Here is a 60,870-nt window from a genome sequence, read left to right as displayed (position 1 = left end):
CATTATTACCAGTTTTCAATGACAAAAATACCTCCATTAATTTTGAAAGTATTTTACAACCTGTACATTTTAAGATTGGCGCTCTTTAAGAACCACTTGCTTTTTTATTCAATTTAAACCTAAATAACGTGTCAATTTTATGCATTTAAAAACCTACATTTTCTTACTGAAAAAAAGTATTTATTCCACGCGGAAATGTTACGTTCATGTTAAGTTGTTTAGTAATTTTACCACTTAGAATGATGTTTGAGATTATCTTTTTAATATTGATTCTAAATGGAACATGATGTTTTACGTTCTGTGACGTCACAAAGGCAAACTACGAACAGAACAGAAGGGGAATTTCCGTTTAACTCTAGAATATCCGAGGGTCCGTGCAGCGACCGTCACGTGACCACTTTCGCTTTATAGTCCACACAAACGCACGTGAGTTTACGCTCGTCCCTTTTTTTGTTGCTAATATCGACCATTCCCAGCAGGACAGTAACGCCGAGCCACTGGCAGCACCAGCACCACTGGACTCCTTCACCTCCACCGTGGAAACCTCTCAGTGTAAACTTCTGTTCCTGTGGATTTTAGTCTGATCTGGAGTCAGGTGTCCCGGGAGAGAAGGCGCGTCAGTGGGTCAGTGATACTGACGGATCGTTGGCTGTTCAACGACTTTGAATGTAAGTGTTTTCATGTCGTCGCCGCTCGACCAGAACCGGATTAGTGTCGCTAATAATAGAAGGTTTAGTTCCAGACGAGGTGTTGTGTTTGTGTTGAACAGAGAGTTACCTCGGGGTCATGGAACTGTTCATCTGGTCAAGGTTGAACTGTTCGGTGTGTCACGTGTTTAACTTTGTAGTGGATCGACTGTGTTTATGTCCCAAAAAAAATAATATATATATATATATATTTAATTTTTCGTTATATGGCGTTCAATAACTAAAGGTAGTATTACACAGCAGTGCAGCGGCTTCTTGAGCTCCTGTGTTGACAGGAAATCCTTATGACTTTAATCTAAATATATATATAAATTGTATGCACGTTTTAAACATGACTTCATCATTTTTAAGTCATTCTGAAGATAAAAAACGTCTGAGCTCAGAACTAAACTTGGCCTCGTGAAGTTCAACGTGGAGATCAAAGATCAAAGACACTATAAAGGGAAAAAAAAGGAATGCACAAAGGACTTGCTAGGGATGCTAAAAGCTAGCTATTTCTTTAATGTTCTGAGGTGTGTTTTCAGAATCAGAAACTTACATTAGATAGTAAGTAAGAAAGTAAGTAAGTCATTTTTATTTATATAGCGCTTTAGATACATTAGATAGTAAGTAAGTAAGTCATTTTTATTTATATAGACCAGGGTCACAAAGCGCTTAAACAATCAAAACAATATTCAATAAAGTATATACTTTAAAGATCAAGATAAAACTGATAACACAACAGGAGTTCAAGAAAATCAAGGAAAAGCCTGAACAAATAAAAACTTCTTTCGATGTTTCTTGAAAGAGTCCGTAGACTCCATTAACCGCAAAGAGATTATTTTTTTGTTTTTACACGACAGGAAATGGTAGTAATTCTGAAACAGTCATTGGCCAGATTTTTACTCGGTGCGCTATTACAATTAATGTACTAAACAAATAATAATAATAATCTTCTCCTCCACAGTGTAAACGTTGACATGGCCTCCAGCCACCTGCACAGGTCCGAATTCCTGCAGGGTGAGCTCACCTGCCCGGTGTGCCTCGAGATGTACCGTGACCCCTGCATCCTCACGTGTGGTCACACCCTCTGCAAGCAGTGCCTCGACCGTCTGAAGGAGCAGACCGATGGAAGACGCTTCTATTGCCCCGAGTGCCGCCAGAGTCACGACGTTAAGACGAAGTCTGTGAGGGTTTTAAAACTGGCCAACATTGCTGAAGAACTGCGGCATCAACGCAAGCTCTCCGCCAAAGTTGGGAAGATTTTAAAAGTCAGAGGATGTTGCGAATCTCCGGATCTAGCCCCGCAATCCATGGCTGGTACCGCTATTCTGTGTGACTACTGCCCATCTGCAGACGGCGTGGGCTCCAGGGCCTCCAGCTACAGGTCCTTTATGTCGGACGGGGAAGACAAAGCGAGAGATCCACCAAGTCTTGCCTTCCTGACCTGCTTGAAGTGCAAAGTGTCCATGTGCCTGGAGCACCTGAGGCCACACCAAGAATTGCCAGCATTTCGCAATCACCCGCTGGTGGATCCACTGATCGACTTCTGGAAGAGGAAGTGCCCCACTCATGACGTCACCTATAGGTACGAGACATTTGGATTCTCTCCATGGACTGTGATGTTTGTGGATTTTAAAGTGAGTGTAGAGTGACTAGCTGGGGATGAGAGACAAAGGGATGAGTTCTAGTGTCAGGGATCAGCCGTACAGTGTGACGGACAGAAGCAAGAGCACCTATAGAGATTGTTTTAGAGACGGTGGCTCCAAGGAAAGATGGAAGGCAAAGTTACAAGATTCAAGAGTTCACAATACTCGGGTTTCTTTGAGCTTCATCTCTAAAAAGAACAGGGTTAGAGAAGAGTTCATCTGAGGTTTGGTGAGAGGGGGGCACAAAAGGGAGGTGGATGTGATGATGGGGACTATCAGAATCATAAAAAAACTATTGTTTTATTTATTTAAACCCAACCACAATTAATACAATATTTTTGTTTTCAGTCACTACTGCCTGAACCATAAGGCGTATGTGTGCGACATCTGCTGCAGAGATGAACACACCGTCAAGACCATGGACAACGTGACGGAGGAGATTAAGGTAAACTCTTCACTCGTGTGTGTGATTCTCGAAACTCAACAGAGCAGTTGGGAAGTGAGCTAACACGACCACTGGACAACATCTGCGCTGTGTCTCCAATCGCATACTTCTCTTAGTATACTAGAAGTTAGTATGCATCAGGATAGTGTACATACTAACTGGTACGCAAATTCTCGACAGATAGTATGTCTGCCGCTACGCACTAACAGGAAATGACATGACTGCTGCTTCTTCTTCTACTACTATTTAACGATGTTTCAACCAGCTGTAGGAACACAAGAAACACCTGCTGGCAGCACGTTTTGCAAGTTTTGAAGAAGAAATAAAGAAAAAATATGAGAAACTAAATATTTGCGAGACATTTAGGCTGGTATTAGCATCGAAGACGTGTCATCCTGCTGAAAATGCACTTGTAAGTACATGCATATATATATATATATATATATATATATATATATATATGCATGTACGTAACTTCCGTCACTAAGATGAAGCCATTTAGGGTTAATAATGTCCATCGAACCATACTCAGTTTTGTGGGTGTTTTAGTACGCCAATTTAGTGTGCATGGCGCACTAAATTTCGCATACTAAGAATTGAGACGCACTTACGCACTAAAAATACTAACTTTGACTAAGTATGCGATTTGAGACACAGCACTGGATCTGAAAAGCTAAATGAAACGAGACAAAAGAAAAGACTTTAAGAAAACAATTTATAGTTAAATATTTTCTATATCACATTGATTACAGAGCTTAAGTGAAATAATAACTACAGAATACGCTCTGTGATGAGAAGCTTTAACTATGAAAGAAAACTTTCATTAGATAACTTTAAAAAGTTAATGAATGATTTACGATCCTTTAACCTGGAGAAACTACGTCATGATTTCATGTTCTTTACTGATCAGAGGCTCCTAAGTAAACAATGTTCAGAGTGATCACGCTGAATATTACACCGTGGATAAGGTTAATATAATCATATCAGGTTGTAAAGGAGGTATTAAAAAATTATATGGACATTCTTGTGAATATCTGCAAAATGAATATGTCTCATGTCATCTTGTTAGGAGAGCAGAACTCTCAAAGTTGAGCTCAGTTGTTGAACAACATAAAGTCGGACGAGGGTTGTTTTATTTTCTGTGAGCCTTGGCCAGGAGAGAGGTGTCGGGGAAACGGTGACCCACTTGTTCTCGTAATAAATAGAGGATCACAAATATAACACACTGACCTCTCAGTGGTCGGTCCTGGCCAGGTCAACGTTTGTATTCTTTGAACAATAGACCATAATGATGACTCTGGAATCCAGATGAAAGCACGTTGTCAGCTGACACACTCTGAGCCTCAGTCACATGACTAGAGAACTTCCTCTAGTTCCACTCAGTGGAAATGGTTTTTGATTTTGTTAGGAACGGGTCAAAGTTCAGTGGATAAATCCAAGCTATTACAGTTTTCATAATATCACACAATCCGTACATTTGTTTCGTGATAATTACCATCTGAGTCAGGGGGCGGTACAATAAGAGTTAGAGCTGTCAAGACAAAAGAAAGAAAGGACAAGTAAAGGGCTTTTAATTTGTTGGGAAAACTTAGAATATGTACAGAAAGGACATTCTGGAATAAGCTTGAGTTTTCATCTAATTTTATATAATTAATTTTTTGTTCCTTTTTATTTGAATAGTCCTAAAAATAATTCTCATTTCGTTTGTTTTATTTTTTTATATTGATATATATCATTTTATATACACTACATATGATAATATAATGTAATAAAAACGAACTTTATTTTCAAGCAATGTGAACAAAATAAGGACAAATAAAAGGAGAGAAAAGGTCTTCAAACAAAGATCTCAATTTATTTGTGACAGGAACTGAAATTGCTAGATTCTATATGGTGGGTTTTATAGTATGAGCTCATGCGGGCCACATAGATCGAGTCAGATGGCCACGTGTGGCCCCCGGGACGCACTTTAACCAGGTCTGATCTGATTTAGAATTTTGAACAAATATGAGCAAAATTCAATGTATAATTGCAGTTTCGTCAGGCAGTGAGAGCAATGTAATATTTACTCGTATATAGTGGAACTGCTGATTATGTGACCTTGAAAAACTGTTGTTTATATCCCAAAAATAAATAACTGCCAGCAAAATACAAAGTGAGACGTAAGGTTTTTGATCCAAGAACAAGCTCAACACATGTTGTCTCACCCCACTAGGTGATGCTGGTCGATGACCTTTGCTCTCTTGATTGGATATACCTCTGCTCACAGAAAAAGCTTAAAGAGCAGGAGAAGAAGGAGAGGCAGACTCGGGTAAGACCTTCACACTCTTTAAGTGAAATGTTGCAACATCATCTTCCTTTTTGTCACCTTTTTTCCGACCAGAATGTCACTTTCTCTGAAGAACTTTTTAACACTAAACATCTGATGTTGCTCACTTAAATAATGACATTTAGAAGAAAATGAAGCAGTCGACTCCGTGAATGACGGAGGGAAAAAGATGCTGGGATTTAAAGGAAATTGGAAGCTGTTTGCTCTGTTGAGTCTCTTTACCTATGACTTTATTTTCTTAACCAAAATATGTAGTTACCAAACCTACAATTAGAAGGCTGTAATTCTTTATATGCACAAGTTCAACAACACTCTGTCGGCTGCTGCTCACATTTATTATGTTATGTTTCAAGTCAGAATGAAGGTTGCAATAAACAAGTAGCTCTATTGCTTTCACTAAAGCGGGTGACAAGGTTTCTCAACTCATCTTTTGTCTAGATTTTCCTGGCTGAAAGTTTGACAGAGCTCATGGTGAAGCTCCAGGACATGATTGTTGCTTTCGTCCGCCAACTACATGAAAGTATTGTCTTGCATCATCAAGCCAATGCTGCAAAAATACAGGAAAATATCTCCAAGATCCACCAGGACCAAGCCCGTCTCGAGGATGTCCGGTGTGTTCTAGAGAGCTTCCTCCTAGAAAACGATCCCTTCCGCCTAATTGAGGTATGTTTGATGAACATGTTTTCTGTATTTCCAAACGTTCTTTTTTACTACCTGAAGATCACTAGTCGAGTTAAGATGACTCTAAAAAGTGTAGTCACAACATTGTGTTCATTTCGTTATTTAAAATAACACATTTACTAATGTTTTTTTTTAAAAAAATTTAACGCTTGTTGCCAAAAGACCAAACAAAAACCCTAACCTGATTTTTGATTATTCATTTCAGGGCTATAGGACCAAAGGGAAAGAGTAAGAGCTTTTAGATTCTGTCAAGTTTCTAAAAAACATGTGCATTTTAAATGCTAATAAACTCTTCATGGCGTGTCATCTCAGGTACCTTAAGAAGCTGCAACAAAACCTGTCTGAATTGGAGGATACAGACACTCCCCCAGAAGACGCCATGACCTTGATCAAAAACCAAACCAATGCTTTCCTTCGTGAGAAACTGCTGAGCATGTTGGAGGAGAATACTGCTTCTTTCAATACATTGTGTAAGTTTTTCAGTCAAAATGAATTGTTGTAACATTACCTGTCCACGAGTGCCGCTGTTAATAGTTGCAAATAATTATTATCCAGGATTAAAGTTTAAATCTGTTGTACCCGTCAGGTCCCATAGTTGAGGAACAAGATGCAGTGGATGAGTCCTGCAGCTCTGGGGAAGACATCAGGGTTGTCAGAGTTCTGGCCAACCATCATGTACACGACCCTTACATATCAGATGACACAGAGGATGATGTCAGGAGTGATGGGGATGAAGTGATAGGGTTAGTGGAGACCGATGACGATGGCCGGTTGACTGACCCTTTGAGCCTGGTAGAAGAAGTAGAGGAGGAGGAGGAGGAGGAGGAGGAGGAGGAGGAGGAGGAGGAGGATGAAGAAGAGGAAGAAGAGGAAGAAGAGGAAGAAGAGGAAGAAGAAGATGATGATGTGGAAGATTTTGAGGAAGAAGAAGAAGTTGCAGAAGATGAGGAGAGCGAGGATGATGATGTTGTTGTTGATGATGATGAAGAGGAAGGGGGAACCGAAGAGGAGGAGATAGAATATGTGAGTTCTGAAGGTGAAGATGGATAGAAAAATGGTTATTTGTCAATCACTGGAGCTGGTAATAGTTTCTTCAGTATTAAGGGTTAATTTGGCAACACGTTGGTGTTGTTGTTGAAATATCTACTTCAGCGATTTTACTACCAGAAAAAAGACTTCTTAATGAAATGTTCACTGAATTAATATACAATAAAATGATTGTTCTCCCTTTCTCTGCTTTATCTTTGTTTTATGTCTTAATAAAAACATAAGGTTGGAAACCTTTTTCAGAAGATTTACAATGCATTCATGTATGCGTTTGACAAGATGAATATATTTTCCAGATCACGGTCGATGGAGCTAAGTTGAGATGAGAAACATGAGAGGAGAAAAGACTTTGTAATTTGATGTCCGTTTTAAAATGCATGTTGATGATATTTTTATTCTTTCATCATGTAATATATATATTATATTATATTATAACTTTCACTGAGTTTGCCATCGATTTATTTGACTCAACACTGACGTCAACAGGAAGAAAAGCGCAACTACTGATCCGTCTACTTTCACGAATGGTGTCATGTTTTAGGTTTACAAACTGATATGCAAGTGAGTGAACATTGATGAATGACTAAGATAAACAATACTAGATTCAATGTAGACTTGTTATTTTCACTAATCCATCATGTTAAGAAAAATGATGATTAAAATCTTATACAAATTTAAATATTTTAAATTGCTTTCTTGGTAATTTAACAACATATTTTGTAGTTATATTTGCCAACTTTATCTGTCCATAACTAACTAATCTTGCATCCTCTTTGAACGTCTCACATGCTTGTGCGGTTTTCTTCTGGGATCTGTCCACAGTCTTGACCAGGGTTAGAAAATAGAAAATAAACCTTTGGCTCTTTATCTTCCATGTGCATCTCCGTATTGTCCGAGACAATAGTCAGCTTTTGTAACCGATAAAAGACACGCCACACAATAATACAGGTTAGCAAATATATTTTAATATATATATATGTTCATGTTTTAGCACAATGACAAATGGCAAAATGACAGTTCAGTCTCATTGAATTCATGACAAAAAAAGCAACATCTGTAAAGTTAAACGTCCCGCAGTCTTGGAATGATCCTCCCATGAGAGTCTCTAACAGCACGGAGCCCGCGGCGTCTGACAGGGTCATGTTGGGATGTTGCTGCTTTTTTATTGTCGCCAAGCGCAGTGTCGCTCTCAGGGATACATGGCACACGTTTCAGCTCCCAACAGTCAAACCAAAACAAACAGCATTGTTTATCGAAGCAACACTGACCGACGCCATGATTGATACACATGTCAATACGTTCACGAGAAAACACTGAACTCAACGGACTTCAATAACGGTTTCTATTTATAATCCTCACCTTGTTAATCTCGCGTGTCTGCTGAAGCCTCAAAAATGTGTCGGAAAAACAAATTAGCACCTCTTCTCGTCCTCTTTTCCCCAAAACTTAATCTTGCCGAGGTTTCAGTTTTACGCTAATCACAAAGGGTCATGAGGTGTTTATTACAATCTTAAGTTGCACTGCTGTTCTGTCACTTCCTGTTAGCACGTCAACGTCTCCCAAATCACACGGATGCTTGTGTAGTCATCAATGTACACCATGTGACTTAAGGAATTACATTTATGATGATACCTTTGCCTCAAGGGATGTTGTTGAATGAATTGAAAGTAGAAATGGATCCTTATATTAGCACTGGTTCGGATAGAAAATGTAGCATTCAGAAAAGCAACACAGGTTTCATTCCCTTACTTTAGTTTGACATTATTTTTCCTAGATTTTTTAAAATTATATAGTAGATGATGCTTTTTACCATCGTAAATCATTTAAAAGGTCTCAACGTAAATGCCTGTTTTAATGGGCAAACATGTGACCAGCGTATACAGGAATATAACTGTGAGACAAAAGTGACTCAGTTGGCATCAGGGAGCGCTCAGAAGATACTGGAACAGCGTTTTCTCGACCTGGTTATTTCGTGGAGTTTAGGATGCGAGCTTGTGTAACTGTTACACATAAGTACTACAGAAGCTCTGAACGCTCATTTGCCGTGGAAGTCACGTGGTGTACATTTCAGCAACGCATTGACTCGTCTCCATCAGCCACGACAACCACACGCACACTCGAAGCTAGAAAATATCTCAAACCAAACGGATTGTTGAACACACACACACACTTGAAGCTTTCTTACAATCTTGACCTTATCTTGTGCATTACTTGTAAACATTTGAGCTCAGATGTGAGGCGGGTCGTTGGGACACACCTGGGTCTCATCATCGTACAGCATTCTTTTGCAACATTCAGTCATCGATACTTCACGCTCTGATCACTTTCCGCTCGCCTCTTTTATCTATTCCTCTAATCCCTGCATCGACCGCCTCCCTCTTGCGTATCAAACTGCATCACACACTCCTCCCTCTCAAACCAGGTAAAACTGAAATTTAAAATCAACAAGACAAGATTTTTCTTTTGTCATGATGTGGAACTCTCACAAGCAACGGCCCACGACACGTCTGATCAACTACAACACAACAAAGTAAAATGTTACACTAAAGTAAATACAATGAAATGAGCATCTACGTTTTTTTTTTTGTTTTTTTTTCACCGAGAAAGTTACACGACAGAAAGGTGTCGACGTGTCAGTGAGTTTCTTAACAAGGAAAATGAATTATGCATCCCCTTAGTGTTTTATACAAAAACTGGAGCGACTTTCACTACCTACCAGCGTTTGTTGACGTACCCCAACCCTGGGTCATGTTTGTTTGAGGGGTGGGTGGGAGGCAGAGAAACATTTTCTGATCAAACCATCTTTTATTTTTCTTTTTTCTTTTTAACGGGGTTTGTACAAACGGATGCACACAGACACACACTCACACACAGTCTCCCTCGCACTTGTCCTCCTTGTTCATCTTTCTGTTTGTCTCAGTAGATGTAATGTTGATTCTAAAAAGCTGTTTTTGTTTTTGTAAGGAAATAAAAAGAATCTGTAATTTCACCTTGGCTTATGTTTTGAATCCGTCTAATCTAATTATTGGCTCAAAGTTTTACCACAAAACACTAGAAACTTAATTTCAAAGGGAAAACAATGGCATCTTGAGTGAAAACTTCAAAAAGTCAGTCTCGTGGGGGTTGTTTTTTTTCCTCAACTTCTACCACTAAATGACATGACATGGTGACTGGTTGGACTATCAAACTCCTGTGATTTTTGTCTGCAATTTTAAGTGGTTTAAAACCAGACTTGAGTGAGTGACATCACTTATCCTATTATAGAGTATTTCAAATATCTAGATTGACTTCCTTCTGCAGCACAAACCTGTTCCTCTGCTCTCAGTGACACAAACGGTGACCACTGTCCACTCTTGCAGTCCTGCCGGAGGAGAGATCCACACAGGTAGGTGGTTTAGTCACTTTAAGGTCCTCAAGAAACTAACATTTTAAAACTTCTGTGGCATCACATTCGTTTGGGGGTTTAATTGTACTTGACTACGATATTACTAGTTGGACTTTCCTACCCTGTCTCGTATTTTATCTAGATTTTATTTTACGGAGCAGCTCGCGGTCAAAGAACGATTTCCAGCTTTCGATTTTCAAAAATAAAAATTGATTGTACAGTTTGCTTAAACGTCACAGACTACAGTGTTGTCTTGCACTTCAAGACATCATAGGCAAGATGGACAACAGATGAGAAATTTGTGCCAATATTTTCATCAAACATTCTTTCTCATACAAAATTTAGAAATCTAACGGATACAATTTGTAGATCAAAACTAATGAAATGTAATGCATATTGGATGATTGACCATATATAAAATGTAGACAAAACTGCTTCTAATAGATGTTTAAGGCTTTCTATTAATCATCACAGTGATCTTTTTCAGTTGAGTTATCAGTTTATTTTGTTTCAGGGAGAATCATGAACTGGAAACCGTCCGTCTTGTTGATCCTCTCTGGTGAGCTGTTGTGGAAACGTCATATTTAGCATGATGGTCTCACAGTTAATGAACAGAACTCTCTGCAGGCCTGTGTGTTCTCACCTCTGGTCATCCTCATCGGTACAACTTCGTCAGTAACACCCTCACGTGGTCCGAGGCCCAGTCGTACTGCAGGCATCACTTCAGCGATCTGGCCACTGTGGCCGACGGCGACGAGATGAAGCTCCTGGTGAACACGGCTGCTCACGCTAACCTAGATTCTGTTGGCGAGGTCTGGATAGGACTGTACGACAACCTGACCAGCTGGAGGTGGTCACTGTCAGATACAGGCTTCTACAGAGACCGAGAGAGAGGGTTCAGGAACTGGGCTGCAACCGGACAACTTAAGGGGAGACCAGCTGTGTGTGGTGATGTCCAGCGGAGGGAAGTGGAAGGACGCGGAGTGCTTCTTCAAGAAACGCTTCGTCTGCTACGACGGTCTGACATTTGTGAATCCTGTCTCTCTTCATGTCGATCTCTGAAGTAAAACGTTTCGTCAACAGAGACCAAAGGAGCAGACCAGCATTTCATTTTTGTCCGCAAGTTCATGAACTGGACCGAAGGAACCGGACGGAGAACCGGGACCTGCAACGACTGGTTGGGAACAAGGGCAGCTGGATCGGTCTCTTCAGGTCAGGAAAAGTCTTGACGCAACACAAGAGAGTCGTCATGTGTTACCTGTCCTTCACGACCGGCCCGTCACTGACGCGTATGTGCCGTCGAGGGTCCTACCCCAAGTATATGTCCTGACACAGCCTCATGTCTTAAAAGAAAGTTTATTAACTCTCAATGGTGCGGTTCTTGTTGAAATTGGAAATTGATCTCCCAAGGTGTTATTGAGCTTGTTCGAAGCTCAGAAAGTCAGACTGGGTTCTATCTTTTGCCCAAGAGAAGGAAGACCCATTCTGGATCTGAGTTTGTTTTCAAACTGTGCACTCTGGCCTTCAGGATGTTGTTGATCAGACGTCTGCTTCAGTGCGGAATCCTAGTCATCGTCCGCCACAGGAAGTTCCTTTGCATAAGACGCCATGATCTTCCTGAACCATTTTGCCATTTGGGTTACCCTGGCCCTTTGCCTTTCGTAAAACGGTTGGAGTCCGCCTTGAGCCTGGTGAGAGCAAATGGAATGAGGATCCTTACTTTCCTGGAAAACTGGCCGATCCTGTGTCAGTCGCATCTACAGCTCACAGAAGGCTGGTTCTGACGGAACCGCATCAGACGGACTGTCTGCTCCGGTACAGCTTAGCATCTTTCAGGGGCTGGGGCGGGACAGTTTGACCACAGTCGACTGATTACACTCCTTAAAAGGTGTCCTCTTTATTGGATGAAACAAAAACCCTGCACCTACTGCGGCTCTTTGTGGGACACTTTGGCCACCCCTGGTTTATGTGAACATGTACACCAAGATTATTCAATTCAGTCCTCAAAGGTCTGGACCAGGTTTGGTGAATCATATTTTTATTGATTTTCAGATATTAAGACATACATTTTGAAACACACACACAAAATAAGTAAAATAAAAGGTAGAATACAAAAACAAAGAAAGATCCCACCCTCCACCCCCGTAGAAAACCACCCCGTGGTCTCAGAAATCCAGACCCCCACCCACCTGGACCGGGTTTTTGATCCAACCAGTCAAGCAAATACGTTAGCGGGCCGAATTAAATAATTAAGTAATAAGTAAGTAAGTAATATTTATTTATATAGCGCTTTTCGAGACCAGGGTCACAAAGCGCTTAAACAATCAAAACAATACTCAAAAAAGTACATACTTTAAAAATCAAGATAATACTGAGAACAACACAGGAGTTCGAGAAATTCAAGGAAAAGCCTGAACAAATAGAAACGTCTTAAGATGTTTCTTAAAGGAGTCAGTAGACTCCATCAAGCACAAAGAGAGAGGAAGATCGTTCCAAAGCTTAGGAGCAACAGCCTGAAAAGATTTCTCTCCTCTGGTCCTGAACCGTGTGCGAGGAAACACCAGTAGATTCTGATCCACAGACCTCAGAGCCCGAGCTGGGGTGTAAGGCTGGATCAGATCTGTGATGTAAGGAGGAGCCTGACCATGAATAGCTCTGAGGTAAGAACCAGAATTTTAAAGTTGATCCTGAAAGAAACTGGAAGCCAGTGAAGAGTTTTAAGGATCGGAGAAATGTGAGTTCTTCTACTTGAGCGGGTCAGAATTCTCGCTGCAGAGTTCTGAATCAACTGCAGGCGAGACAGATCCTTCTTGTTAAGACATGAAAACAAACTGTTGCAATAGTCCAGACGAGAAGAAACAAACGCATGGATTACAAGCTCCAGATCATGTTCCGACAACATTTTCCTAAATTTAGAGATTTTTCTCAGTTGAAGGAAACAGTTTCTGGTCAGTTTTCTGCAGTGTCGAACAAGAGACATGTCTTTATCAAATACAACACCCAGGTTTCTCAGGCTCATGTAGACTCTGGTTTGTTTTCAGTCACACTGCGCCTAAACCCTGCCTTCTGTCTGGAGGTCTGTCCTCCTCCTTTAGATCCATAATTCAATAGTTTTTACCCACAACCCACCTGTTATCTGAGGAGGGCGAAGGAGTTTCAGACACAAGGATATATAGCTGGTGTGGCTGACCCACAGTGTTGCCGCTTCTTAAGAGCCCCTGAGGGTAGTTTCAGCCGAGGAGTCATTCTCACTGACTATTACAAACTATCTCCTTGACATGACACCATGATCTCTGGATCATGCTGGGTGCAGAGACTACTGGAAGAGTAGTACTCTGAGTATATTTATCCCACTGCTTTAGTATGATGTAGACTACCCTAAATACATGAGTAATGATCATTTCTACTCCGTTTCAAGGACGAGAGATTGGTCGGATCACACTGAGTCTTCCTACAGAAACTGGAATCTCGGTCAACCTGATAACCACGAACGTCAGCAACAGTGCACGACCTCCGACCTCATGAACAGAGGGTTATGGTCGGATGAAGACTGCAACATCAAGCTGCCGTTTATCTGCCACGGAGTCGAAGGTTCGTGTGTTCCTCTCTCAAACACTTGATGTTTCAAAGGTGTCGCTCAAGCTTTGAGCGATTCGAGTCACTGGGAGTCTGACCCCATGTATGTTGACGAGCAGGTGAAGGTCAGAACCTGACAGTGGTGTCCACCACTATGGTCTCACTGACCACCACTGTAGGATCAGCGACCAGAGCAGAGAGGACCTCTCCTGTGTTGTCCTCGACTCCCAAACCCCACCAGACGACATCCATGCCTGGTGAGTCAGCACAGGTTCTCCATCTCTATTATACACAAGACAGCGTCTTTAAACGTCTTGAAACTCACTCTTGAAGGATCCACAGCTGACCGTCCTCCTGCACTGACCACATCAAAAAATCTAATTTTGCTAAATGACAGACGAACACTATAGATAAACCTATAGGCAAAAACATAACCACCTCTGCAGGAGTAAAAATGTAAACATGAAAGTACTTGAAGAAAAATAAACAGCTTGTTTTGAATTAAATAAAGTAAAATGTACAAAAACATACATTATATTCTTGATTTTTCACTTCCACAGTGACCTGCATCTCAAAATCTAGCAGGATGTTGTCAACTGTTGTAAAGTAAATACTTTGTTCCTCACATGAGTTCTCTGCAGATACACTGTCCACTCCTTCAGTACAGTGGACCACGATGAGCACCTACTGAGAGCATGTCTTTAAACCTTGATATTTTCTCACACCTCTTTTGCACCTTCAGTGAAACACTATCCTGTCTAGACATTTCAGTCACAGTTAAAGGTCATGAATGTCTGCAAATGTCACCATGAAGCTTCTTTTTTTTTTAAACAGAACCATCGAGTGTGTCGTCGAGAGGATCCACTTCTGCTGCTCAGATGTCCCTGTCATTGGGTCACACTTACTTTAAAGGTGAATGAATGTCCGTCTTCATCTACCTTCCACTTCTGGTCTCTAGCACTTCCTTTGATGAATGAATGAGATTTATTATATATATATTTTTTTATTTTTCTCATAAGCATTGACTTCAGATCAGAGAAGTGAAAAAGAAGAAGTCAAAGAAACATCTACAGACCCTCAGACCAGCTCAGTGTTGGTGTCGACCCAAACAACCCTTCCAGGGAGAAGATTTACTGATCCAAACACCAACGAACCCTCCTCAAATTAAATGTGTTTTAATAAAAAAATTGCACAAAAGTTTCTAACCCCCCTGCTAAGCTAGCCAGTGAAACAATGCACTGTGATGGCTTTCTTCCACAGAAAAGCAACGTTTATTATCAATATCATAAACCCTGCAATCATTGGGTTGAAGAAATGTATTTACTAGAAGTGATGAGATATGGTTTCCATGACAACCAACATGAATTCAGTCGGAATTTCCTGTCATTTTTAGATTCGAAAACTCTTGCGAGCATCGGGACTTCCTGACGACCTTGAGATTGTTGTGCGGAGACACTGACACGGCATCATATCACACAGGTGGTCATAATGTTATTGTTTTCATTTGCATTACAGTGAGTTGGAAACCTGTGGACCGATTTGACTTGTAAATCTCTTGTCAGGGTCTTGTGTTAATAAAGAAACAACTAATGATTTAAGATGAGCGGTCGACGAACTCTTGTTTCTCGTCCTGACGTTCTTTGATTGACACGTTTCTGTCATTCGTCGATTCAGTGAAACAACTTATGGATACTGCAGTTTTTGGGAAGAAGTGAAGGACTTGACTCACACAAACATGCAGTAAACAAATCCTCAGTCCAGACACCGTGTCTACGTCACGGCCCGTGGAAAAAACAAAATATGTCTGAAAACATCTTATTTTTATTTTGTCAAAAAAGGTTTTTAAGATACTACTTCACAACAGCCGTGCGAATGAAATGTCATGTTGTTTGATTGTTAAATTCATGTTAGGATTCTAAACATAGTATCAAAAATAATAACAAGATAAACAAATAAACAAGGAAATAAAACCCCTTTTTTTTACACAAACACAACTGTTCATAAAGTATCTTGAATGTTTCACTCTCAAACTAACTGCAAACACAAATGTGATACTTTACACTTTCACGGACCATCAAGTACTCAAACCAGCATCAAATGAAGGTGGAGGAACTTGAGTAAACTGTTTGAGCGAAGACGCTGAAGACGCTTCACAGTCTCTCTTTCTTTCCTGTATCTCTGTTGCCTCACATCATGGAGGGATATTTCAGAATGATGCTGGCCTGCCGTTTGTATTTTACTTTATATTCTTTTATTTTATTCTCTATTAATGCAATAGAAATTTTCATTTTTTTTACATTTACATTTTATTCAATTTGCAGCAACAATTTGTGTTTTCTTGAGAGTTTCGCAACAAACAGGTACGGAAATGTTTTTACAGTGAAAGAAAGTTCTATTTTATGGTCTAGTTTTTCAATCAGAAATACTGTAAAATAATCTGTATTTTCTGTTATCGTAAAAATGGTTGGAATTGTTTCATTATTAAAAATGACATTTCAAATACACACCCTACATTAAAACCACTTTAATATAACACATCCGTGTTCAATTCCATCTGTATTATTAAAATAATGTTCATAGTCCAGGTCAACTTAAGAGACATCAAGTCATACACCTGTTCTGTAAAATCCTTCAGGGGTCACGTACTACAGCTGCAGCTACATCTTTGTTTACGATCTGAAGTTGGACTGGATCGGAGCACAGAAGTTCTGCAGAACTCAGTACAGGGACCTGGCCACCATCGATGACGATGAGGTGATGGACCAGATCAGTCACACACTCGAGAACTGGACTACGGCCTTCTGGATCGGTCTGTACGACCATGTTCACAGCTGGAGGTGGTCTCTGGACAGCAGGGGAGTCGGGGACAGCTACAGGAACTGGCAGGAGGGACAGCCCAACAACACAGGGGCCGTCGAGTACTGTGTCTCCATGACGACCACCGGGGTTCGGAGGGACGATGACTGTCTGAAAAACAAGTCTGCCATTTGTTGTTCAGGTGAGCTTAAAAAAAAGAAAGTAATATCAATAACAATACTTGCTGAGGAAATTGTTTAAAAGTTTCCTTCATATTTTAAAAATAATCCTCTATGATGACATCTTCGGTCTTTTAACTTTTTACTCTGAGCATAGTTTTTGTTTTCTTAAGTTCCTTCCCTGCTGTGAGAAGTGTTTCAGGGTCTGATCCATTTATTTTTCCATCAGTACAGATTTGAAAGTGGGGAAAATCCGTAATATGTGGTGAGACCTCTAGTGGTTGGATGCAACTGTGTTTTTCTCTAAAGATTAATTCATGTTTAAACTGCAACTCTCCTGACTCACTCACATGTTTCAAATGTTGAAGTCTTTCTCTCCAAGATGCAGTAAGTCTCTCATCATGACCTATTTTGAACTTATTACTTTATAAAGCCCCCACCCCCCATCTGAAATCCGACAAACAAGAGGTTACGAGAGCAGGGTATATTATGACGTAAAAACGGCTTCTCTCCTCCTCTAGACAGCTGTTATCACGCCTTGTTTTGTTTATACAATGAGTCCCTTGGAGGTGGAGACATCCAGGATTGGTAATGGGTAGTGACAAATATTGATGCTTGACCAATCACAGCATAGTGGGTGTGGTTATGGTAAAAAAGATTTAATCTCCAGAAAAACAGTGTTTTCAGTGGGCGTGGCTTAAGCACATTTTCTAATTTAAATACTTCAATGAAAAGAGAGTTTTATATAAACAGACACATACTGATGATACAATAGAGTCCAACATCTATTTAAGACACACTTAAATCCACACATTAGTTGCCATTTATCAACAGGTTATGCTGGAAACACCATCATTTCCCGCCATAATTTAATTAATGTGTTATTATTTGTGATGTACAGATTCTAAAATGTGAGTAATGTAAGTAAATATGAAAATAATGTAGAAAAATAAAATAAATATTCAAATCAGACTTAATCAAATCGTAATTTACCATATTTTACTTTATTTTATTACTTGATGGCCCCTCACGACTGTCACTGTATTAAATGTGGCCCTTGAGGAAATGTCATTGCACACCATTGATCTACATCATTTATTTGTATGTATTTGATCCAACTTTCTACTTTTAATTGTGTATTGTTTTGTTGTTTAACTTTTTTGTGACCCTCGTTTCGCTTTACAAATTGAAAGTACTTACTTATACAATATCTCTCTCCCTAAATGAAAGATAGTTTTGAGAAAAGATTTCCTTGTTAAATGTGTTTTTTTCTCAGATCCAGACCAGGATCCACATGTGCTGGTTACGGAGAGGATGAACTGGTTCGAAGAACTCGAGAATGGCGCCCTCGTGCGGTTGATCGAGGGTCACGCAGATGTCCAGGAGGTCTGGATCGGGCTTCACAGAGACTCGTGGAAGTGGTTCTGATGGCAGCAGCGCCACCTTCCGGCCCTGGGCTCAGAACCAGCCTGACCGCTGTGGAGCGACTCGGATTGTGATGCGGAGTTTGACTTCCTCTGTCAAAGTAAGTGAAACAAAGAAGTTAAAGTTATAGTTAACTGTGTCACAACAACAACCCTTATGACGGTCAGAATCACTTTTAAATATATATATTCATATATTTTAAATATTACACTTTCCAAATAAACATGTGATATATTTCTGTATATCAAATGGACTTTCAAATAATACGACTAATGTAACGGAGTCAAAGTCTGTGATTTAATACAAATAGTTAAGTTTGATTTGGTTTGGGATAAAGTATAAAACCCTGCCAGTTAAGCAGATTAATTTAACTTTCAATGTTTTTTTTGTTCTCTATTTTACCAGACATCAGTGTAATAACAGTTATTCCATCAGCAGGTAACACACACACACACACACACATGTTCTTATATATATACTGTATATATATATACATATATATATATATATATATATATATATATAAAACAATTTCTCAAAGAAGACCTCCAGAGAGGGATTAATAAAGGGCATCCATCCATCCATCCATCCATCCATCCATCCATCCATCCATCCATCCATCCATCCATCCATCCATCCATCCATCCATCCATCCATCCATCCATCCATCCATCCATCTATCCATCCATCCATCCATCCATCCATCCATCCATCCATCCATCCATCCATCCATCCATCCATCCATCCATCCATCCATCCATCCATCCATCCATCCATCCATCCATCCATCCATCATCCATCCATCTTCAATAACTTCATCAGGAACCATTATTACCAGTTTTCAATGACAAAAATACCTCCATTAATTTTGAAAGTATTTTACAACCTGTACATTTTAAGATTGGCGCTCTTTAAGAACCACTTGCTTTTTTTATTCAATTTAAACCTAAATAACGTGTCAATTTTATGCATTTAAAAACCTACATTTTCTTACTGAAAAAAAGTATTTATTCCACGCGTAAATGGTACGTTCATGTTAAGTTGTTTAGTAATTTTACCACTTAGAATGATGTTTGAGATTATCTTTTTAATATTGATTCTAAAATGGAACATGATGTTTTACGTTCTATGACGTCACAAAGGCAAACTACGAACAGAACAGAAGGGGAATTTCCGTTTAACTCTAGAATATCCGAGGGTCCGTGCAGCGACCGTCACGTGACCACTTTCGCTTTATAGTCCACACAAACGCACGTTGTTGCTAATATCGACCATTCCCAGCAGGACAGTAACGCCACTGGCAGCACCAGCACCACTGGACTCCTTCACCTGCTCCGTGGAAACCTTTCAGTGTAAAACTTCTGTTCCTGTGGATTTTAGTCTGATCTGGAGTCAGGTGTCCCGGGAGAGAAGGCGCGTCAGTGGGTCAGTGACACTGTTGGATCGTTGGCTGTTCAACGACTTTGAATGTAAGTGTTTTCATGTCGTCGCCGCTCGACCAGAACCGGATTAGTGTCGCTAATAATAGAAGGTTTAGTTCCAGACGAGGTGTTGTGTTTGTGTTGAACAGAGAGTTACCTCGGGGTCATGGAACTGTTCATCTGGTCAAGGTTGAACTGTTCGGTGTGTCACGTGTTTAACTTTGTAGTGGATCGACTGTGTTTATGTCCCAAAAATTTTTTAAAAAGAAATATATATATATTTTTTAATTTTTCGTTATATGGGGCGCAATAACAAAAGGTAGTATTACACAGCAGTGCAGCGGCTTCTTGAGCTCCTGTGTTGACAGGAAATCCTTATGATTTTAATCTAAATATATATATAAATTGTATGCACGTTTTAAACATGACTTTTTTTTTAAGTCATTCTGAAGATAAAAAACGTCTGAGCTCAGAACTAAACTTGGCCTCGTGAAGTTCAACGTGGAGATCAAAGATCAAAGACACTTTAAAGGGAAAAAAAAGGAATGCACAAAGGACTTGCTAGGGATGCTAAAAGCTAGCTTTTTCTTTAATGTTCTGAGGTGTGTTTTCAGAATCAGAAACTTACATTAGATAGTAAGTAACTAAGTAATTTTTATTTATATAGACCAGGGTCACAAAGCGCTTAAACAATCAAAACAATATTCAATAAAGTATATACTTTAAAGATCAAGATAAAACTGATAACACAACAGGAGTTCCAGAAAATCAAGGAAAAGCCTGAACAAATAAAAACGTCTTAAGATGTTTCTTGAAAGAGTCCGTAGACTCCATTAACCGCAGAGAGAATTTTCTTTTTTTGTTTTTACACGACAGGAAATGGTAGTAATTCTGAAACAGTCATTGGCCAGATTTTTACTCTGTGCGCTATTACAATTAATGTACTAAACAAATAATAATAATAATCTTCTCCTCCACAGTGTAAACGTTGACATGGCCTCCAGCCACCTGCACAGGTCCAAATACCTGCAGCGTGAGCTCACCTGCCCGGTGTGCCTCGAGATGTACCGTGACCCCTGCATCCTCACGTGTGGTCACACCCTCTGCAAGCAGTGCCTTGACCGTCTGAAGGAGCAGACCGATGGAAGACGCTTCTATTGCCCCGAGTGCCGCCAGAGTCACGACGTTAAGACGAAGTCTGTGAGGGTTTTAAAACTGGCCAACATTGTTGAGGAACTGCGATACCAAAGCACTGCTGGTGCCGCTATTCTGTGTGACTACTGCCCATCTGCAGACGACGTGGGCTCCAGGGCCTCCAGCTACAGGTCCTTTATGTCGGACGGGGAAGGCAAAGCGAGAGATCCACCAAGTCTTGCCTTCCAGACCTGCTTGAAGTGCGGAGTGTCCATGTGCCTGGAGCACCTGAGGCCACACCAAGAATTGCCAGCATTTCGCAATCACCCGCTGGTGGATCCACTGATCGACTTCTGGAAGAGGAAGTGCCCCACTCATGACGTCACCTATAGGTACGAGACATTTGGATTCTCTCCATGGACTGTGATGTTTGTGGATTTTAAAGTGAGTGTAGAGTGACTAGCTGGGGATGAGAGACAAAGGGATGAGTTCTAGTGTCAGGGATCAGCCGTACAGTGTGACGGACAGAAGCAAGAGCACCTATAGAGATTGTTTTAGAGACGGTGGCTCCAAGGAAAGATGGAAGGCAAAGTAACAAGATTCAAGAGTTCACAATACTCGGGTTTCTTTGAGCTTCATCTCTAAAAAGAACAGGGTTAGAGAAGAGTTCATCTGAGGTTTGGTGAGAGGGGGGCACAAAAGGGAGGTGGATGTGATGATGGGGACTATCAGAATCATAAAAAAACTATTGTTTTATTTATTTAAACCCAACCACAATTAATACAATATTTTTGTTTTCAGTCACTACTGCCTGAACCACAAGGCGTATGTGTGCGACATCTGCTGCAGAGATGAACACACAGGACACGACGTCAAGACCATGGACAATGTGGCGGAGGAGATTAAGGTAAACTCTTCACTCGTGTGTGTGATTCTCGAAACTCAACAGAGCAGTTGGGAAGTGAGCTAACATGACCACTGGACAACATCTGCGCTGTGTCTCCAATCGCATACTTCTCTTAGTATACTAGAAGTTAGTATGCATCAGGATAGTGTACATACTAACTGGTACGCAAATTCTCGACAGATAGTATGTCTGCCGCTACGCACTAACAGGAAATGACGCAACTGCTTCTTCTTCTTCTTCTACTACTATTTAACGATGTTTCAACCAGCTGTAGGAACACAAGCGACACCTGCTGGCAGCACGTTTTGCAAGTTTTGAAGAAGAAATATAGAAAAAATATGAGAAACGAAATATTTGCGAGATATTTAGGCTGGTATTAGCATCGAAGACGTGTCATCCTCCTACTGCTGCTGAAAATGCACTTGTAAGTACAGTAAGTATATATATATATACATATATATATATATATATATATATATATATATACGTAACTTCCGTCACTAAGATGGCCCTTTAGGGTTAATAATGTCCATCGAACCATACTCAGTTTTGTGGGTGTTTTAGTACGCCAATTTAGTGTGCATGGCGCACTAAGTTTCGCATACTAAGAATCGCACTAAAAATACTAACTTTGACTAACTATGCAAGTATGCGATTTGAGACACAGCACTGGATCTGAAAAGCTAAATGAAACGAGACAAAAGAAAAGACTTTAAGAAACCAATTTATAGTTAAATATTTCCTATACCACATTGATTACAGAGCTTAAGTGAAATAATAACTACAGAATACGCTCTGTGATGAGAAGCTTTAACTATGAAAGAAAAGTTTCATTAGATAACTTTAAAAAGTTAATGAATGATTTATGATCCTTTAACCTGGAGAAACTACGTCATGATTTCATGTTCTTTACTGATCAGAGGCTCCTAAGTAAACAATGTTCAGAGTGATCACGCTGAATGTTACACCGTGGATAAGGTTAATATAATCATATCAGGTTGTAAAGGAGGTATTAAATAATTATATGGACATTCTTGTGAATATCTGCAAAATGAATATGTCTCATGTCATCTTGTTAGGAGAGCAGAACTCTCAAAGTTGAGCTCAGTTAGAGATTGAACAACATAAAGTCGGACGAGTCGTTTTATTTTCTGTGAGCCTTGGCCAGGAGAGAGGTGTCGGGGAAACCGTGACCCACTTGTTCTCATAATAAATAGAGGATCACAAATATAACACACTGACCTCTCAGTGGTCGGTCCTGGCCAGGTCAACGTTTGTATTCTTTGAACAATAGACCATAACGATGACTCTGGAATCCAGATGAAAGCACGTTGTCAGCTGACACACTCTGAGCCTCAGTCACATGACTAGAGAACTTCCTCTAGTTCCACTCAGTGGAAATGGTTTTTGATTTTGTTAGGAACGGGTCAAAGTTCAGTGGATAAATCCAAGCTATTAGAGTTTTCATAATATCACACAATCCGTACATTTGTTTCGTGATAATTACCATCTGAGTCAGGGGGCGGTACAATAAGAGTTAGAGCTGTCAAGACAAAAGAAAGAAAGGACAAGTAAAGAGCTTTTATTTTTTTGGGAAAACTTAGAATATGTACAGAAAGGACATTCTGGAATAAGCTTGAGTTTTCATCTAATTTTATATAATTTTTTGTTCCTTTTTATTTGAATATTCCTAAAAATAATTCTCATTTCGTATGTTTTATTTTTTGATATGGATATATATCATTTTATATACACTACATTTGATAATATAATGTAATAAAAACTAACTTTATTTTCAAGCAATGTGAACAAAATAAGGACAAAAAAGGAGAGAAAAGGTCTTCAAACAAAGATCTCAATTTATTTGTGACAGGAACTGAAATTGCTAGATTCTATATGGTGGGTTTTATAGTATGAGCTCATGCGGGCCACATAGATCGAGTCAGATGGCCACGTGTGGCCCCCGGGATGCACTTTAACCAGGTCTGATCTGATTTAGAATTTTGAACAAATATGAGCAAAATTCAATGTATAATTGCAGTTTCGTCAGGCAGTGAGAGCAATGTAATATTTACTCGTATATAGTGGAACTGCTGATTATGTGACCTTGAAAAACTGTTGTTTATATCCCAAAAATAAATAACTGCCAGCAAAATACAAAGTGAGACGTAAGGTTTTTGATCCAAGAACAAGCTCAACACATGTTGTCTCACCCCACTAGGTGATGCTGGTCGATGACCTTTGCTCTCTTGATTGGATATACCTCTGCTCACAGAAAAAGCTTAAAGAGCAGGAGAAGAAGGAGAGGCAGACTTGGGTAAGACCTTCACACTCTTTAAGTGAAATGTTGCAACATCATCTTCCTTTTTGTCACCTTTTTTCCGACCAGAATGTCACTTTCTCTGAAGAACGTTTTGACACTAAACATCTGATGTTGCTCACTTAAATAATGACATTTAGAAGAAAATGAAGCAGTCGACTCCGTGAATGACGGAGGGAAAAAGATGCTGGGATTTAAAGGAAATTGGAAGCTGTTTGCTCTGTTGAGTCTCTTTACCTATGATTTTATTTTCTTAACCAAAATATGTAGTTACCAAACCTACAATTAGAAGGCTGTAATTCTTTATATGCACAAGTTCAACAACACTCTGTCGGCTGCTGCTCACATTTATTATGTTATGTTTCAAGTCAGAATGAAGGTTGCAATAAACAAGTAGCTCTATTGCTTTCACTAAAGCGGGTGACAAGGTTTCTCAACTCATCTTTTGTCTAGATTTTCCTGGCTGAATTTTTGACAGAGCTCATGGTGAAGTTCCAGGACATGAATGTTGCTTTCGTCCGCCAACTACATGAAAGTATTGTCTTGCATCATCAAGCCAATGCTGCAAAAATACAGGAAAATATCTCCAAGATCCACCAGGACCAAGCCCGTCTCGAGGATGTCCGGTGTGTTCTAGAGAGCTTCCTCCTAGAAAACGATCCCTTCCGCCTAATTGAGGTATGATTGATGAGCATGTTTTCTGTATTTCCAAACGTTCTTTTTTATTACCTGAAGATCACTAGTCGAGGTAAGATGACTCTAAAAAGTGTAGTCACAACATTGTGTTCATTTCGTTATTTAAAATAACACATGTACTAATGTTTTTTAAAAAAAAAATGTAACGCTTGTGGCCAAAAGACTAAACAAAAACCCTAACCTGATTTTTGATTATTCATTTCAGGGCTATAGGACCAAAGGGAAAGAGTAAGAGCTTTTAGATTCTGTCAAGTTTCTAAAAAACATGTGCATTTTAAATGCTAATAAACTCTTCATGGCGTGTCATCTCAGGTACCTTAAGAAGCTGCAACAAAACCTGTCTGAATTGGAGGATACAGACACTCCCCCAGAAGACGCCATGACCTTGATCAAAAACCAAACCAATGCTTTCCTTCGTGAGAAACTGCTGAGCATGTTGGAGGAGAATACTGCTTCTTTCAATACATTGTGTAAGTTTTTCAGTCAAAATGAATTGTTGTAACATTACCTGTCGACGAGTGCCGCTGTTAATAGTTGCAAATAATTATTATCCAGGATTAAAGTTTAAATCTGTTGTACCCGTCAGGTCCCATAGTTGAGGAACAAGATCCAGTGGATGAGTCCTGCAGCTCTGGGGAAGACATCAGGGTTGTCAGAGTTCTGGCCAACCATCATGTACACGACCCTTACATATCAGATGACACAGAGGATGATGTCAGGAGTGATGGGGATGAAGTGATAGGGTTAGTGGAGACCGATGACGATGGCCGGTTGACTGACCCTTTGAGCCTGGTAGAAGAAGTAGAGGAGGAGGAGGAGGAGGAGGATGAAGAAGAAGAAGAGGAAGAAGAGGAAGAAGAAGATGATGATGTGGAAGATGTTGAGGAAGAAGAAGAAGTTGCAGAAGAGGAGGAAAGCGAGGATGATGATGTTGTTGTTGATGATGATGAAGAGGAAGGGGGAACCGAAGAGGAGGAGATGAATATGTGAGTTCTGAAGGTGAAGATGGATAGAAAAATGGTTATTTGTCAATCACTGGAGCTGGTAATGGTTTCTTCAGTATTAAGGGTTAATTTGGCAACACGTTGGTGTTGTTGTTGAAATATCTACTTCAGCGATTTTACTACCAGAAAAAAGACTTCTTAATGAAATGTTCTCTGAATTAATATACAATAAAATGATTGTTCTCCCTTTCTCTGCTTTATCTTTGTTTTATGTCTTAATAAAAACATTTGGAAACCTTTTTCAGAAGATTTACAATGCATTCATGTATGCGTTTGACAAGATGAATATATTTTCCGGATCACGGTCGATGGAGCTAAGTTGAGATGAGAAACATGAGAGGAGAAAAGACTTTGTAATTTGATGTCCGTTTTAAAATGCATGTTGATTATATTTTTATTCTTTCATCATGTAATATATATATTATATTATATTATAACTCACTGAGTTTGCCATCGATTTATTTGACTCAACACTGACGTCAACAGGAAGAAAAGCGCAACTACTGATCCGTCTACTTTCACGAATGGTGTCATGTTTTAGGTTTACAAACTGATATGCAAGTGAGTGAACATTGATGAATGACTAAGATAAACAATACTAGATTCAATGTAGACTTGTTATTTTCACTAATCCATCATGTTAAGAAAATTATGATTAAAATCTTATACAAATTTAAATATTTTAAATTGCTTTCTTGGTCATTTAACAAACGTTGTTAGGAGACTAATAATTAAACAGTATATTTAAATCATCTAGTTATCATTTGTAATGATTAAAAATATATATATTTAAGCATTTATGCTTTCAGAGGATTTTCACATATTGACATTAATTATACAAATATTTTTCATTTCATAGCGAGAGTACACATGTAGATGAGCGTTTAAATGTAAATACACATTTCTCATTATCCATTTCTTCACTATAATTTCAGATTAACTAATAAACTATTTTCTTGATATTATCAGACACCTCTTTATATAAACATGTTTTTAACTCCACACAGCCAGCTTGATTTTTACGAGCAAAGCCATGAAGTCACTGGGAACCAAGTTTTGTGGTGAGGGGACGAACAAAACAGACGGACACGTTTCCGGTTAGAAGTGATAGCAGTTCCTCCCTGTGCGCTAGGTTAGAGAATAAATGTCAGACTGATTTTTTTAACCACGCATTGTCTTTCTATTTCTGTTATTCTAAAGAGAGACACCAGTTGGACTATGAATCCTCTCCTTCGAAAGGTATCGTAACAATGGCGTGTTTTGTTTAAATAATGTGTCTCTAAGGTCACGCTGCACGACAGTCCAATTGAAAACTTTACGATAAAGAATTCAAACCTAAACTGTGATTCTGAACTACACAACACATGTATTTTTAAATGTATTTGTGTTGCCTGTGGCTCGATGTTTATTTGTATTTTTCGCTTTCTCTGTCCACACGTGTTGAAATCAAACAAAAATGATCTGTGATGTCATTTAATTTTGCTTGCTTTCAGGTTCCCTCACTTCTGAATCAAACTCCTTTATGTCGGTGAGTATTGACTCTTCAAACGCAGTGATGTACACACGAATATTTGATATGAAAAGGTTTATATTGTTGTAATGCTGAATATCTACTGATCTATTTAAAAAATAATATTGGAAAAAAAATGTGTCTGGATGTGTCTGCTAATAAATCACCTTTTTTCTTCTAACACAAATGTTCTGGCTCAAAGGGTAACACCGTTGATCTCACAACATGTGTGGGGTAAGTATCTTCACCCACATTTTTGAATGGTGTGAAATATATTATTGCATTTGAAACACTTGTTTTTCGTATTTTCCCTCAGGAGGTGTCTCTGTTCTAAATGAAAGACACTATAATGGAATGCCGACATATGGGATTGGAAGATGGCAGCATCTTGTACAAGCACAAGAGGTGAGAATTTTGTCTTTCCTATTTTTTTTAATAAATCAGAATTTGATGTTTTGAACATTTAACATTCTGTAGTTCCTGCTAATTGTGCAGTTTCCTTCTAATCAAATTTACATTTAAAATAAAGCAAAAATTAAGGATTTATTTGTCAAAGCCCCTTGAAATAAAAAAAAAGAATTAATTGATGCTTTAGTAAATGCAGTAGTTGAAATCCTTCCATTTATCGTAAAATCCTTAAATGGATATGTCAGATTAAGAAAGGCTTCACATTGAGACCTGATCAGTATTTGATCAGAAGGATTACTGACCTTATTCAGTCTGCCACCCTTTTTGGTTCTTATTAAATTATAGTTTGTCTATTTTCTGTATCTATTCTTTTAATAATTATGCTAGTTCGTTATTGGTCAAAATGTTTTAAATAATATTCGATATGATTCAAATATCACAATAGTATTTGGATTTCTAATCCGTGTGTAAAAGCAGAATAGTATGTGATTTATCTAGTAAAGGTTAGCTCTCTTAAAAAACGATGTCGGGATCGATTGCCTTAAGTAATCACAGGCTTTAAACTTTGTTTTCGTGCTCTTTGAATCCGTTTCCAGCAAAGAAAGAAGAAGGACAAAATTAAGATGAAGGAAATGACGGCAGCGACCAGTACAGCGCACGGGACTCTGAATGTAGAAGTAACTGGTTATGACATGACTTTGGTGGAACATTATGCACAGTACATCCACAACCTCTGCCATCGCCTTAACATCCAAGTCTCTGATTGGTGAGTGTGTGAAGTCTCACAAGTCATGTGACCTGTAATCTTGGGGAGATTAATCTCAGTCATGATTACATTAACTACAAACATCTCTCTGAAGTCCTCTGATGTTTCTTTCTTCAGCTTCGCTCTGCCGACCCTCTCTAAGGAGGTGTACCTCTTGCAAGATCAGGGCACCAAGATGTATGTCGACTCCCAATTGAAGACCCATATACGCGTCATTCAGGTAAACCCTCAGCTGTCCAGTCATCGTGAGAGAAGTTCAGAGAGCTGAGTGTTTGTGTTGAACCCTGCAGCTTGGAAGTTTGGAAGCGACGCTTTGTCCCACTTTCGTGGAGGTTGTCCTGAAGAATCAACCTGAAGGAGTGCATCTGTCTGTGAAGCAGGTTTGTTGCTTTCCATGACTGCTGACTTTAAAATCACCTCAACATCTTCGCTCGTCGTACTGATACTCGGTTGTTTCCTCTCTCCTAGCACACGGAAGCAGACTTTTTGGCACGTTTCAAGGTGCGTCCGGAGCTGGATGGTATCATGGCCAAGATGAAACAGTAAAATGTAATGTTGTTCATGTATATATTGTCAGTGACATAAGGATTTAATTCTCTTTGTACCACGTTTATTTAAATCAGGTTTGCTTATTAAATTCTTTTTCAGAGGTTTGCATTGATGCAGTTTATTGTATTACTTTTATTCTCATAAAAAAATGCTTTCATGTGCTTGGGTGACAATGTTTGCATAAATAAATGTCAACTTAACATTTTCCTGTATTTAAGGATTATTTACTTTAAAATGTGAGGCTACCTAAATCAATCATCAAATGCAGACTACAGGAATTTCTGTAGTATATGCTGCTCAACATATTTTGTAGCTATATTTGCCAACTTTATCTGTCCATAACTAACTAATCTTGCATCCTCTTTGAACGTCTCACATGCTTGTGCGGTTTTCTTCTGGGATCTGTCCACAGTCTTGACCAGGGTTAGAAAATAGAAAATAAACCTTTGGCTCTTTATCTTCCATGTGCATCTCAGTATTGTCCGAGACAATAGTCAGCTTTTGTAACCGATAAAAGACACGCCACACAATAATACAGGTTAGCAAATATATTTTAATATATATATATGTTTATGTTTTAGCACAATGACAAATGGCAAAATTACAGTTCAGTCTCATTGAATTCATGACAAAAAAAGCAACATCTGTAAAGTTAAACGTCCCGCAGTCTTGGAATGATCCTCCCATGAGAGTCTCTAACAGCACGGAGCCCGCGGCGTCTGACAGGGTCATGTTGGGATGTTGCTGCTTTTTTATTGTCGCCAAGCGCAGTGTCGCTCTCAGGGATACATGGCACACGTTTCAGCTCCCAACAGTCAAACCAAAACAAACAGCATTGTTTATCGAAGCAACACTGACCGACGCCATGATTGATACACATGTCAATACGTTCACGAGAAAACACTGAACTCAACGGACTTCAATAACGGTTTCTATTTATAATCCTCACCTTGTTAATCTCGCGTGTCTGCTGAAGCCTCAAAAATGTGTCAGAAAAACAAATTAGCAGCTCTTCTCGTCCTCTTTTCCCCAAAACTTAATCTTGCCGAGGTTTCAGTTTTACGCTAATCACAAAGGGTCATGAGGTGTTTATTACAATCTTAAGTTGCACTGCTGTTCTGTCACTTCCTGTTAGCACGTCAACGTCTCCCAAATCACACGGATGCTTGTGTAGTCATCAATGTACACCATGTGACTTAAGGAATTACATTTATGATGATACCTTTGCCTCAAGGGATGTTGTTGAATGAATTGAAAGTAGAAATGGATCCTTATATTAGCACTGGTTCGGATAGAAAATGTAGCATTCAGAAAAGCAACACAGGTTTCATTCCCTTACTTTAGTTTGACATTTTTTTTCCTAGATTTTTTTTAATTATATAGTAGATGATGCTTTTTACCATCGTAAATCATTTAAAGGTCTCAAGGTAAATGCCTGTTTTAATGGGCAAACATGTGACCAGCGTATACAGGAATATAACTGTGAGACAAAAGTGACTCAGTTGGCATCAGGGAGCGCTCAGAAGATACTGGAACAGCGTTTTCTCGACCTGGTTATTTCGTGGAGTTTAGGATGCGAGCTTGTGTAACTGTTACACATAAGTACTACAGAAGCTCTGAACGCTCATTTGCCGTGGAAGTCACGTGGTGTACATTTCAGCAACGCATTGACTCGTCTCCATCAGCCACGACAACCACACGCACACTCGAAGCTAGAAAATATCTCAAACCAAACGGATTGTTGAACACACACACACACTTGAAACTTTCTTACAATCTTGACCTTATCTTGTGCATTACTTGTAAACATTTGAGCTCAGATGTGAGGCGGGTCGTTGGGGCACACCTGGGTCTCATCATCGTACAGCATTCTTTTGCAAGACCTGCAACATTCAGTCATCGATACTTCACACTCTGATCACTTTCCGCTCGCCTCTTTTATCTATTCCTCTAATCCCTGCATCGACCGCCTCCCTCTTGCGTATCAAACTGCATCACACACTCCTCCCTCTCAAACCAGGTAAAACTGAAAGTTAAAATCAACAAGACAAGATTTTTCTTTTGTCATGATGTGGAACTCTCACAAGCAACGGCCCACGACACGTCTGATCAACTACAACACAACAAAGTAAAATGTTACACTGAAGTAAATACAATGAAATGAGCATCTAGTTTTTTTTTTGTTTTTTTTCACCGAGAAAAACCACAAACAGAAAGTTACACGACAGAAAGGTGTCGACGTGTCAGTTTTCACCTCTTCAATTGTTTCCAGTTAGTGAAATCAAAACAACAATATATATACTTTTATAGACTAAAATAAATTAATTCATTGTCAAAACAGAACACGTCGGATAGATATTGAAAATACATATTTACAGACAAATAAAAATAAATTGAACACAAGAAAAACATGAAGAAAATGAAAGAGTTGTGTGAGTGAACACCTTCACATTATTATATCCACTTCTTCTACTGTGTCTGTTTCGTTGGTTAAATACGTATGTTGCAGCATTTACTGAGTTGATATGTTCTTGGTAAGGAAATCCAAATCTGACATCATTTGTGACTGATATGTTGTTATATTCATAAATATTATGCACAGCCGTACGGCTACACAGGAGAGTCAGCGATGCAAGAAGGAAATATCTGCCCGGCGATGGCAGCTGTGCATTGGTTGCCATGGAGACAGCAGTAATGGCTGTTTTTGAACTAAGGAAAGGGAAACGACGGGGAGTTGTTAACAGTTCTGCACAGTCACAATTTTTTTGTATCGACGAAAAAACACCCTTCAATGCTTACACAGACCCAACATTTCACTGGCACGACATGAATCCGTCACCGACCAGAGCCAAGAACAAAAAATCACAAGTTATCTGAAAGCATTTGGTGACTGAACTCAAAATAACAGCACTTGTTGGGGAAACAATACATATTAATGTGAGGCGTCGTTCCCCACAGATCATAGCAGTGAGAGGAACTGCTTCCTTGTGGCGGGCTGTGACAGATGCAGTGCTCCCACTGGTTCTCCAGAAATATCCGCTCCACATTAAAACCACTTCAGTACGAGACACTTTTGATTCATTCTTATGACACTTGGTAATTGTTGCTCCAAAAAACATGTGTCTATGTGTTGTACTAAACTACCCACACTTTCTACACAACACTTGTGATGAGAAGCAGTCGTACAAATGCAAGATATTATTGTTACGTGTGAACTTGTATTTGAGCTCTTTCTATAAAGTTTTTGTTTTTGTCTAACCAGACAAGCTAACGTTTAGCATGCTAGCTAACCTGTTCCTTATTAAAACCGTAAATAGTTGTGAAACACACATGGATATACAGCATTCTGTTTAAAATAACTATTTGGACTTGAGGTGTGTTCATGTATAAGGTCTTGTTTACTTTCTCGGAACCAGAGTTATGATATCAGGTTATCAAAGTCAGGATTTGTTAGTATTAAGCGAAGAGATTCTGCGATGTTTTGCCTCGGCTGCATAGAAAACAACGTCTAAATGTTGAGTGTAATAATAGTCCAGATTGATGAAGGCATGTTGAACACAAACATGAGACGCTGAGATGATTCATTCGTCTGTACAGCGTGACAAGTGACTCATCTTATGCAAGATCTTGTGATTCATTAGCTAGGATAAACAAACCAGCGCTGGTTTAGTCCATCAGATCAGCAGCTTTTATTGATCGGACTGATCAGCGGGCGAAGACTTATTAGCCAACACTAGTTCAAAGCGTATACAGTATAATTTAAATAACTTCATTATTGTATCAGGTGTCAGGTGGAGATCCTTGTATGGGATTCGTGGCTATGCTTCAGAACGCTGTGTATTTTCCCGTTGAGTTCCACTACATCTGTCACAACACAAACTATCTTCTTAAAAAAAACGTATTAGTCATCATGTTCAATAGGAGGTTACACCACTGATGATCACGGAGCTAAATGCATAGGAAACTCATAAAAAACAGTACGAATCACGAAAACAAAAGTGGTGACGACAGGGTGGAACATGTCGTCAAAAAGATCTCGCTCCATGGATGGTTATGATCCACCAGCTCTTCATGCCGAGAGCCGCCGCGCTCCAACAGTAATTTAGGATCGACAGAGAATGTGATAAGGCTTCATTACAGGGACAAATGATACACAGTGTTTAAAATAGCAGTTGGAATGCCAAGTTTCAACAGTCTAGCAGGGGAACCATGGTAGGAATGTTAAAATTGCTGACATTGTTTGTTTTTTTTTTCATTTCTGAGCTCCCTCGATTCTCTTTAGATGAAAAACAAATGCTTTCATTTGAACTCTCTTTTAGAGATTTGACACTTTCTTTTTATAGTCGATTCATATTTACATTAGGGATGAGCGTCCAGCATTAAAATAATCCCTTTTTCTTCTTTTAAAAGGAAAGGCAAATGTTGGCTTTTGTTCTCTGATAGTGTTGTGACTGCTTCGCTAAAGGGAATGCCTCGACCTGAGGTGCAGCGCCCTTTAAATTGGTAGATATGCTTCATAACACAGTGTTCCCATGGCGATGGCCTTGGATCAAATCTGGAAATTCGACTAAGTGAAGCACACGTCGTTTCAATTCTCTAATATTTTGAATTTTAAAGGAATTGGTCACAAGTCTGAGTATTTTTATTTTTTTGGCTTTCTCGCACTTAAAGGTGATTCAAATAATAACTGTTTGTATAAAGGTTTACGCAAAACTATGAGAGTTAAACTGGGTTCAGACACACACCCAGATACGACACTTGCATAAACAGAGCATCATGGGATAGTTAGTCTCTCTTCATCTTCACATCCTCCGTTTGCAAATGTCTTCTCCCGACAGCCGTAGATTTCCAGAGGAAGAAGGAAACATCGCTACAATCTGATTGGTTGCGAGTATAAGAGCAAAAATGATATTGGGGGACGAAAAGAGCTGTGGTTGCAGTGTGTGTGTATGTGTGTGTGTGTACATACTGGGTGTGTGTGTGGGAGGGAGATAGGGAGGGGGGTGGATGTTGGTCAGCGGATTGGGGTGCCAGGAGTAAAGAAATCAAGGTGCAGCGGTCAGAGGCGCGGTCGTCCACCTCACACCTTTTTCGGAGGCGGAGCCAACTTGATGATCTCGTCTTCCGACGGCTGGCGGATGATGTCTGCGCGGGTGAGAGACGATCAACCTCAAATCATCAGAGAGTCTCGACACAAACGCACGTACCTTTGTATTTTTTGGCAGAAGGGATGCGCGTGAGTTTCGTGTCGATCTCATCGTCCTCGGAGATCTTCAGGACGGTGGTGCGGTACTCGATCACCCGCGTCAGCAGGTCCGGTCGTCGTGAGATCTCGAAGATGTGCTCGATATATGACAGGTTATCTGTCCCGGGAGAGAACAGAGAGTTAGTTTCACTTCATCAAGGTGAGAAGAAACCCACAAGCTCGCGCTGCTCACCCTTGGCCAGCTTGTCATTCTTCTCCAGGTAGCCGAACCACTCTTTGGAGGAGGTGATGTTGTTGCTCTGGTCCTCTGGGATGTCCTCCTTACAGGCAGACTTGAGCTGCTCCAGGTCCTCGTTGGTGATGTTTTCAGACAGATCGCTGAGCAGGGAGCTGTACTCCGCCATCTTCTGCTCAGAGAGAGGATGGAGGAAGACTTTAGGAATGTGATGACGCTCAGAGTTCAGCAGCAACAACTAAACACAGGAGCAGAGAGGAAAACCACCCACTTGCTTCCTGTGGCGGAGCAGTTAATGGTAGTAACAGGTGAGCTTTATACTCGATGACAACCCACAATATCAGCATCTTTCTAGAAAAAAGGTTGCTGACAAAATTGCCATTTTCTTCCATAATGTGCCACTGTAAATGAACATTAAATGTAGTTTATTATTCCTCTTCAACATAAGCATGGACGTCTTTAGTTTGGCAACAAAACATGATGACGGGACATGTGTGAAGTTCTTTTTAACCCTTTGTAGTCGTGACGAATACAGATGTTTTCCTCAGTGTAATATTTGAGAGCACCTTTTCATTCCAAGAGAGAGAGACAGATCTATTGAAGCATCTGTTTCATGCTTTTTTAGGTGAATAAAAAACGTGACTTGTTCATCCACCTTCAGGGTGAGCCGTTCATGCACTTGCTCTCAACCACTGCTCTTCACTAGAGACTTCGATGATGCGTGCGACATCATTGGCAGATTTCATTTTGAATCTGGCTGCAGGCACAATGACTTCTTCTCACGCTGGGGCTCGGGGAAAGATTGACTTTACAGATCAGAGCATTAAAACATTTTCGGCCAAACTATTCATATCGACACACAGGTGACTCTGTGATACAGCAAATTCATCTACAAGAGCAAAGATAATCCGAAAAAAGATAGATGGTTCCTTTTCGGGGAAAAAAGAATATTAAAGATGCTATAAAAAACATTGTGTAAATGTATTGAAATGGTGCAAATGCCATTTGAAATCTCTTCATTCTGAGCAAGCTGTGTTTATTCAGGCATTAACCATTTGACGGAGCAAATGCATTGTGTTATATAAACCTTGTGATGCAATACTGTACTGTTGCAAATTTAAAAAAAAAGCGATAAATGAAAAATGTCAAAATCAGTTCATTTCAAAATTGTGTTTAATTCCCGGTTCTCTGAAAGTTAAATCACACAAACACTCTTTATATGTACACACACGTTTCTCTCTGAGCTTTTGTGTGTCATTTTAATCCACCCCCACTCCGGCACTGGCAGCAGGCAGCTGGCGAGAGGCTCTGTGCAACATGGGCACAAAACTCTGTCTGCCTAGGCTTCTCCCAGAGTCTCCACTGATAAACACAAGCGAGTGGTGCGATGGTGACCTAAATAAAGGCTTACGTAACGTGGCCACCAGAGGGCGCTATTTCAGAGCATGTAGTTGAAAGTTTGAAGCATCTTCACGGAGATGTGACATAATAGAAGATGAACAGACTGGAGATTAAAAAAACGAGATATCTGAGATAACAAAAAGAAAATGGACACTTTCTGATTAATAATTTAGAGTTAGATTCTACATTTGAGTCCAACTGGACTGTATTTTATGTGAATTTAAAGCCACATTAATCTTCTGAAAACAACTGAATCACTACTAAACCATGTGTGGGAGAGATCACTGATCTGCATCTTCACAGCAGTGTGTTCCCAAGTTCAAGCTTCCAAAACTAGACTCTGCACGTACGCATGTCTGTCTGCATTCAAGTGAGATATTGCAACAAGCATTCTGAAAGAATGGTGTGTGTGTGTTTGCGTGCACGTCTCTCTTTGTATTTGTGTGTGTGTGTGTGTGTGTGTGTGTGTGTGTGTGTGTGTGTGTGTGTGTGTGTGTGTGTGTGTGTGTGTGTGTGTGTGTGTGTGTGTGTGTGTGTGTGTGTGTGGTGATCCCTGTGCCTCCACGACCCACGTCGCCCAGACTACTTTCTGTTTTGCACCACAATGGACCGGCGCTGCTTTTGAGTACTTTCGGTGAATAAAAGAAGTGGGGGTAAAAACACAGCCACAGAATAGATGGAGTGGCAACATTTCTCACTCGAACAGTCATCCATGTGATTTCTAAAAATAGTCGCAGGTTGAGCAGCGTCTGCACTCTTGCCATGTTTTAATTGCAATCAGCAGAAATGGTGCAAAAAGCTGCACTTTAAGAGTTTTTGTGTAACAGGAGGAAGATTAAGATGTTCATGATGTTTAAGCTTCAACATCAACAGCATGAATGAACACATAAGTGTGACCAGGATTAAGTTCTTCACCTCAAGTGAGCGTTTTTATTGACATCTACACCTGATGACATGCTTCATACTCATGTCTAGTTTCCTCAAAGCTACGCAGCTGAAATCCTTCAGTGGAAAGTGACCAAGTGAAGTATTTTCAGGTCCTAGGTACCTACACAAGACACACAATAGAATGACTCGTCACCAGCCATGCTTACTTGGTTTACAGCAGATATCAAGGATGTCAGAGGAAACAGAAATGTTGCCTGATTCTTGAACTCTTTTCTTCAACATTCTATTTCTATTCTAGTTACAACTTACTAACTTGCTGCTAATACCAGGTCACCTAAACATGAAATATGAGCTATAATAAATAATATACACTATAATAATGAATTAGAAATACTCTATAATAACATGAAAAATAATCTAGTATAACTAATAACATGACATATACTGTATAATAACTTAAAGCATGAAATATACTGTATAATAACTAATAACATGACATGTCCATAATAATATGAAATATACTTCATGATAAGTAATAACATGAAATACACTCTATAATAACTATTAACATGAAATATACTGTAATAACTAATAACATCAAATATACTCTATAATAAATAACATGGCAAACACTATAATTACTAATAACATGAAATGTACTCTATAATAACTAATAACATGAAATATTATCCATAATAACTAATAATATGAAATATACTCTATTGTAACTAATAACATGAAATATTATCTGTAATTACTAATAATATGAAATATACTCTATGATAACTAATAACATAAAATGTACTCTATAAAACATGGAATACACTCTATAATAGCAAATAATATGATATTTCCATAATAATATGAAATATACTTCATGATAAGTAATAACATGAAATATACTCTATAATAACATGAAATACACTCTATAATAGCTAATAACGTGATATTTCCATAATAATATGAAAAATATTCTATAATAACTAATAACATAAATATATACTCTATAATAACATTTAAAAAATTCCATAATAGCTAATAACATAAAAAAATATACTCTATAATAACATGAAATATTATCTATAATAAATAATAACATGAAAAACACTATAATAACTAATAACATGAAATATGATCTATTATAACTAATAATATGAAATATACTGTATAATAAATAATAACATGAAAGACTATCTATAATAACTAATAATATGAAATATACTCTATAATAACTAATAACATTAAAAACTATCTATAAAAACTAATAATAATAAATATACTTCATGATAACTAAAACTGTGTTAAGGGACATGTCAGTTAAAGACAAACAACAATTGTTCCACCTCAGAGACAGAAGACGACTAAGTTCTCTCCGTGAAAAGCTGATTGTTTAAGCTTTTTAAAAAAAATGCTAATGCTGTGAGAAAAAGTGAAATCCCCTTTTAACTCCAGCCACACCCCTCCCCAACTCTCCCCAACTCTCCCCACCCCCAGCTGATCTCCAGGACGAGCCTGACACTGTTTCTATGCATAGAGAGCCACTGTGCTTCACATTCTCATGAAAACAAACATGCTTTTGTTTCCCGGACGATGCTGCTCTCTCTCTCTCTCACTCTCTCTCTCTCTCTCTCTCTCACCCAGTGTCTGTGCTCTTCTTTACTCAGGGAGCTCTAAGTTCTACATGTCCATGTTCCTGCTGATGAAAGTGTCCACACCAGAGTGACCAGCTCTTTGCTGCACCAGTGCATCAGCAGGTTCCTTCCACCAACACACTGTATCCAGACCATGATACTCTGACGGAAAAATACTTTCATTCTGTGCATGCACCAAATTTCACTACATATTTTAGGAGCCCTTCAACTTGTCAAGTGCTTTTTTCGGTGCGCACACACACACAAAACACACACCTTCCAAGACTCCATTCACCCTCCACACCAGTAACGTCTCCATGGAAACCAGGCTTGGCTTTGCCATTAGGACTGGAGACAGTTACCTAGCGACAGGATTGAGATCCCCGCCAACCCCTTCTCACCTCCCAGCTTTTCACAATAAAAGACCCAGTTTGACCAAATAACGCCTGTGAATCGTGTCTACACAACATAAACACAGTACTCTTCCTCGGTCTATACTTTTGTCTTCACGTCTGTTGCAGACACGGACACATTGAGAGGCTCCAGACTTTAAAGAAACCATCTCCATAGCAACTAGAGGTGCATCACTTTTCACTGGTGAGCCTAACCTGCCACTACTGACTTTACTCCTTTGTTTTCTAATAATAATACAGCGCTCTGGAAGTATTACTTACTTACAATATAAAGTTAGTTAAAATATAAAATAAAAATGTTATTCATCAAATGAATAGAATAATGGCCAAGTTCTTAAAATACTTCTGCTTTTCATTCAAGTTGAAGTTCTTTTATTGTCAAATATTCATGTTGTAAGTTTCTGTGTTCTTGTCTGTGTCATCCCTAATAGTGAAGTATTTAGTCCACCCCCGATTACGAACAATCAGAGACATTTGTATTTATTCATATTTAATTATTTATTTAACTGATCATATTTGACAAAGGTAAAAATAAATGTACGATGACAAAACATGTCTAAACCCTGGACCAATACAGGAAAATAAAATGCAAATCCACCGGTAGATCTTGACTTTTTTTGCATCTTCACTTTCCCCGTCTAAATCAAAATACATGTCTTTACTGACCTTAAAAGACATTTCTGGGCAAAACATGTAAGTAAGTAAGTAAGTAATTTTTATTTGTATAGCGCTTTTCCAGACCAGGGTCACAAAGCGCTTATACAATCAAAACAATATTCAATAAAGTATATATTTTAAAGGGCAAGATAAAACAGGAGTTCCTCACTTTCATATGGAAACAGAACAAAGTGATTTGAATAAATTCACATTATGTTCTGTGTGTGTTTGTGAAGTGTTGAGACAAAAAATAAAAATACTGCTATTTTTGACATCAATCATGCGCCACTACTCTTTCAATGTCACCTGGTCTCTCCTCTGGAGGTTGTCCATGGAGATCTGGGACGAAAAGGGTGAGCAATAAGATACAAATTGACTATTGCGCTTGAAGTAAAGTGTTCTCCGTCATCTTAAGCAATCCTCATTCTATGATTTGAAGCAGGAAGTAACGTTTTAAAGGCTGTTTTCTTGAGTATATTTCAAGTGTTTCTGAGTGCTACAGTCTTGGAGGCACTGTGGGTGTCCTGCCCACTCCATGCCTTTCATTCTCTCCTGAAGCTCAACAGCAATTATTTCAAGCAAAATGTTTGAATTGACCACCTTTAAATAAATGAGATTCAATTATAACATATATTTTCTATTTTGCCTGGACATTAAGTCGTGCACTGTTTGCATTTAGGGTCCAACGGCAGCAGCAGAGTGGGAGTTAGAAGAGGTCGTGAGCCTGAAATCTGCCGCCTCTGAGAACCCTTTTCTTGGGTCAGAAGTCTCTCCCAGCAAACACAGAACTACAAAACATAGATGCTAACATGTTGATGTTTTAAAAATAGTTCTTGAAATCACAGATGAAAAGAAACTGAGCAGGAGCTGAAACTTTATGAAAAAACGGGTCCAAAAGCTGTGCATCGATCTGTGTTCAACACCATAGAAGCGAGTCGAGCTGCGACACTGCAGGCTCTCGCTTTTGCAAACGAGAACCAGATACTTCCCGCAGTGGTCCTCTGTGAAGGTGAAAACATTGTCCAGTCACAGCGGGGTCCAGTTTGACCGGCCACACACACTTGTTTCTTAGTACGCTGCAGCACTTAGTCAACGCGGCGTCACACTGGGCTCCAGGGCGAAGCCATGCTGCTAGCGTACGGGAAAAACAACAAATCTTGTTTACGGCATCATTCGTTTGCATAAAAGTGATGTTGCCGGTCGCTTCATCAATAAAAGCATAAATTTAAACTTAGACATTATTGTATATAAAAATAAAGTTCACCTGACCGTAACTTCATTAACGAAGGTTTTTGCAAAAGTGCTTCAAACTATTATTTAGTCAAATAAATATCCTGAAAAACAAGTTTCCAAGAGGACTTTACCATTTCAGTGAGATGAAAAAAACACTTCATCAGCGCCGAGGAGAGTAGACCCTGCCATCTGGTACTCACATTCACAGACACACAGTTATTTCACAATCCTGCCATCAAAAGGTCAAAGATAATTCTACAAGGTTGCGCTTTGCTTTCCAACCTATTCTTTGGTGCTCACTGCACAGCCATTAATGTCATTTCCCTTCATTCCAGCCTTTCTTTCAACACCCGCCCTGGTGCTATTCCTAACTTGCCACAATATGTTTCAATTAAATAAATCTCAGAGAAGCAGTGAAATCAGTTGCACATTTCTAGATTTCTAGAGAAAAAATCATCTCATGTCACTCATGCTCCGACATTTTCCCACTCATTCTGATGCTTACTCTCCCACGTTTCAACGCTATGATGGTCATCAATCATACGGAGGTCGAGTCCTAACTGTTGCTTCTTCACGTGCCATTGATTAAAAGTACAACACAAACGACTCTCCCACATCCCTCACTCACAACCACAGCTGAGACACACTGTCATATCTAGAGACATTCTAACATAACTCCCTTCCAAAGAAAACACTCTTATTTGCACCATCAAGTGAAGGCTTGACAGCGGTGACTCTTTGAATCAGTATTGTGCTAGAATCTTTTTAGACTGGCAGTATGCTTACCTTCTAATATAAACACTATTTGGTGCCAGTGTATCGATAACACACAGAAAGATACTATACGATATTTTGGCAAAGCTCTACTGAATATCATCGAATACAACTTCAACTTCCTCTAACGCAAAATCTTGTCGTACTAAACAAGTCGTGTCTTACTTTTACAACTTCTGATGACGACCATAAAGGCTTAAGGACGCTAGATTAAAAATATTTGTCACCGGAGAAGCGTGTAATGAGTAGTACTACTGAGGGGTCGCGTACAGTCGGAGTGACAGCATGAAGAAAAGCATGAGGGTCGCTCGGTGACTGAGCAGAGATGGACACTCGTCGTTCTCTCAGACGCTCGCGTGTCCAATGAGGCAGCGACGACTGCCAGCTCTTATCAGCTCAAAGCCCAGAGCAGAGAGGGAGGGAGAGAGAGAGAGAGAGAGGGAAGAGACGGAGAGAGACAGTGAAGAGAGAGAGAGAGAGAGTGAGAGACTAATCTGCAGCCGAGGCAGTGAAGCACCAGAGAATATAGGCCAGTGTCCCATTTTTCATTGAGGAGAAAAGAAGATTTGCTGTGTGTTAAAATAGGGGCCTTAATCTGACTATCTTCTCTCCAACAATTCTTCTGCTTCTCATTTCAGATTACTAACTTGTTTCTCTTCTGTTCTGTCACTGTGGACACTATTTCAATTGGATAAAGCAAAAAGCAACTGGCGATCACTGTCAGTCATGGATGTATGAGGTAGTGTGTTATAAAATACCTGTAATTGGGGAGCAGTTTATGTTAAAAAAAACATTTAAAATCTGTCGGTTACTATACCAACTCAAGAGACATCTCCAGCTGAGTTAAAGTTCAACTAATGTGTTGATTTAAGTGTGTCTTAAATAGATGTTGGACTCTATTGTACTCATCAGTTTGTGTCTGTTTGAACAAAACTCTCTTTTCATTGAAATATTTACATTATGCTTAAACCCCACCCACTGAAAACGCTTAGTTTTTCTGGAGATGAAATCTTATTTACCATAACCACACCCACTCTGCTGTGATTGGTCAAGCATTGAGGTTTGTCACCACGGGTCATCAATCCTGGAAGTCTGTACCTCACTCTTACTCACTTTTTTGTAACTCTCTAATGTGGAGGAGCCGATGGATGTTTTTGTTTATTTCGGTTTTTCACGTTTCTTTCTACCTCATTAGAGATAAATATGATTAACAGTATGTAGCATCATTTCAATAATGGGTCTTGAAACCTGTTGTTTGTGTAGCCTTTAATGAGTCCTCCAAGAGTTTGCTGCTGCACAACCGTTGATAAAGATTCATACTTTCACTGCTATTGCGTTATGATATTTGGTGGAACTGTGCCTTTCACACAACTGTTGCACTACACAAACAATGACAATAACCTTTAACACAATGTATCCAATGACTTTTTGTCACTTGCAAGTAGACCCACCGATGAAGCTTCTCCATCTTCTCCGAGCAGCTCTTGAGAGACCGTGTGTAGGCAGCACAACAGCTCATGCTCACACATAAACACACACACACAGTGGGCGCTGTGCGGATGTTTGCTGCATACTGATACTTCTATTTGTTGCCAATTGTTTGTGTGCTGCCAGAGGCCAAAGGTCAGCAGGGGCAGAAGCAGAAACAAGAACAACACTTCACCAAACTGAAGCCTCACTGCTGTGGTTGAACAAATGGGTGAAAGAAGAAAAACAACAACTGGCTGATTTTGCGTTCATGTTGTTGCAAATGTATTGATTAGCAAACTAATGTTGAGTAAACCGTGCGTGACAACAAGACCATCAGCCCAGTCACTAGTAAATTGTAAAACAAGACAGAAGAGGAGCAGCAGCGAGACTCAAAGTCAGAATAAAAGCAACGGCTAATCCCTTAACTTTGTTCGACTCTCAACCCTCCTCGCTCACAAATCCCTCCTCAGGCATATTTCACAAGCAATTATTGAACCATGTTCTGGCAAAATGTATACGGAGGAGGTTGTTTTACAGAGCTTGAGCTGGATGTATATATTATTTTCTAACTGCTTGACATCTCAACACTCTACCCAGACATCGACAGACAAAATCACAAAACTTTTCTTTTGCAAGTTCCATTTTTATTCACTTGACCAGTGCAGCTCAACATAACAGTGGCAGTATTATACACACAATGTTTTCAGCAGGGAGAGAGACACCTGATTAACTGTGAGAGGTGCAAACTCTATCATGGAGCCAAATCAAACATTGAATAATGAAGTTGGCAACGTCTCTTTCTTCAACGGCCAATTGCTTTATATGCCAGATGCAAAAAATGGCGTTGTTTGCTATGAGCAGCCGGTGCAAACCGAAGTGTTAAAAGTGAGGACGAGATGCATTTTGAGTCAGTAAGCTGACACTTCTTAAGAAAAAACAAATAAACATCGATCTCTTCATCTTAATAGGACAAGTGAGGTTTACTTGTTTACCAAACCAACGACAACGGATGTTTGGTGAAATGAAGACACTCGTCACAAGTCAGTTAAAAGGGCCTCTGTCGGATAGAAGGTCAAGAACCATCAAGAGCCTGTTAAATATTTACAAGACACCTGTTAGCATTTACCGTTGAAGGACCAGGCTCTGGCGTCAGATCAACTCAAGTATCAGAATAATTCATGATTGTGATGTAATGGATTTGCAGGAACATCTCTCTGTAAATAAAGTTGCTACTTTCACTTCAAAGTCTGAAGCACATGTTTTGAACATGTGGGAGCAGATCTGGTACAAATCAACCCAATTTTACAGTTTAGTTCTGGCGATTTAAATGAAAACCATAAAATCTTTTAAAATGAACTTTAAATATTTACTTACAGTCCATCAATATCCAGATACGTTCAAAGTATTGTTGACTTAGTAACCCACCTACAGCTTCCAAGTCCAAGAAATACATTTTGAGAAAATGAGAAATAAAGATGAAATGTTTAATATCCACACATCTTTTGGAAACTTTCAAAAAGAGAGAAATGGAAGACTTTCTTTCATGGTTTCACACCTGAGGTATGTAGAACAGTTCTTGATTAAAAGTGGGGATTTTACTTTAATTTCCCAACTGAATAGACTTAAGAAGAATGAAAAAGTGGCAGAAGTTCTTCCCATTTAGTTTGTCCTAAAACTCCTGCATGATCTAACATGAATGTCTACTTTACAGGAGGACAATCATGCATATCATTACAACAAAAAAACCATCAAAAGTGTGCAATGTGCCACACAGGTTAAGGGTTTCACTGTGATAATAAAGGTACGGGTACTAGGTAGTGTTTGAATGGAAACATTATTTGTCATTACAGTTACACAATCATTTATAATCAAGTGAGTCACTAAAGAATGAAGTTCAAGAAAGGAATATACGACAAATAGATGTTGAAGCACACAATGCTGAATAATGTCACGCCACAAACTCGCCACTGTCTCTGAGAACAGCTTTGACAATTCCAATGATGAGCATAAGTTCTATGTTCCAGCTGTGACGTTGAAAGTCTCAGCAGGGATAGCATCCGCATGAATAGCTGCATGAAGATCATCCACTGCATGCACGGGACACGTGACTGTGTGTGTGTGGAACGGGAAAGAAGAGGGAGTTAATCTGTCGTCGCTCAGGAAAGATGCCCTCTGTATAATCTAAATTCAAAATGGCAGACTCAAGCTAAGACGGTCCAGTTGAGATGGGACCGTGATAGGAGACGACGGGCAAGGCTAAGGTGAGCAGGATTTAAGGAGCGACACAACAATGGTTACTCTCTAATGTGTCTCAATGAAGCTCAGCCCGGTTTATTCTTGGACTGACCTCCTGAGGAGTCGAGCCAAGCGAGACATATACAGTCACGCAACACACCCGGACCATGTTTATCCACCATCCAATTGAATTCACTAATCCATTAAAATCCTGCCTTCACGCAGTTAAGCTACCGTGAGTGAGTCACTGAGCTTCGAGCACCTAATAAATATAGTCATTACAGTTATTTTTAGCCACGGTCACAAACAGCTACTGCAGATATGACTTCAAATTTTTTGTTTTTTAATAAATCCATATACTCCTGATTGTACGGAATTAGACTACAGACCTCATCTTTTATGACTACAGAGCCTAAATAGTGTAAATGTTGGGTAGCTATTCAATATTACTGTGAGGTTCTGACTGTGTTGAAAAAAAGCAACGTTACATTTCTCAATTAATTTCTCAACTTCATAACATGTATTCTGAAAGACATGTTTAAGTCATCCAAGATGACGCATTTGACATTTGAACTATTATCTCGTTGTCTTTCGTTATTCCGATTTTAATGAGTGAAACCAAAGCAGCAGCATGTGTCGAGGAGATGTTCATCATCTTCATGCACACCATCGCCACACAGCGCAAGAAAGGCCTTGTTTTACAGAAACCGTTTGAAAATGTTCCTTATTATTGTAACCCTGGATGTACAGCATGTGCAGTAGATGCTATTCTGTGCTATTGGGAACTACTGTGATAAGGTACATTTGAGTAAAGCCCTATTTCTCTGCCGTCAGATGCAGCTCGAATTTTCATAAAAGATAAACCGTACGACAATTTGAATTGCAAATGTTCTTATCCAGTCTGGCCATCAATGAAGAGCTAAAGTAGCTAAGCTTCACATCATTACTGAAGAAAAAAACTTGACTTTTAATGTAATATATGTGTTAATAAATATGTATGTGGTTACATAAGAACATAATCAAACAGCATGTTAATCAGAAACATTTTTAAATGAGTGACTCACTTATTTAGGAACCTTTTCTTAACATGAGAGCTGTCGATGCCAAACATGACGATTGTTTGTGAAATTAATATGAACACGACAGTTCTCACTCTCTAGTTTGTGTATGATTCCATTAAAAACACTTGAGATGAGATGCAATAGCCTTTATTCAGGCACTAATAACACATGTTTTAGTTTTAAGCTTAATCTGTTATGTTTTCACTTTCATTTTGGTTTTACTCACTTCCTGTACTTTCACAATAAATACAAGGTGGAACCCGAGTGCAGGAGAGACAACAGACAACTTTTACTAGACTTTCCTCTGCTCGTTTTCCTCGTTTCCTTCTACGGATTTTTCTTATTGGATTTATTGTGTTTCACTACCTTGTGCCAAAGTGTTTTAGTTTATTCTATATTAGCCATTGTTTTCAACTCCATGTTTCTTTAGTAGCTTTGGTTTTGGACATTTAGAGATTTCAGACTGTTGTTTTCTACGTTTCGTATTTATGGATTGTATTGCTTGGATTTGAACATTGTTTATTAAATTGTTTTCAATTCCTTTTGTCTGCTGGTTTTTGTCACCTACACTTTTATAAATTGTGACAAAATCTTTAGTAAAATGATCGAGAAGATGTTATCTGCGGGAAAATATTAACTAAAGCTCTATTATAAAAGTAATGCTGTATCACTGAGTTAATAGCATGTGTCTGACTGTGGTGCTTGTGTAGGTGTTTAATTGCAGCTAATGTATTATTTTTAATCAGTGTCACACACACGTAGACATCATTACAGTGTCTTCCAGGAGACACAATTACAATTGATATGATTGTTGGCACGTTGCAATGAATAAATGTGAATTCCTAGAACCAATGACAATATTCTTCATCTATACGGCGTTAGTAACAGGTATGCTAACGTGTGATACACACACTTACAAGGCTACTATCAGCTCAATGGATATTTTCAGATGAGAGTGTGAGTCAAGCACATAGTTATGTAACATTTTACAGCTCACATTCAGTTATTTTGGCTTTTTTTAGAAATTGTGTTTACAGCTGACCCTTGCTTGACAATAAAAATCATGAATAAATGTGTTCTTATTGAAGGTGTAAACGGTTATTATTATTAACTTAGTTATTCTGCTACAATATATAAGCACTTATAAAGCTCCAGAAGCCTTGGGCGAACATATGAGAGGGACAGCTTGACATGTCGCTTATGATCTAATTAACGGAAACTTTCCGTCGCCCACATAATGTGTCAGGGAGAGAGAGTGAGAAAGAGGTTAAAGACACGCAGGGTTAAGTATTAAACATTTGTAAATCGTGTAGTGTTATGTTCTCTAGGACTTTAGGGTTTCAGATCCCTTAAGAACGTTCCTGCTGATGGGAAGATGGGGACCAGATGTCAACAAAGTCAACGGCTGTGTCTCATTTCCTGATACTGTCATCGTATTTCCAACTATTAGAGAGGATCTTTTTAAGGCACCATGGTAACCGTTGTCTTGAAAAACAACTCATCTCTTCATGTCAGGGATACTATGATTCAATTGAAAACCCACCAAAAAACAGAAGCAGAGCAAGAACCTTTGATTGGTTCTCTTTCGTGGTGTACCCTCTACCTCAATTCTTCACAACCCTGGTGTTATCTCAGGGTCAAGGTGACCCGAAGACCCGAAAAAAACAAATGTGTTTGTGGTATCACTTGTGTTGTCTTTGGGTCAAGATGAACAACCTTGATACTATTGCATATGTATTTATGAAAGCCAGGGAGGAGTCAAACAGCAAGTTAAGTATTAGTAAAGCATTTGGTCTGTTTGCTATGATACAGTAAATCTATGTGTTGGAACAATACCTTCTTTTGAGTAAAACATATAAAGCTAATTATAAATTGTACCATTGAGTAAAAGAACACAGCTTCGCTTTAGTTTGATTCATTATTTTCATTCATCGAAACAGCTCTGTATTCATTAAAACACACACAAACGGTTAGACAGAAACTTGTTTTCTTTTTCACACATTTCGAAGGTGTGATTTTGAGACTCCATTGTCATCTAGTTGTTTTAATTCCACTATTCTTCCGTCTCTTCACTTCTTCCTCTCCCTCATCAGATAATTTCACACCTTTCTTCCTCGCTGCCTTCCTGAGACTCTTGACATCTTTTCATTATGTTGCTTCCGACCCTTTATTTTGATCTTGTTATCGTGTCGTAACACCTAATCTGAGCTACATAAAGGATATTGTTGTTTACGTTGTTGTTTTAAGTGCGTGAGGTTTGTGGGGGTTGCAGGGAGACTCGCACAAATGTAAAATGATTACATTTAATCATAAAAACATCAGTCGAGTACAACACTGATAGAAACCATATACACACTGCTTGTGGAAGTGAGCGACCAAAAAAGTAAGCAGGAGGGAAAGTGTTAACACACCAGAACGGCCCACAGCTCTTGATGGACAAGTGGCCAGAGATGAGCCTCTTTCCCCAGAGGAGTTATAAATGAGACATAGGATGAGCACAGCTGTTACCAAAGTTTAGGGAAGTTTTTATCCATCGCGGTCAACAGTGTGGCAGTTAGACAACCATGGAAGGTAGTTTGCTATTAATTTGAAACTTTTTCTCGACTTCAAGCTTAAAAGAAGATTAAAGATAATTAAAGACAGAAGTTATTATAATTATTACATTGTTTTGAAGTATTTACTAAGTGTTGGTCTTGGCATTACTTCAGTCCATGGTCGACCGCCAAGTGGCCCTACAACTCAAACATTTTGCATTATTATTTTCACAAGTTCTAAATCACTAGTTTAATGTAATAGTAAAGTCACATGATTATGGCAGATTCAGATCCTATTTGTAACTTTATAGAATATGCAAACAAGAGGAAAGAAGGATGCCACATGTGCACACACACACACACACACACACACACACACACACACACACACACACAGTTCCACAGCCGTGCATGGTCCGGATGCTTTCATTCTCCACAGTGGATAATGGGTTTCTTCCTCGCTGTAATACTCAGTTTACTGACCCTGGCTCGGATCCAGATGTAGAAGCAACAGGGAAAAGGAACAGGATGCCATAACATCCCCTTACACAGTGGACAAGACTTGCAGCTGCACACACACACACACACACGAGCAGCCGGAGCACCCATGACTTCCCTCACATGAACACTCATAAATTCTACATCTTTAAACACGGTGTCATAAAGTTTGAAAAAGCTGATTCACTGATTTCCCGCTAGTTTTCCTTCACAGCTTGTTTTTAGAGCAAAGACAAGAATGTCACTGGGCGTGTCAGACGCCTTTGCTGGATGAGGAACCGGAGACTAAGTCTGTGTGCACATGAAAAACATCAGGGTAAATAAAGTATTGTGAAAACACATTAAATATACCAAGTTGTTCTTATAACTACTTGAAGTCATTTTACTGATGACTATTATTTTATAACAGCAGCTCTTTGTTCAACTAGATCATGTAAACTACACTTTTAAACAGGCTTCCTTCACAAGATGAATCAAATGAAAAAATGTTGTGTTAAACCGGATATATAGTCTTTTGAACTTCTGAATAATACAACTCTGTGTGATGATCAAATGACTTGCTGTGACTACCCCTGACAGGAAGATGATTTAGTGAATCATTGAGAAGAAAAACCTACATTTTCCTTCTGAACCAAACAACTGACACATGATCTTTCAAACTAAAAAAGGAAGTGTTTGGATGATTTATCATTAACGCTTGATGTATTTATTAACCGTACCATGGTTGCAATACAAGTTCCTCTTCGACAAAAACAACTCGGGGAAAGAGGAAGTGGACGGGAAAGAAGAAAAGAGGTGAAAAAAGTAGAGCAGGAAGAGAGGGGGAGTCAGCATGACCTCCAGCAATCAGACTTAAACACCACAAACACACACACTCAAACACAAATCAAGACACAAACTGCACTTCTACTGCCAAACCCAATATAGGACACTTTAATTCACAAAGTGGTTGTTATCAAATCTTAGGCTTTTATGTTCAATTTTGTTGGAGCAGCGAAGAAAAACAGCAAAAACTGCTTCAATTTGTGCAACGATATATAACATTTTATTTATGAATGACGCATATAAGTAGTTAGATGAAATTTCAAGAAGTTATGTCACAAAAGGAAATGTAAAATTCAGATATTCCAAATACTCATAAACTCTACAACACTCACTGGTCACAAATTGATATACATTCTGAATATGTATTCAGAAAAACCCATGTTCTGTGTCTTCGCCACAGCCTTTCTTCTGTCGTACAAATGTCAGGCCATATGTGGAACGTTGGAGCACAAATCCGGGAGTAGACATTTGTGAATCACTGCTCGGTTTACACAACATCCAAACAACAGCTTTTCATATTCATTTAATTACATAATCCCTCCTGTTATTCCGGGGAGAAGATTATCTGCTAAATCATGGCCAAAGTTGTCTCAGTGCCCGAGCACATTTGATTTAATTGAACTTCCTTTTATAGCTGGAAACTGACGTACTCGTGATGCCGCACGTGCAAACTCACACGCACAGCCAGAGAGAAGGCGATCCGTAATGTCAGTTTTTCTCTCACTAACAGGGACATGATGTCAAATTGTCGGTGACTGCAGGGAATGACTCTCAAATGAGAGTCACTGACCCCTTCAAACCCGCGCACACGAGCCCAAGCTGTCCATTAAAGATTGAATAAGTCATTCAGGCGTTCACGCTGGAGAGCTGTCTCCCAAATTCATTCTGTTGTTAGCCTCTACTCTCATTTAATTCCACCGGCTTTCTCCCACACGTGCGGCCATATCTTCTTGCCGCCTTCGATTGCACCATTAGAAGATTAAGCCCACAGGTGTCCCGGAACAAGATCTCACGAAATGAGGCGATCGATCACTGAGCTTCTGCAGGGGATGTCGAACTGACACACTTTATCACATTGTTTCCATTACTGCATGTTACAGGTCTTTTATCGATCTCTATAATAACACTCCAGCAAATGAATTCTCTGCAGGAGGCCATTTTCGCTTCGCACAGTTCAGCCTTTTCCCCCTGCAGGTTATCGAGGTCATGACTCAACATAATTTGGCCCTTTGCTTTGGCACAGAAGCACCATTGTTGTTGCACGGCTGACACAATTATCTTTACACTTGCTTGTCCTTCTGCTCTTCACTGCCAAATATATTGCGAAGACTCGACTCACTGTACAGAGAAAATACTCTCACAAAACTTCTGGGATCAGCATTTTTTACAAAACCACCAGCTATGGAAATGAGCTCATGTTTATTTAACAAGAATTCTGGAGGACAAAAATGAAATGAAATTCAAGACAGCATAAAAAATGGTACCTCGTTGTCCTTCTTCTATTTATTAATCGTTTCTGTGAAATATAATTTTTACGTTAGTAGATAAGTCCAATTGATGAGTTATTATCTGGTAGATACTAAAAAAATATTGAAGACCAAATAACCCAACAAACTCTAAAGGAAAAAAAAGTATGTTTACCTGGATTATAAGCCTTATAATTAACAAAGGGAGTTGAAAATATTTATTATGTATTAAATATAGGTTCAATTTGATCAAAATTGGAAGTATTTGAATTGTCATGGAGGTCCTCTGCCCCCTGAGTACCTTCTTTCCCTTGACCTTAAGTGTGAGTTGAAAAACAAACCCAACAAGACAATAAAAATTCATTGTGCAATAAAAGAAGTTGTTTTTCAGCTTTCCCCGGGTCACAAGCTTTTATTAAACCAGTCGAGCAAACCTTATCTGACGACTTCCATCGGACACCAACACACGAGGATAGAATAAAGTACAAAAGGTCTTAATCCAGTTTAATTGAACTATATATATATATAAGGAACAAAAATAAGTTTAAACCTGCGATGTGTACAGATTTTGGGTGATGATTGTAAAGCAAAGGTTTTGAAAATAGCATTAGGTAAGATGTGGTCTAATATAGCCCAGCATACAGTCTCTCCAAAAGAATGGTATTACATAATGGTTGGAAATAACCGGGTACATGGATGGATTATTTATCGACAGAGCATAAACACACATCTTGAACTTCACAGATAATTATTGTGTGTGTCCTTCACTATTCTTTCTCTAACTTTCAGACGAGGCCTCGTGATCACAGAGCACCTCTCCACGTCGGCTACCATGTGTTAACATTAGATTGAAACATTGTTTCAGAACAACTGCATCAGCGAGAGAACAGGCGATATGAAGAGGCCGGCGTGGGCGTCACTTTGCACGGCAACCAAAACAACCACACAGCCTCCCGCTGCAGGCAGAGACTCTGAGTTGGAGGCGTGTATAGAAATGACTGCTTTAGGTGAGAACTAATGTTTAAACAGTCGCTTTTGGTGATACTATACAATCTGAGACCGGTAATGGAATAGGCAGAAGGAATAATGAATTGTTTCGGTGTTGGAAAGTTCTTAAGCCTTTTCCATGTGTTGTGTCTTCTTCCTGTGTGCCACAAGCAAAAAGAGAGAGAAAGAAAAATGACACACCACAGGGGAAGATGGATTCGACAGTGACGGATGTGTTACCTCTGTGTACCAGGAGCCCTGTCAGCGCAGCCTGAGCAACAGGAAGTTCTATTTCCACAGTGACTGGTCGTCCACTGTGGAACTCAGACTGTTCTCATGAGGTCAGAGCCTCTTGTTGGAAACACACACTGCAGTGTTAGCTTTCAGTGTGTGTGTGATCATATTAACAGTGTTGACACGAGTCGCTGTCACATTACGGTTTGTTCAAGTGAGCAGACAGCATCTGACCAAACTGAGAATTTTTTATTAAAAATTAATTAATATATTAAAATAAGTGTGCAGAACACACATTTTATTATTTCGTCCATATTCTTAAACTGGAAGCACTCGCGATATTTACCAATAGTACTTCCTGTCTGGGAAGAATGTTGCATCCACTAAAAACCAAATCAAATTACATAATTGTTTAAGTTTTTCCGGAACAATTCTGTCAAGACTTCAATACAAGATGGACGTTACAGACGAGCGGTATGGAGGTATTTGGGTGTTTTTAAATATGTCTTTTTGGACGAAGACAACTGAGCATCAGTCGCTACAGTTAAGTGGACATAGATTTTTGCCTATAACTAAATAAAAGGGATCTAAATAAAAAAGCAGATTACTCTGGAAATCATCCCAACCTTAAGTTGATATAAGGGTATGTATAAAATGAGTGAAATTTGAATTTTGGGCATCTATTAATTAAAAAATTATAGATGAAATAGTATTTTTTATATTATTGACAATTCAAATGTCAAAATAACAATTACATTCGACACAGTTAAAGTATTTTTTGTCCATCAAAGGTGGTTAAAACATTAAAACTATTTAGTAACTATTTTGTTACTACATTGTGGCAACTATTTGCTTAAGAAACTTGTTATTCCACGAGAAGAATACAAACTTCCTACTAACTTGAATCAACATGGGGTTGATTCAAGTTACATTTGTTTAACAAGGTTTCCTTCCTGAAAAAAGGTATTTGACACGACACCTGCAAACAGTCCAGCGGCGGCGGCGACAGCTGACACCGCCCACGCGAGAGGAAGCGAACCTGATGGAGGAAGCACTTTTCTGCTGTGCTACCCAATTTTTTTCCTCCTGACCGCAAAGATAGATCGATATCTATAGCACAGAGAATGGCTTCCAAAAAGCTGAGTCAAGGTACACACACTCGATAACACTTTGCAATGTGAACACTTGTATAACACCTGTGTGACCCACACTTTATCCTTCACTCTAAAGTAAAAGGAAAACACACACAACCCATTGGTACACATGTGTAACTGATATAGCATAGTGAAAAAAAACCCAAAAAAAACTTTAATTTAATCACTTTAGCGACAAAAACTATTGACCAAGTGGCTCAAATGAACAAGAAATAAAAAAAAACCTAAAAATGAGTTTAAGGTTTTAACTCGAAAAACTAATATTATTTCCATTATAAAATAACTTGAACTTGATTATTATACAGTTATTATTCTAGTCCTGTTCGTTAAAAGTACCATCGTCTCAGACATGGTAGTTTCAAGAAAGTGTGACATTTATGGACAATTAGGATGAATTGAAAATAAAAAATCCATGTTTTTGGGACTGTGGGAAGAAACCGGAGTGTCTGGAGGAATTTTAGCACATTTCAAATATGCCATTTTTTTTTTTTTAGTACTGAAATCACAAGAAAAGTGAGTCCTGAAAACAGATACAAACTCATGTTCATCATGTGAGCCTCACGACTTCACGGCTCTTTTAACACCGATTACATTTCACAAACATTTTTCTGCTTTAAGTCACATCTTAGAACTGTTGTCACTTCACATCCAACACAACTAATGTTCCCTCAATGGTGCGTTCAAAGGTAGCTGGACTGGATGTCATTAATAATTCAATGTTGCAATGCAATGTTGTCAGTAAGATATATGGCATTATATAATCCTAATCTTTGATGTATGACTCCAATTTTCTTTTTCATTCATTCTTTTATTTGGGTTACTACTTCAACAACTTTGTAGAGGGGGGCGGGGGGGGGGGCAGTAGCCTATCCCAGCTACACAGGGCGAGAGGGAAGGGACACCCGTCACATGTTACATATAAACAATTATTAAACATAAACATTTGGATGCATCTCTGTATCTTTCATTTATTTTCCTGAAAATAAAGATTTTAAAATCATCCCAAAAAAAAGTGCGCCCGTCAGAAAGAGAGTGACACTCCAGGTTTAAAAATGCAATTCCGCCAGAGAAAATAGTTCGTCAAAAACCACTTCTTTTATGAATTAAAAAAACAAAAAAGGAGGACATTACTCACCAAAGACGCTGCAAAATGAGTCAGCTACAGGCGACGAGAGGGAGAACTAGAGATAATCTCTCCCGGGGGTCCTTCCAAAATCCCTAATCTGGATTTTGGGTGAAGATCTGGTCTGTGACAGAGGACACGCGGGGAGGAAAAAAAGTCCGAGAATGTTCTGTTGACTTCAGAGATGGAAGTCTTCCAGGTGATGGTGCGTGGCTTCTGCGTGGGAGAGGAGCGCGAGCGTGAAGGTGACACGAGTGGAAAACTGCTGCCAGTCGTGGTGAGATGAAGGGATGGAAGCAGGAGCTGAAGAGATCCTGCTGCTTCTTCGTGACGGTCTGCTGTGGCGTGGAACCGGCTGAGGAAACGTGGAAACGCCTTTTCCTCCCTCTCTCTCTCCCCCTATCCCTCTCTCTTCTCTCTCTCTCTCTCTCCTCTCTCTCTCTCTCTCTCTCTCTCTCTCTCTCTCTCTCTATCCTCTCTCTCCTCTCTCTCCCTCCGTCACGGTGAAATGTGCTGTCTGATTCGCCCAGAGATCGACTATCAGGGTAAGAGAATCACTCTGTCTAACCCATCCATTTGAAAATGTAGGTGAAACGCAGCATAATTTGAATAAATTCCACTAATACTACCAAACCTTTTTTTTCTCCAAACAATCCATTCATTTGTTATATAAAAGAGAGACTACAAAATTACCCTCTTGATTAAAAAATGCATAAGGTTATATTACCATCATCCACGGACATGGCTTTTTTTCCAAAATGATACTTTCTTTGTTTTCATGGAGCCTATCCCAGATTCTATGGGTGAGAGGCTGGGGACACCCTGGACAGGACGCCAATCTGTCGCAGGGCACACAAAGAGAGACAACCATTCACACATACACTCGTACCTACGGTTAATTCCCCCGAGTTTCCCCAATCATCCTCTGTGTGTTTTTGGACTGTGGGAGGAAACTGGAGTTTTTATTTATTTTAATTTATAAATGTTGGCACAATGGCAGGAATAACAGTGGAACACTGAAGAGCTGCCAATTAAAAAGTTGTGCATCTGAATTTCCAGAAAGAAGGAGTCTATTTAAAGAATGTATAATAAAGCATCTGGTATGATATAGCAGTAAACAGCGCCATCCAGTGGACTCTAAACGTGGAGACACTGTTTCATGAAGTTTCTCCACCAGTGGACCGTGATTGTTAGGTTCGGCAGGTTTTCTCTACAGGTCTGGAGTTCAACACTTAATGATGTTTCATCTGGTATTACAACAAGTACAATTACTGACATAAACAGTGTCATTATATTGTACAGATGAGATAAATATTCAGCAAACATTGATTGTGACTGAGTTCACCATTATCATATCTTTTATCTTGGTCCAATGCAATTTATTTCGTGATTCAATAGTAATCTTAGCCTTGAACTCACCTCTTTATTAGATTGTTTTCCCATCATCCCACAATTTATATATTCAATTCTCACCAGTAATTCTTACTGAATATCACAGTGTTTGTTGTTGACTTGTTATTACCCAACAGTTTTTTTTAGCACTACTGTTGTGATCACATGAGACGACGTCTCTTCAGCCTCCGGTCTTTCAAAATGAGACAGAAATCACAAGACAAACAGGCTTGGACTGGGAATTCTTTTTGTCACACAACAATACCAGTGTGTTATGTCAACATGAAAAATCTCCAAATATTCAGTTATGCTGCGATGGATTTCATCCAGAAGAAAAAGCATCATGGTCTTATTAAAATGTGTGTTTTTCTTCCCCATCTGGAAAAACTCATCTGAGTGAGTGCTCTTCCCGTCCTGTCCAATCTGATTCCGCTCTGTTCAGACTTTGGCAAAGGCTCACAAACACACATTTTTCAAAGCTGATGTCACTTTGCTATCCTGTCCACGAACCGCTCCTTCTGTTTTCCCTTTTCCATCCATCACAGCAAAGTCCTAAACACCAACCACTCCCCATTTAACACAAACTTTATTCTTCCAGAAGCAGCTGGAGTGGACCTGCTGCTAGTCTTTAGAAAAAAAAGGCAGATCCATCCATCACCATCTCTTCTCGGTACCTTTGCAGCTCTTCAGCGTGAATACAAGGGTGGAAAATTAATGATGCTTTTAACACCAAGAGAGCATGAAAGTGGGCCGTACAAAAGAACCCTCTCTACGGTTCCATCCTTCCAGATCAGTGAGACAGTTCATCTGGGTCTGTGTTCTTCATGTCCACAGCCTCGCTGACACACAATGTGAACTACACAATGTGAACTACACAATGTGAACTACACAATGTGAACTACACAATACGCCTCAATGGTGGATGATATCAGAATATTTTAATGTAGAGAGAGTCATTAGCGATTAGTTCAAGTTCAGGTTGTTTATCAGCTCTGTTCAGACCAGTGATGGACCATTACATTTCCTCAGGGGCCACAGGTTACACCGTGGCTGTTATGTGGGGCCGTCAAGCAAAAATAAAGCAGCGAAAAGTTTAAAAGTCAAGTTATAAAATCAAGCTAAATAGGCTTAAAATATAATTTATTTATTGTTAAGCGGAAATAAATAGTCACAAAATGACAAAAGCAAACAATAAAAAAAACAAAAATGCTATAGTCCTATTTAGAGATAAAAATGACTAATAGAAATACACCAAAAACTAAATTATAGGGATTAATAAAATATTAATACACTTAAATATTTTTATGTTGTTTTTCCACATAATTGTTTTTTTAATTACACATTTTAAAATCAAGTATTATTTTTGTACATAGTTCTTTTATGTTTAATTATTATTTCGCTAGATGCAAACGGTCATTACAACGTCTGCAGGAACAAGGAAATCCCACTAGATCCTGGCAATGACTGGGGACGAGAGGATACAGTCGACTCCAGAAGCTTTTAAATCTGATGTTTGGACACATTTTGTTTGAAAACAAAAAAAGCAGTTAAGACTTTGTCAAGAGTCATGTAGTCTATTTATTCTGCAACACCAGAGTCAAGTACTTGACAATACTTCAAATATATCCTTGTCACTACAGTATAGCAATATATAATTTAGTGGTTCCTGTTTCGTTATACATATTTAATCACTTTATTGATCACTTGTGGAAACACAACCTTAATTTCTACATTTTCTTTGACCTCACCAAAAATATTACATCATTATACTATATTAACATAATATTTAATATTTCTTTAAATACGACATGACCATCAAATCAGTCAAATGAATAACTTTCATGTGACTACGGTGACAAATGTGGTGCAATTGATCATTTGAGGATGGCTTTTATGTGATGTCGTCTATTTATGATTTAAATGGAATTCATCTTGTTTATCTCGTCTAAATGAGTTTTCCTTATGTGCTTTATAACTACAATTATCATTTTATTATACAATAATTATTATCATTGCTACAGGCTTGACAACTCTGGGATGCCACCAAGCTAGCACCAATGTTAGCCTAGTGGTCAAGACTTTGATGCTTCAGTGCTGGTTTAATGCCTGAGTAATAATTGTTGTTTTTATTGATTTATTGTTTTTCAAAATCTTTTTTCTATTTTTTTTTTTTATGAATTACCTTATGTAATAAACATAAGTGATATGCAGATAATTATTGCTTTTGTTATTGCTAATTGTTAAAGCTCAGGAAACAACATCAATATTGTTATACTTATATTTGGGGAAAAAATGAAAAAAAAAAGAGGTGAAATTTAATCTCTTGGTTATCTAGAACACGTGCAGCCACATTATATGTGTTCACAGCAATTTGTGAGCAAGTCAAACAAGCTCTCGCTAATAAACAAGTCATCTTTAAGAGATCTTGTCTTCGTCCAAACAGCTAGAAGACACAACGCTAGACTAGATCGCTTCTTCTGAAGTTCAATGTTGAGGAGGATCTACATGAATAACAACTCATGAGGAAACCACATTGAAATGTAAACTATTTTCTTTCATGTCTACCATCAGCTGATGCTGTGATGAGCGTTTATACCCGCATGGAGATGTGATGCCTGTACAAAGAGGCATATTATTGTGTAGAGTAACTTCTATGGAAACACCACACAAGTCACACATCAAGAATCTTAGTTTACACAAGGTTACATGTTTGTGTTACACATCCTTTCCTCAGGTTAAATCATCCGTTTTCTATCCTTGTTTCAAAGTTCAAACCACCTCTATATTACCTTCACATCACATTTCAAAGCGCTCGCACACATGCAAACAAACACACGCACACCCTGACTTTTCATCCTACACACCAACTGTTCGGTCTCAAGCTTGATCATCCGGGCTGTCAGGCTTTTGGTTACTTAGCAACCTCTCATCCTGCAGCCATAGGCGAACTGTCAAAGAGGCTTCGTATTGACGCTCGCTGACAGAAACAGAGTTGTGGGTTTGGCGCGGCGGGTCAGTAGTGTACTTCATAACAGCAGCGAGGAATGCCACATGTCGCTGCTTTGATTTTCATTTCCTCTCAGTTTGGACGGCAAACTCTCGGAATATCAAGTGAGTCACAGTGAAACGTAAAAGTCCATCATCGGCCATATGTGTCGTGCAAGTAGAAACGACTATTTGCAGCTGAATATTCTATAAACAGACTTTAGAGATGAAAGAGTACTTGACTACTAAATAAAGTGAGTGTATGCATGGAGGTGAGATGTCTTGAGCCCTGTAGAAATCCATACATGGAGTTGCAGGCAAGCATGTGACCTTAAGCTCTCACATATTTTCTTCATGACCTTTTCCATGGAACAGGTGTGAGGTTTGTCCAGCCTGTGGTTATACTTGACAAGAATTAAAGCTTGGACAACGTCTTCTATAGACGGGACACTTGTATTTTGCAAGAAAGTAATTATTTTTTACTAAAAACATCAGCCTCATATGTTCATCGTTGACTTTAAAGATAAACTAATGTGTTGATTAAAGTGAGTCTGAGGCGTTAGACAAGTGATGCTGTAATGACAGATAGACCCGTCTTTTTTGCTTCTGATTGGTTAATATTGTGTTAGGCCTTCTGTGATTGGCTAGATTTATGCAAACGGGAACAATGTTTATTATGGCGAAAAGATAAATATTGAACATTAAATGGGTCAATATAAGCGTGAAAAAAACGAATCAAAATTATTTAAGGACAAATTGTAGTTTTTAAATATTCTATTTTATTTTTACTTGTAACTTTTAAATTAGAAAATGATCTTAAGCCCCGCCCACTAAAAACACTTTCTTCTCAGAACTCTTGTGTACTATAACCACAACCACTCTGCTTTGATTGATCAAGCATCGAGGTTTGTCACTGCACATCATCAATCCCTGAAGTCTCCACCTCCAAGGGAAATCGTTGTATAAACATAGCGGGGCGTAATTACATCTGGCTGGAGGAGAAGTGAATCCATTATTACATCATAATGGACTCTGCTCTTGTAACCTCTTGTTTGTCGAGATTTCAGACAGGGGAGAACTTTATAAAGTAATAACTACAGAGGACCAAAAGCCTTCTCTGGATCTTTCAACTGAGAGTTGCTCATGAATAAACGCTCTTCATCCATTCAGAACCTCTCACCTGAAAGACAGAGACTACAATATTTTAGCTCGTGGACGTCGACTGCACAGCTCAATATGGGATGAATGTGAAGGTCTTGCAGCTCATCACGTACGACGAGTGTGTGTTTTTTCAGATCCTTCTCCACTGTTTTTGCTCATCCAAAAAGACAATTGTCCAATTTTCTCTAAATGTGGTGGGTGTTTATGAGAGAAGTGTGTGTTTTGTGGCGGGTGCTAAGCAACACTGAGGGTAGCATAGGGCCTGTGGGAGTGGGAGGGACCAGGACAGACTGGTCTTGGTGGGAGGTGGTGATGCATGTGGGTGGGGTTGTGACTTTGGTCTGGTTTGAAAAAATATTATCATGTGCGATAAAACTGTGAGTCACACTTCAGA

General features: G+C 39.1%; 4 protein-coding genes across 5 annotated transcripts; 3 read left to right on the top strand and 1 right to left on the bottom strand.

Moving 5' to 3' along the window:
* The first annotated feature begins 421 nt into the window (after positions 1-421).
* LOC148082362 (uncharacterized) lies at positions 422-7,020 on the top strand. Of its 2 annotated transcripts, XM_087788177.1 has the most exons (9): positions 422-668; positions 1,654-2,274; positions 2,684-2,780; positions 4,996-5,091; positions 5,548-5,772; positions 5,996-6,018; positions 6,103-6,260; positions 6,377-6,591; positions 6,622-7,020. In XM_087788177.1, the coding sequence occupies exons 2-9, from the start codon at positions 1,667-1,669 to the stop codon at positions 6,838-6,840; spliced, it is 1,641 nt and encodes a 546-aa protein (XP_087644303.1). In that variant the 5' UTR covers positions 422-668; positions 1,654-1,666; the 3' UTR covers positions 6,841-7,020. The 2 variants fall into 2 exon arrangements, with proteins under 2 accessions (XP_087644303.1, XP_087644302.1); XM_087788176.1 differs by having other exon boundaries at positions 6,377-7,020.
* Positions 7,021-19,433: 12,413 nt separating this feature from the next.
* Positions 19,434-25,869, top strand: LOC148082361 (E3 ubiquitin/ISG15 ligase TRIM25-like). Its single transcript, XM_087788175.1, has 8 exons — positions 19,434-19,667; positions 20,600-21,145; positions 21,555-21,660; positions 23,882-23,977; positions 24,434-24,658; positions 24,882-24,904; positions 24,989-25,146; positions 25,263-25,869. Exons 2-8 carry the CDS (start codon positions 20,613-20,615, stop codon positions 25,664-25,666), a joined length of 1,545 nt encoding a protein of 514 aa, XP_087644301.1. The 5' UTR covers positions 19,434-19,667; positions 20,600-20,612; the 3' UTR covers positions 25,667-25,869.
* Positions 25,870-26,783: 914 nt separating this feature from the next.
* On the top strand, positions 26,784-29,019 carry mrpl48 (mitochondrial ribosomal protein L48). The gene is made up of 8 exons (XM_087788173.1): positions 26,784-26,919; positions 27,174-27,208; positions 27,393-27,424; positions 27,507-27,595; positions 28,195-28,364; positions 28,482-28,584; positions 28,655-28,744; positions 28,833-29,019. The coding sequence occupies exons 1-8, from the start codon at positions 26,899-26,901 to the stop codon at positions 28,908-28,910; spliced, it is 618 nt and encodes a 205-aa protein (XP_087644299.1). The 5' UTR covers positions 26,784-26,898; the 3' UTR covers positions 28,911-29,019.
* A 427-nt stretch (positions 29,020-29,446) lies between these two features.
* On the bottom strand, positions 29,447-55,293 carry pea15 (proliferation and apoptosis adaptor protein 15). Its single transcript, XM_087789522.1, has 4 exons — positions 54,951-55,293; positions 34,352-34,526; positions 34,121-34,276; positions 29,447-34,058 (listed from the first exon to the last, which is right to left on the bottom strand). Exons 2-4 carry the CDS (start codon positions 34,521-34,523, stop codon positions 33,994-33,996), a joined length of 393 nt encoding a protein of 130 aa, XP_087645648.1. The 5' UTR covers positions 34,524-34,526; positions 54,951-55,293; the 3' UTR covers positions 29,447-33,993.
* Between the last annotated feature and the right edge of the window lie 5,577 nt (positions 55,294-60,870).

Source organism: Callionymus lyra, chromosome 4, assembly GCF_982586985.1.
Source record: "Callionymus lyra chromosome 4, fCalLyr1.hap1.1, whole genome shotgun sequence".
Taxonomy (NCBI): domain Eukaryota; kingdom Metazoa; phylum Chordata; class Actinopteri; order Syngnathiformes; family Callionymidae; genus Callionymus; species Callionymus lyra.
This window is presented reverse-complemented; position numbering and strand designations above follow the sequence as displayed.

Bases quoted from the DNA above. Each gene is read 5' to 3' on its own strand.
- LOC148082361 (XM_087788175.1), top strand. From the start codon at position 20,613: ATGGCCTCCAGCCACCTGCACAGGTCCAAATACCTGCAGCGTGAGCTC. The intron at 23,978-24,433 runs GTAAGACCTTCA...TCTTTTGTCTAG, and splicing joins AGAAGGAGAGGCAGACTTGG to ATTTTCCTGGCTGAATTTTT. The intron at 24,905-24,988 runs GTAAGAGCTTTT...GTGTCATCTCAG, and splicing joins TATAGGACCAAAGGGAAAGA to GTACCTTAAGAAGCTGCAAC.
- mrpl48 (XM_087788173.1), top strand. From the start codon at position 26,899: ATGAATCCTCTCCTTCGAAAG. The intron at 26,920-27,173 runs GTATCGTAACAA...GCTTGCTTTCAG, and splicing joins TGAATCCTCTCCTTCGAAAG to GTTCCCTCACTTCTGAATCA. The intron at 27,596-28,194 runs GTGAGAATTTTG...ATCCGTTTCCAG, and splicing joins ATCTTGTACAAGCACAAGAG to CAAAGAAAGAAGAAGGACAA.
- pea15 (XM_087789522.1), bottom strand. From the start codon at position 34,523: ATGGCGGAGTACAGCTCCCTGCTCAGCGATCTGTCTGAAAACATCACC. The intron at 34,277-34,351 runs GTGAGCAGCGCG...CTCCCGGGACAG, and splicing joins GAATGACAAGCTGGCCAAGG to ATAACCTGTCATATATCGAG. The intron at 34,059-34,120 runs GTACGTGCGTTT...TCACCCGCGCAG, and splicing joins TTCTGCCAAAAAATACAAAG to ACATCATCCGCCAGCCGTCG.
- LOC148082362 (XM_087788176.1), top strand. From the start codon at position 1,667: ATGGCCTCCAGCCACCTGCACAGGTCCGAATTCCTGCAGGGTGAGCTC. The intron at 5,092-5,547 runs GTAAGACCTTCA...TCTTTTGTCTAG, and splicing joins AGAAGGAGAGGCAGACTCGG to ATTTTCCTGGCTGAAAGTTT. The intron at 6,261-6,376 runs GTAAGTTTTTCA...TGTACCCGTCAG, and splicing joins TGCTTCTTTCAATACATTGT to GTCCCATAGTTGAGGAACAA.